The sequence below is a fragment of the Arachis hypogaea genome, chromosome 3 (genome assembly GCF_003086295.3).
Source record: "Arachis hypogaea cultivar Tifrunner chromosome 3, arahy.Tifrunner.gnm2.J5K5, whole genome shotgun sequence".
Classification (NCBI taxonomy): Eukaryota; Viridiplantae; Streptophyta; class Magnoliopsida; order Fabales; family Fabaceae; genus Arachis; species Arachis hypogaea.
The window spans coordinates 72118043-72190131 of record NC_092038.1 but is presented as its reverse complement, the minus strand read 5'-3'; the positions used below and the strand labels follow the sequence as shown (position 1 = coordinate 72190131).

The following is a 72089-nucleotide window of genomic DNA, read 5'->3' as shown; positions in this document are numbered from 1 at the left end:
AGCCAAGACATTGGGATCTAATCACCTAAGATTTCCAAGAAAAGTCAATGAATGCATTGATTGAGGAAGAGATGAGAATAATTTGATCCGAAGAGTTCAATATCTCCTAAAACCCAATGAATTCCCTGTTCTGATTTCACCCATTCTTTTTACATTCTGCTCTTAAATTTCATGCTTAATCCCCATTCCCATTTAATTTCTTGCAATTTAAGTTTCTGCACTTTAATTTTCTGAATTCTACTTTTTGCTTGTTACATTTTGTGATTTAATTTCTGTTCATTTACATTCTTTCTTTTTAAGTTTCCCACCAATTTACATCCTGCAACACCAATTCAATTTTGATTTCGTTCAACTAGAACAATTCTCCAATTAAAGTTGCTCAACCAACCAATCCTTGTGGGATTCGAACTCACTCTATAGTGAGTTTTTACTTAGAGATAATCTGGTGCACTTGTCGGTAAAAAATTGTTGAGAGACAGTTTTTGTGACATCAAGTTTATGGCACCGTTGCCGGGGATTGGTTTTGTATTGACAATTACTCAATTGGAGGATAACTAGATTGATTATTTTTCTTTTCTTTTGTTAATTAAATTTCAATTTCAGCTGCTTAATTTTATCTTCTGTAACTTTTGTTATTTTTCCTTATATTTACTTACTTTCCAGCAAGCTAACCCACTAACCATTTGATAAATTACTCTAACCAAGCTAACTATAATATGTTTTTATGAATTATGCACCTGCTGTTACCTGTGTTTGTTCATTGTATGACAGGTAGAAGAAGGGAAACCTCAACCTCTTTTGATAGTGAACCGGAGAGGACCTTCCTTAGATTATGGAGGGAATCAAGAGGAAAGAAGGCTATTGGCACAGAGGAAGAGGAGGAAGACTTGGATTTAAACATGGAGGGTGATATGGAAAACCATCATGAAGGAGAGGTGAACAATCATGCCAGAGGAGGTGTAGCTAACCCTACTGGACAAGAGAGGAAGTGTTGGGTTCCTACATTAATCCCAACCCTGGGAATTGTGGGAGCAGCATTCAAAAGCTAACCATCCATGCTAATAACTTCGAATTGAAGCCTCAACTCATCACCCTCGTCCAAAACAATTATTCTTTTGGAGGAAGTACCCAAGAAGACCCTAATCAGTATCTCACTACATTCCTATGGATCTGTGATACAGTTAAATCTAATGGTGTTCATTCTAACACCTATAGATTGCTATTGTTTCCATTTTCTCTGAGGGATAAAGCATCCAAATGGTTAGAATCATTTCCCAAAGAAAGCTTGACAACCTGGGAAGATGTGGTGAATAGATTCTTGGCAAGGTTCTACCCTCCCCAAAGAGTGAATAGACTGAGGACTGAGGTGCAGACATTCAGACAGCAAGATGGTGAAACCCTCTACAAAGCCTAGGAAAGATTCAAGGATTTGACAAGGAAGTGTCCCCCAGATATGTTCAATGAGTGGGTACAATTGCATATCTTCTATAAAGGGTTGTCATATGAATCAAAGAAAGTTGTAGACCACTCATCTGGAGGCTCCCTCAACAAGAAGAAAACAATTGAAGAGGCCATAGATGTAATAGAAATAGTAGCTGACAATGAGTATTTTTATGCCTCAGCAGAAGCAACAACAGAGGAGTCATGGAATTAAACCATATGGATGCAATCCTGGCCCAAAAGAAGATGATCACCAAGCAACTACCTTATTTGACCAAGCAAATGGAGAAGAATCAGGCTGCAGCCATCCATACTTAACCATCACCTCAAGGAGAGTTGGACACAGAGAAAGCCAATTACCTTGGGAATTCATCTAGGCAAGCTCATAATCCATATTCTAAAACCTATAACCCTGGTTGGAGGAACCACCCAAACTTTGGATGGGGGAACCAACAAAACCAAGGCTAAGATCAGAAACCTCATAATCCCAACCAGTACACCTACCAACAATCCAACCCAAGATCATATCAACACCCATACAACAATCCTTCTCAGCCACCATATCAAGCCCAAGCCAATCAGCACAATCCAGGATTGAAGTTATGCTTACCAATCTTTGCAAGGAGTCTCAAGACATGAAAAATTTCAAGGAAGAAGTGAGATCCAATCTGCAAAATCAAGATGCTGCCATTCAGAAACTCGAAGCACAAATTGGATACTTGTCCAAGCAAGCCCCTGGCCATAGTTCTTGTAATGCCACCAAGACAACCTTGAGAGAAGAATGCAAAGCTATTATTCTTAGAAGTGGAAAGAAATTGAAAGAGACCTCAAAGGAAACTCAAGAGGAGGAAGCAGAGGGAAGTTCAAGTGACAAGGAAGAAGCACAAACACATGCTCCTAATCCACCTGAAGAAAAAGAAGTCCTAAGGCCATATGTCCCTAAAGCACCTTACCCTCAGCGCCTAATGAAGAATGCAAAGGACAGCCAATTCTCCAGATTCTTGGAGATCTTCAAGAAACTTCAGATCAACATCCCCTTTGCTGAAGCATTAGAGTAAATGTCACTCTATGCTAAGTTTTTGAAGGAATTAATGACCAAGAAGAGAAGCTGGAGGAATGATGAAACTATGGTGTTAACTAAGGAATGTAGTGCTATCATCCAACACAAACTGCCTCAAAAATTGAAGGACCCAGGGAGCTTCTAAATTCCTTGCATCATAGGAGAAATCACAGTGGAGAAAGCCTTATGTGATTTGGGAGCCAGCATAAATTTGATGTCGGTAGCAATGATGAAACAAATGAAGATTGAGGAAGCCAAACCAACAAGAATGGCCCTTCAATTGGCAGACAGATCATTCAAATTCCCTCATGGAGTAGTAGAGGATTTGTTGGTAAAGGTGGGAGACTTCATCTTCCCTGCTGACTTTGTGGTGTTGGATATGGAGGAAGAAGCCAAAGCTTCAATAATTTTGGGGAGGCCATTTCTAGCTACTGCTGGAGCCATTATTGATGTCCAAAAGGGTGAACTTATCCTTAGGCTACATGATGAAAAAATGGTGTTTAATGTGTTCAAGGCCATGAGCTACCCACAGAAGTCACTAGGAGAGTGTATGAGGTTGGATGTAGTGGAAATTGTGGTGCAAAAAACCTTTGATGAAGCACTTGAAGAGCTGATAGAAGAGGATTCCACATTAAACATGGAAGCTGTAGAAATTCAATCAACTGAGGTATCCATTAAGAAAAAAGAGAAAGGAACACCCAAACTGGAACTGAAAGCATTGCCGCCCACTCTCAAGTATGCATACTTGGGAAGTGATGAAAGTTACCCAGTAATCATCAATTCTGCTCTTAGTTAAGAACAGGAAGAGGAGTTAATAAAGGTACTGCAAAAGCACCAAGATGCCATTGGATGGACCCTTGCTGATTTGAAAGGGATAAACTCATCCATATGCATACATAAGATCCTGTTGGAAGAAGATGCTAAGCCCTCCATTCAAGCCCAAAGAAGATTAAATCCAGTCATGAAAGAAGTGGTGCAAAAGGAGGTTATGAAGCTTTGGCAGGCAGGGGTGATCTACCCAATTTCAGATAGCCCATGGGTGAGCCCTGTCCAAGTGGTTCCTAAGAAGAGAGGCATCACTGTGGTGCGCAATAAAAAGAATGAACACATCTATACAAGAACTGTCATAGGATAGAAGATGTGCATTTATTATAGAAAGCTTAATGAAGCTATAAGAAAAGATCACTTCCCACTCCCTTTCATTGACCAGATGCTAGAAAGGCTTGCAGGACATGCATATTATTGTTTCTTGGATGGCTATTCAGGATACAATCAAATAGTGGTTGATCCAAAAGACTAGGAGAAAACATCATTCACTTATCAATATAAAGTCTTTGTTTACAGGCGCATGCCATTTGGGCTGTGCAATGCGCCTGTAACTTTCCAACGTTGCATGTTGTCTATCTTTTCAGACATGATTGAAAAATACATTGAAGTCTTTATGGATGACTTTTCAGTGTTTGGGGATTCCTTCCCTAATTGCCTAATTCACCTCGCCTTAGTATTGAAAAGATGTCAAGAGATCAATCTGGTTTTGAACTGGGAGAAATGCCATTTTATGGTGACAGAAGGAATAGTCCATGGTCATAAGGTCTCTAACTAAGGCATTGAGGTAGACAGAGCTAAAGTAAAATTAATTGAGAAGTTACCTCCACCTAGTAATGTCAAGGCAATTAGGAGTTTCTTAAGACATGCTGGATTTTACAGAAGGTTTATCAGAGACTTTTCAAAAATAGCCAAGCCTTTATGTAACTTACTTGTCTCTGGTACACCTTTTGTATTTGATCATAATTGTATGCTAGCCTTTGAAACTCTGAAGAAAAAGCTTCCCTCAGCATCTATCATTGTCCCACCTAACTGGGATTTACCCTTTGAATTGATGTGTGATGCATCAGATGTTACTATTGGGGCAGTATTAGGACAGAGGAAAGCCAACTTAGTGCATGTTATATACAATTCCAGCAAGGTCCTAAATAAAACCCAAAGGAATTATACAACTATTGAAAAGGAACTATTGGCAATAGTATTTGCATTTGATAAGTTTATATCATATCTCATTGGATCTAAAGTGATTGTTTTTACTGATCATGCAGCATTGAAATATTTACTTGCCAAGCAAGAATCAAAACCAAGGTTGATAAGATGGGATGGGTTTTGTTGCTGCAGGAGTTTGACATTGAGATTAAGGACAAGAAAGGAGTAGAGAACAAGGTGGCAGATCACTTGTCAAGGATTCCCTGTGAAGAAGGAAGCACACACAGCTTGAATATAAATTAATGTTTCCCTGATGAGTAATCGATGTTGGTTCACAAGGCACCATGGTTTGCAGACATTACAAATTTTAAGCCACTGGGGAGGTGCCTCCAGAATTTAATAAACATCAGAGGAGGAAGCTTATTAATGATGCCAAGTATTTCATCCGGGACAAACCATACCTTTTCGAGAAATGTTCAAATGGAATACTTAGAAGATGCATTTCAGAGGAAGAAGGAAAGGAAGTCTTATGGAATTGTCATGGTTCTTGCTATGGAGGACATTTTGGAGGAGAAAGGACTGCAACCAAAGTACTACAATGTGGATTCTTTTGGCCCACTATCTTCAAGGATGCAAAAGAACTGGTACAACATTGCAATGAGTGTCAAAGAGTAGGGAACCTACCCAAAAGAAATGAAATGCCACAACAATTCATCTTAGAACTTGAATTATTTGATGTGTGGGGGATTGATTTCATGGGACCGTTCCCAACCTCATACTCAAATAAATATATCTTGGTGGCAGTGGATTATGTATCAAAATGGGTAGAAGCCATTGCAACTCCAACAAATGATAATAAGGTGGTGATGAATTTTCTCATAAAGAATATCTTTAGCCGATTTGGGGGTGCCTAGAGCTCTTATCAGTGATGGAAGAAGCAATTTTTTCAACAAACCATTGGAAAGTTTCCTCCTGAGGTATGGAGTGAAGCACAAGGTTGCCACACCCTACCATCCCCAAACAAGTGGGCAGACAGAGATATCCAATAGAGAGCTCAAAAGAATCTTGGAAAAGACTATAGGAGCTTCAAAAAAAGACTGGTCCAAGAAGTTGGATGATGCTCTTTGGGCCTATAGGACAGCCTTCAAAATACCAATTTAGATGTCCCCATATCAATTAGTGTATGGAAAAACTTGTCATCTACCATTAGAGCTTGAACACAAAGCATTCTAGGATCTCAAGCTACTGAATTTCAATAATGATGCTGCTGGTGAAAGAAGGCTTTTGCAACTGTAAGAACTAGAAGAGTTCAGGTCTCAGGCCTATGAAAATACAAAAATTTACAAAGAAAAGGCAAAAGAAAGACATGACCTCAAGTTGGCGCCAAGAAGTTTTGAAGAAGGATAGAGAGTGCTCCTCTACAATTCCAAGCTAAAGTTATTTCCTGGGAAGCTAAAGTCAAGCTGGTCAGGACCTTTTCTTGTCACCAAGGTTTCTCCTTATGGGCATATAGAAATTATGGAAGAGAAATCACAGGAAACCTTCACTGTAAATGGACAAAGGCTCAAGCACTATCTGGGTGATATGAACGAAAGGCCCAAGATGAAATACAGACTCAACTGAAAGAGCTAACCGTCAAGCTAGTGATGTTAAAAGAGCGTTTGTTGGGAGGCAACCCAACCAAAGGTAATTTTCTTTGCATAGCTTGTCAATAAAAGAGACAAGCAGATTTCTCTGCATTGCAAGGAGCTAAGTTTAGTATTTCACACCAAAACAATTCAAGGGTGAAAATGGGATGCTAAGTTTGGTGTTCCACCAATTATTAAATTACATTTCAACCCTCAGCTTGATCAATCACTAGCTCCAAACAATCAGAGAAACTACTTAACAATTATTTCAATTCTAGTTATAGGTCAGGTTTTTAAGAAAAACACTTGATCTTTCATGAAAGAAAGGAACTAAGTTTGGTGTTCACACACCAACTTAGGTCCAGAAAATCACAAGCATACATACAGACTTACCATTTCTCAAGTGCTTGGGGAACAAGCAACTTCCAATAGTTTTGCAAGACGCCAATCAAACCTTTGGAAGGACTATGCACCATCATCCAAAGACAAAGAAAATACCAAGGCTAGGAAGGATGATGAACAAACAAAGAACATGCCAAGAGGTTGTATTGTCACTTAACTGCTCTCACTTTGAATTGTTTAAATTGGAAGTCTGAATGTACTCCTGCTGAGTAGTATACATGTGTCTGAGTTCTGTTATTAGATTTCTTTAGATTTCAAATAAGTGTTTTAGTCTAGGTGTCTGGGTTAATTTCACTTTCTTGAATGCATGCTTGTCCCCTTGTTTTAATTAAATAAAATAAATGTTTGAACAGATGTGAAATAGTTCCATTTGGTAAGGAATAAAATAGAGATTGAGTGGTGGTATGTATGTCTGATGGTGTAGCTAGCTCACTAATAACTAATAAAAGGGTAGAGTACCTCTCTTTAGTGTCAACTTGGCTGCTATCTATGAATCTTAGCAAATAAAAGTCCTTGGAAGAAAGAAAGAACAAATATGAAAGAAATAAAGAATAAAAGCTAGGCACCTATAGTTTAATCTTAAGGCATGTGTCTGTGGTGTTTTTGTGCAAGGATATGCTTGAATGAGTAAGTTCATAGGAGTGCTTCATCACTTGACAACTTGGGTTAACTAACCCGGGATTGTCAACTGAAAATTCACAATCAAGAGCAGCCTTGTCACAAAACACTTAGCAACCCAAAGAGGTGCTGTACACCAAGGCCTAAAAAGTGAATAACAAACTATGTGCCTGTAGTGGATATATGCTGAGGAGAGACTTGGGTAATTAAGTCTTTAGGGATATTTCAACACCTAGCACCTTGAACCAACTGGTTCGGGAGTGTTGACTGAAAGCCTACCTTAAAGAGTGGCCTCAAAAACATGACATTGAGTTATAATGGAGAATAAGTTCACAGAAAAAGAAAAACAAAGAAAAGCAATTACCAAGGATGGGTGAAAAATAAGAAGTCATGGCAGCATGTTAATTGATGCTTAAAAGAGACATTCCTCACTTAAGAATCAATAAAAAATGAGCTGCAACATTTTCTGCATAAAACCCCATGAATTAACTTCAATTACTTGCTGATATGGACACTACCTTCTGTTTCATTCATTCTTCTCATAATTCATTGCTTGCTTGGGGAGAAGCAAGATTTAAGTTTGGTGTTGTGATGCCAAGGCATCTTAGGCTAGTTTCACTAGCCTTTTTCTTTTGAGTTCATTAGGTTTTATGCATTTTCTTGAGCTATAAGCAATCATTTGGGTCAAAAGTTCATGTATACCTTGAATCATTCAAGCATGGTTAATTTGATGCATTTTCATAAGATTTTGGCCATAATTACTTGTGTGCTAAGAATGATGCAATTTCTCATGACTTTAGCAAGGCTTTATTGGTTGATGACAGGTGAAGAATTACATGAAAAGAAGTTGAAGAAATAACCATTGAAGGATGAATAGGAAGCAACATTGGTGGCCAAAGTTGGACCACCAACGTTGCCTCAAACGTTGAGAGGAATGAAACAGGGGAATCTGCTATATAATTCTAATACCCAGGTTGGAGGAAGCGTTGGTGAGCCAACATTACCTCCAACGCTAGTTGATACAATGTGCTTTCTAGAAAATTAGAAAATTGTGGCGACCCCGTATGCGTGCTAAACGCGCATGCGTGGATTGTGAATTTTTGCCAATCCACGCGCACGCGTAGGTGACGCGCATGCGTGGATAGGCCAACATTAGAGGGAACGTTGCCAGTCTAACGTTAATGGTAACGTGCGCAATCTGAGCTCTAAATCTTGATTTTGAAAAAGCGCATCGACGCGCACGCGTATGCTACGCGTACGCATGAGCGTGAGTTTTGGCAATCCACGCGCATGCGTAAGTGACGCGCACGCGTGGATGAATCAACGTTGGAGGGAGTGTTGTTGGTCCAACGCTGAGGCCAACGTGCGCGAAAATGTTTCAAAATTGGAATTGGGCAATTCGCATCCACACGCACGCATAGTAGACGCACAAGCGTGGATGAGCATTCTAGTCCCAGACGCGCGAATGCATATGTTAGAGTTTAAGTTAGGGGGCTTACACACTGATACTAAAACTCTGCCCAATTTCTCTTTCTCTACAACTTTTCAATTCTGTAATGTACTCTTCATTTTCATTTTCCATTTTGAGAGCTATGAATAACTAAACCCCTCTCATTGGGTTAGGAAGCTCTATTGTAATTCAATGGATCAATAACAGTTTTCATTCTTCTTCCTCTATCTTTTCTCTTGATTTTGTTAGAAAGCTTTTGATCTTAATTCAATTGGATAGTTATCTTGACAGAGAAGCTATTCATAATTGTGTTTCCTCTATCCTTGAGAAAGGGATGAGGAAATCATGCTATAAACGCTTTCTCACATTAGATTAAATTGGGGGTTGGATGGATATCGTGACATGTAATCCTACCAATGCTTTGGTTTATGAATTTGTGTGGTATAATCAGTAACCGAACTTTATCTCTTCCCATGAGCAATTAAATCAAGACATTGTGCAATTGTTCAAGTTTAGAGAGATTGGTGAGGCAAGACATTGGGATCCAATCACCTAAGATTGCCAAGCAAAGTCAATGAATGCATTGATTGAGGAAGAGATGAGAATGATTTGATCCGGAGAGTTCAATATCTCCTAAAACCCAATGAATTCCCTGTTATGATTTCACTCGTTCTGTTTACATTCTGCTCTTTAATTTCATGCTTAATCCCCATTCCCATTTAATTTCTTACAGTTTAAGTTTCTGCACTTTAATTTCCTGAATTCTACTTTCTGCTCTTTACATTTTGCAATTTAATTTCTGTTTATTTACATTTCTTGCTCTTTAAGTTTCTCGCCAGTTTACATCCTGCAACACCAATTCAATTCTAATTTCATTCAACTAGAACAGTTCTCCAATTAAAGTTGCTCAACCAACCAATCCCTGTGGGATTCGACCTCATTCTACAGTGAGATTTTACTTGACGACAATTCGGTGCACTTGCCGGTAGAAAATTGTTGAGAGACAATTTTCGTGATATCAATGTGCGAGTTCTATATTTTATTTGGTTCATTGAATTCTCTTGCACATCAATCAATGTCCATTCATTATCCATTTCACAATTACTTGATTATTTGCTCGAGTGCTTTCATGCTTCTTTATTACATGTTTGTTTATCTTAACCTACAAGTTTCCTTCATAGTATCTCAAGCACACTAGAATGAGTGAAGTGCATACTTCTTTTATTTAATTGTGACACAACTTTCAGTGCTAGTGCGTGTGCTCTAAATCACATGTAATTTAGAATTCACACACTTGTTTTCATCAATTTCACACACTAATTCACTCACATCAGTTTAGTGATCATCACTTCATTCCAATAATCTATGCTTCCTTGTTTTTGCATTTACTCGTTTACTATTTTGTTTTCTATATTTCAGGATGATTCATCGTAAGCAAAAAGAGAAGCAGAAGAAAGAACATGGAGCAGCCAGTTGATCCACCAGCTGAAGGTGGCAATCCTTGAAGTCGTCGTACCCCCTTGCTCATCTTTGAATACACCGAAGACGGTGCAAACTTTTAAATGTGGGGAGGTCGTCCAACCAATCGGCCAATTTTTGGGTAAAAATTTATAATCTAAACACTTTCACTTTTCATTTATTTTTCTTCTATTACCATATCTTTTAGAATTTTTAGTTGTATTTTCTTTGTTTGTATACATATATATAATAAGTTTAGTCAAAATAATGAAAATTTTCAAGGAATTTATCTATAAGGCACCCCAATTGATTTGAGTAAAAAAATTTCATTGAACTTATTTGAATTGTATATTGTGGAACATATTTTTAAGCTAAGAACACATAGGCTTGTGAGTTTTTTAGCCTAATTGTGTGGTTGCATCATATAACTACTATTTTTATTCTTGTGTGTTATTCTCTTTCTATGATTGTAATCTTTGATTTGTTTGATTCTTTATGTCCATTATTTGGTGTATGAATGGATTTATATGATTGAGGTCATTATTTCATTTGAGCTCACTTACCTAAATGGCTTTATCCTTTTATCCACCTTTGTTAACCAATTTTGAGCCTGTTTAACCCTTTTATTCTTAATTTTAGCACATAATTACCCCTTAGTGAAAAATAGTAAATGTTCTTAATTTGGATCTTTAATTAGCTTAGGATAGTAAAAGTGTGTATCATTTAAGTTTGGAAAGTTTGGGAACATTGGTTGAGATAAAATTGTATTTTTTAGTTTTTATTAAAAATCTTAGAAGTTGGGTACATACTCATGTATTGAATATTGAACCATATGCATTAATTTTTTTTGTATATATTATGTTATTAAAAAAATAAAAAAAATAATATAAAAAGAAGGAAAAGAAAAAGAAAAAAAATAAAAATAAAAGAGAAAAAGGAAAGCAACAAAAAGGGGACAAAATACCCCTAAAGAAGAGTAATAACAATGCATATGTGTTATGGTTGAAAAGAATACATGTGTATGTGGAAAAAATGAGAATAATGGATATCTAGGTGTTGTACTAGAATTGTATAGGTTGTTATATGTGTTTGGTGAGAACATAGGTTAATCGAAGATGCAAATTTCAAGCTCACTTAGCCATATATATCCTCACCTTGACCCTAGCCCCATTACAACCTTGTGGAAAGTCCTCATGATAAGTGTATCTATGCATTGAATAATTGTTGATTGTTAGATGAAAATCAAATCTTAAAAAACAATATTAGAAGAGAATTGAGAGAATCAACCCTAAACACTTGACGATTAGAGAGTATACACATCTGGTGAGGGGTTTAATTACTCAATTTTATGTTTCCACCTGTTATTATCTCCTTCTTGCAAGTTGTTAAATTCTTTTCAATAACGCAATTCAATTGTGGATTTGATTTGATAGTGATTGCTTTACCCCTTATGTTTATACATGCTTTCTTGGAATTTGATTTATTTTGACCAAGTAGTTGCATACATATAGATAGGTTGAATTTAGATAGTTTACATTGAATAAATGTTGATACCCCTTTTCTCGTCTTTCTTGAGTTTTACATCAGGACATGTTATTGTTTAAGTGTAGGGAGGTTGATAAACCCAAATTTTAGGGTTTATCTTGTGTTGAATTTAGTGGATTTTATCAACTTATCTCACATTTATTCAATGAAATAGCATAGTTTTGTGAATTTCTCCTAATTTGTACTTAAGAGTAAGAACATGATTTTTAGGCTCTTAATTTGATAAATTTAATTCTCTTTAATTCTATTCCATGCCTTGATGTGTTTGATGAAGTGATTTCAGTTTAGAAGACAAAGATTGGATTGAAGGAATGAAGAAAACACATGTAAAAGTGGAGAATTCATGAAGAAATGAAGTTTGAAAATATGCCCAGTTCCGCGTACGCGTGACCCACGTGTACGCGTGACACTTATCACATGACAAACTTAAAAAAATGTGGCTAGCAATTTCTGAGCTCATCCAAGCCTAAATCCAACTCATTTTTGAAGTATTTGGGGCCAAATTCAAGAAGAAACAAGGGTGGAGCAATTAGGGTAGCTTAGGAACCATGTTTTAGTCATTTTCAAGAGAGAGAATATCCCTCTTCTATCTAGAATTAGAGTAGATTTAATTTAATTTCATCTTGGATTTAGGTTTTAATCTTGCCTTGATTTAATTTTCCTTACAATTTCTTGTTCGTACATCTTTGTTCTCTTAGTTTACATTGTTAATTTCCCTTTTATGTCACTTTTATGTTATGAACTCTTTTTTAATTTAGTTTCATTTAATGAAAATTGATGTTTGTAAGTTTATTGGTGTTTATTTGAGTTGTTATTATTGTTATCTTGCATTTGGTAGCTTTAGATTTTATTATTATTACAATTTATCATGCTTTTACTTTTATGTACACCAAGTGTTTGATAAAATACTTGACTTAGTTTTAGAGTAAATTTTGAGCATTCTTGGATTGGAAAGAGAAATTAGGCAATCTTAAGTCATTGGTTGGGATTAACTAGGCCTAATTAATCTTTTTCCAATGTAGAGATAACATAATAGTCTTAACTCTTGGTAATTGTTGTGTTTTGATTAATGACTAGGATAGAAAATATTGATTCTCAATCCTTGCCTTGAATACCTCTTTAGTATTTATTTTCTTTAGTTGTTTGCTTTATTTTCTTGTCATTTAGATTCTTCTCTTCTTATTTGCAAACCACCCCATGAATCTCATAACCGATAACATGTATAACTCACTTCAATTCCATTGAGAGATGACTCGAGATCTAATACTCTCTGTATTTTTATTATTTTGCATTGTGACAAAAAAATTAAACTTTGATGGAGAATCCATTGTTGGTCTAGACTATGCTTGTGACGAAGAGATTCTTTTTATTGAGGAATTCTAGACCGACATAAATTCTACCTATCACTTACATTACCCATTGATGATTGGGGTAAAATCCAGTAATTACCCGATATTAGACTATACCTAAACTACCAAAATCATCAAAATCACTCAATTCCCAAACCAAATTTGTGAAAAAGCAAAGGAGGGAGAAATGGGCACAGAATTTGAATTTTCTTACCACTTTATTCAAATAGAATTGAAGAGATCAAGGAGACGAATGCGTGGAAATAAACGGCTTGTCAATCAGAGCTCCGGATTAAAAGTTATGAGCAATTGAACATTGAAGTGATAGTGGAAAAGGGTTTGTTTCTCTTCTTCCTTCACTAACCGTGTTTCACTCCCCTTTTATGAATAATGTGGCTGAACAAAGTAAAAGTGAGGCTCATATAGGTTGGGCTTGGGCCCAATATGGGCTCGGTTCAACTGGTTTAGTCTGTTTGCCTAATTTCGTAACGGCCCAACTCCTAGCATGTCTAGATCATACTAGAAGTTGAACGTTACCAACTTGTTTTTACTTACTTAATATTAATCAATTAATATAAGCCTGTTCACTGTTAACACCTTGCAAATTTATGAGTAAAATTTGTTTTAAAACAAAAACAAAAAATAGTTTAAAAGTTGCATACGTTCAATGTAATGAGGAGTAACAATCACACAAAAATTTGGAACAGTAGAAAGCAGTATAAGAAATACCACACTATAATATACATCATGATACGAGAGTAGCTCAGTTAAACAAGTATAGAAATATGATACAGCACCCTCAGTTAGTGACTCATATAATATATACATATATGTACATAAGACTTCTCAGGGCCTAGCCTATCCAAAAGCCCATAAACTAGCACCTAGGCTAGCCTAACTCTATGACATGCCTATTCCCTCTGAGCATACTAGCAAAAGTGAGGGAAATACTCTAAAGAACTGGAGTTAATCTAGACATCCCAAAAAGTCTCCTCGGAATGAGGTATCCCAGGTCCGCTAGGATGCAACCAGGAAAGAGAGAAGTCATACGATGTGTCAGGATCAAAGTAAGGGGTACTAATAGGGTGCTGAAAAGGTCTACCACGTACTACATAGTTATGAATACGAGGTACTACACAATAGATATAGTACTCGCCACGTATTGGGTCCTCGTGCACATACAGATGATCAATCTCGTAAAATAGGACTCTCGTGTCCATCTAAAGAGGTATAAGGGATAGGAACTAGGGAGTTCTTAGTAAGGTTGGGATTTACAGTTAAGTTCGTTTATGATGGCCGTGATCACATAATCATAGTAAAGTCTAGATAATTATATACATAACACATTATAAGCCAAAACACAAATAGCAGAAGAAATAAGAGACTTATACACAACCACATTCAATATGCAGTCACACAATTATGCACAAACAAAGCAAAGAACAGAATAAGGGCACAAAAATATAACAGAGAATGATGCACAAACAAGTATGATGCATGTCTGGTCCTATTGCAGGTAATGAGCTCATTTGTCAGTTTCGACCCACACCCGACGTAATCCGACCCTCCAAGTCAGATAAGGCTTTCCCAGAACTTAATCCCAGATTAAGTACCGCATACCCTCTACCAAGTACTCTCGACTTGCAGAGCTAGTATTTGCTCAGATCTCAATATCGCTCAGGTATGCGAGTCAGACCACTACCAAGCTTTCAGCTTGCAGGGCTGGTACATTCTCTACTGTAGCCTGTCTGGAAAGCAACAGCACAATACGGCCGTCCCCGCATAAAAATCTCAAGCACTGCCTGAAGGCTCATAAATCACATATATTCATACTTTCCATCACTTAGCAATCATTTTTATCATTCTTTATAAACTTAAATCAAATATCACAACATCACTGTAACCTCATTTTACAGTTCTCTGCTTACTCTGTAAAACCAACCTTCTGCTGCATAACTTTTAACCTCTTTTCTTACTATTAAGTTTATAAGTTTCTGAATCCTGTTTTATTACTTTACACACCCCTATACCTTCTCTTATATCTTCTCTTAGGTGTTTATTAAAGAGAATTAAGGAATTCTGGGCTTTAAATTTCCTTCCTAAGACTTTTAGAAAAAACTATCTTTTTATCAATATTTTATTATTAATAATAAAATAATATTATTAATAAACTAATATATTAATATCTTATTATTAAAATAATAATATTCTATTCAAAACTTTCAAAAATAACATTTGGACCCCTGGTGGACGAAATTGTGATTCAATTGTTATTCCATTTTGCAAAATTCATTGCTTTTCATTCCCTGGTAATGGCGCCAAAAACATGATGCCAATACCATAGTTCACAACTCCGTTCAACTAACCAGCAAGTGTACTGGGTCGTCCAAGTAATAAACCTTACGTGAGTAAGGGTCGATCCCACAGAGATTGTTGGTATGAAGCAAGCTATGGTTACCTTGTAAATCTCAGTTAGGCAGACTAAATTGGTTTATAGGTTTTCGAAAATTAATAATAATTGGAAAATAAAAAGGGATAGAAATACTTATGTAAATCAATAGTGAGAATTTCAGATAGGTGTATGGAGATGATGTGCTCCTCTTGAAACTCTACTTCGCTACTCACTCTTCCTTCAATCCTTCTTACTCCTTTCCATGGCAAGCTGTATGTAGGGCATCACCATCATCGGTGGCTACTTTCAATCCTCTCGGGAAAATGATCCTATGCGCTGTCACTGCACGGCTAATCGTCTGGAGGCATCACCCATGGTTGATGGCTACATCCCGTCCTCTCAGTGAAAACGTTCCTATGCTCTGTCACAGCACGGCTAATCATCTGTCGGTTCTCAATCGGGTTGGAATAGAATCCATTGATTCTTTTGCGTTTGTCACTAACACCCAGCCTTCAGGAGTTTGAAGCTCGTCACAGTCATTCAATACCGGAATCCTACTCGGAATACCACAGACAAGGTTAGACTTTCCGGATTCCCAGGATCCTACTCGGAATACCACAGACAAGGTTAGACTTTCCGGATCCTCATGAATGCCGCCATCTATCTAGCTTATACCACGAAGATTCTGTTGGGAAATCTAAGAGATATGAGCCCGGCCTAAGGTAGAACGGAAGTGGTTGTCAATCACGCACGTTCATAGGTGAGAATGATGATGAGTGTCACGGATCATCACATTCATCAAAGTTAAGTGTAGCGTATATCTTGGAATAAGAATAAGAGAGAATTGAATGAAAAGTAATAGTAATTGTATTGAGACTTGAGGTACAGCAGAGCTCCACACCCTTAATCTATGGTGTGCAGAAACTCCACTGTTGAAAATACATAAGTAAAAGGTTCAGGCATGGCCGAATGGCCAGCCCCCTTGAGTGATCAGGAGACCGAATAATCAAAGGCTAAACAGTCAAGAGATTAAACTGTCAAAAGATGTCTAATACAATAGTAACTTATCCTATTTATACTAGACTAGCTACTAGGGTTTACATGAGTAAGTAATTGATGCATAAATCCACTTTCGGGGCCCACTTGGTGTATGCTTGGGCTGAGCTTGATCTATCCACGAGCTGAGGCTTTTCGTGGAGTTGAACTCCAAGTTATGACGTGTTTTGGGCGTTCAACTCTGGATCATGACGTGTTTCTGGCGTTTAACTCCAGACAGCAGCATGTACTTGGCGTTCAACGCCAAGTTACGTCGTCAATTTCTGAATAAAGTATGAACTATTATATATTGCTGGAAATCTCTGGATGTCTACTTTCCAACACCGTTGAGAGCGCGCCAATTGGAGTTCTGTAGCTCCAGAAAATCCATTTCGAGTGCAGGGAGGTCAGATTCCAACAGCATCAGCAGTCCTTTTGTCAGCCTTTTTCAGAGTTTTGCTCAAGTCCCTCAATTTCAGCCAGAATTTACCTGAAATCACAGAAAAACACACAAACTCATAGTAAAGTCCAGAAATGTGAATTTAACATAAAAACTAATGAAAACATCCCTAAAAGTAGCTCAAACTTACTAAAAACTATCTAAAAATAATGCCAAAAAGCGTATAAATTATCCGCTCATCACAACACCAAACTTAAATTGTTGCTTGTCCCCAAGCAACTGAAAATCAAATAGGATAAAAGAAGAGAATATACTATAAATTCCAGAATATCAATGAATATTAATTATAATTAGATGAGCGGGACTTGTAGCTTTTTGTTTCAGAATAGTTTTGGCATCTCACTTTTTCCTTTGAAGTTCAGAGTGATTGGCGTCTCTGGGAACTTAGAATTTTGGATAGTGTTATTGACTTTCCTAGTTAAGCATGTTTATTCTTGAACACAGCTACTTATGAGTCTTGGCCGTGGCCCTAAGCACTTTGTTTTCCAGTATTACCACCGGATACATAAATGCCACAGACACATAACTGGGTGAACCTTTTCAGATTGTGACTTAGCTTTGCTAGAGTCCCCAGTTAGAGGTGTCCAGAGCTCTTAAGCACACTCTTTTGCTTTGGATCACGACTTTAACCACTCAGTCTCAAGCTTTTCACTTGGACCTTCATGACACAAGCACATGGTTAGGGACAGCTTGATTTAGCCGCTTAGGCCTGGATTTAATTTCCTTGGGCCCTCCTATCCATTGATGCTCAAAGCCTTGGATCCTTTTTACCCTTGCCTTTTGGTTTTAAGGGCTATTGGCTTTTTCTGCTTGCTTTTTCTTTTTCTTTCTATTTTTTTTCGCCATTTTTTGTAAGCTTTTGCTTTTTCACTGCTTTTTCTTGCTTCAAGGATCAATTTCATGATTTTTTTCAAATCATCAATAACATTTCTCTTTGTTCATCATTCTTTCAAGAGCCAACAATTTTAACACTCATAAACAACAATATCAAAAGACATATGCACTGTTCAATCATTCATTCAGAAAACAAAAAGTATTGTCACCACATCAATATAATTAAATTAAATTCAAGGATGAATTCGAAATTCATGTACTTCTTGTTCTTTTGAATTAAAACATTTTTTTCATTTAAGAGAGGTAAAGCGTTAATGGATTTTATTCATAGCTTTAAGGCATGGTTACATACTAATGATTATGAAGTAGAGACACAAAACATAGATAAACACAATATTAAAAACTGAAAACAGAAAGAAATAAAGAACAAGGAATGAATCCACCTTTAGTGGCGTCTTCTTCTTGAAGGACCAACAATGTCCTTAAGCTCTTCTATGTCCCTTCCTTGCCTTTGTTGCTCCTCCCTCATTGCTCTTTGGTCTTCTCTTATTTCTTGGAGAATGATGGAGTGCTCATGATGTTCCACCCTTAATTGTTCCACATTGTGGCTCAAATCTTCTAAGGAGGTGTTGAGTTGCTCCCAATAGTTGTTGGGAGGAAAGTGCATCCCTTGAGGCATCTCAGGGATTTCTTGATGATGAGCTTCCTCATGCATCTCTTGAGAACCGTGCATGGTATCTCTTGCTTGCTCCATCCTCTTCTTGGTGATGGGCTTATCCTCTTCAATGGAGGTGTCTCCTTCTATGATAACTCCAGCTGAGTAACATAGATGGCAAATAAGGTGAGGAAAAGCTAGCCTTGCCATGGTGGAGGACTTATCGGCTATTTTGTAGAGTTCATTGGAGATGACCTCATGAACTTCTACTTCCTCTCCAATCATGATGCTATGAATCATTATGGCCCGATCCACAGTAACTTCAGATCGGTTGCTAGTAGGAATGATAGAGCGTTCAATGAACTCCAACCATCCTCTAACCACAGGCTTGAGATCCAGTCTTCTTAATTGAACTGGCTTGCCTTTGGAATCTATTCTCCATTGAGCTCCTTCCACACATATGTCCATAAGGACTTGGTCCAACCTTTGATTAAAGTTGACCCTTCTAGTGTAGGGACGTTCATCTCCTTGCATCATGGGCAAGTGAAACGCCAACCTCACATTTTCCGGACTAAAATCTAAGTATTTCCCCCGAACCATTGTGAGATAGTTCTTTGGATTCGGGTTCATACTTTGATCATGGTTCCTAGTGATCCATGCATTGGCATAGAACTCTTGAACCATTAAGATTCCGACTTGTTGCATGGGGTTGGTTAGGACTTCCCAACCTCTTCTTTGGATCTCATGTCGGATTTCCAGATACTCATTCTTTTTGAGCTTGAAAGGGACCTCGGGGATCACCTTCTTCTTTGCCACAACATCATAGAAGTGGTCTTGATGGCTCTTGGAGATGAATATTTCCATCTCCCATGACTCGGAGGTGGAAGCTTTTGTCTTCCCTTTTCCTTTTCTAGAGGATACTCCGGCCTTAGGTGCCATTGATGGTAATGGAAAAACAAAAAGCTTATGCTTTTACCACACCAAACTTAAAATATTGCTCGCCCTCGAGTAAGAAAAGAAAGAAGAGAAGAAGAAGAAGAAGAAATATGGTAGAGAGGGAGAGAGGTGGGTTCGGCTAAGTGGGAAAAGAGGGGTTTGTGTTGTGTGAAAATGAAGGAGAATGGAAGGGTATTTATAGGGAGGGGGAGGGTGTATGTTCGGCCTTTTTGGGTGGGAATGGGTGGGAAATTGATTTTGAATTTTATGAAGGTAGGTGGGGTTTATGGGGAAGAGTGGGTGATGTGAGTGGTGAAGGGGGTGATGGGGAAGAGGAATTGAGGTGATTGGTGAGGAGTGTTGGGATTTGTGACATGGGGAATACAAATCACAAAAATAGGATTAGGAGGTAAGGTGGAAATATAGTAGGTGGGAATCCTGTGGGGTCCACAGATCCTGAGGTGATCCTGTGGGGTCCACAGGATCTGAGGTGTCAAGGAATTCCATCCCTGCACCAAATAGGCATGTAAAATGCCTTTGCACACCATTCTAGCGTTTAAACGCCCATTGGTGCACGTTCTGGGCGTTCAACGCCCATTTAAAGCATGTTTCTGGCGTTAAACGCCAGTTTCATGCTTGTTACTGGCGTTCAGCGCCAGTTTTTCTTCTTTAGGCACATTTCTGGCGTTCAGCGCCAGAATGTTGCTTGTTTCTGGCGTTCAGCGCCAGAATGGTACTCTGTTCTGGCGTTGAACGCCGGCCAGATGCATCTTACTGGCGTTGAACGCCAGCCTGTGCGTCCTCCAGGGTGCGAAATTTTTTCTTCTGCTGTTTTTGATTCTATTTTTAATTTTTATGATTTTTTTCGTGACTCCACATGATCATGTACCTAATAAAACACAAAATAACAATAAAACAAAATAAAATAAAAATTAGATAAATAAAATTGGGTTGCCTCCCAACAAGCACTTCTTTAATGTCAATAGCTTGACAGTGGCTCTCATGGAGCCACAAGGTGATCAGGTCAATGCTGTGTAGTCCCAACACCAAACTTAGAGTTTGGATATGAGGTCTTAACACCAAACTTAGAGTTTGGTTGTGGCCTCACAACACCAAACTTAGAGTTTGACTGTGGGGGCTCTTCTTGACTCTGAATTGAGAGAAGCTCTTCATGCTTACTCTCTTTTGTCACAGAGGGATGGCCATGTGCCTTAAACACAAGGTTGTCCCCATTCAATTGAAGGACTAATTCACCTCTGTTGACATCTATCACAGCTCCTGCTGTGGCTAGAGAAGGTCTTCCAAGGATGATGCAATCATCCTCTTCCTTCCTAGTGTCTAAGATTATGAAATCAGTAGGGATGTAAAGGCCTTCAACCTTTACTAACACGTCCTCTACTAATCCATAAGCTTGTCTCAATGACTTGTCTGCCAATTGTAATGAGAACAAGGCAGGTTGTACCTCAATGATCCCCAGCTTCTCCATTACAGAGAGTGGCATAAGGTTTATCCCTGACCCTAGATCACATAGAGCCTTTTCAAAGGTCATGGTGCCTATGGTACAAGGTATTAAGAACTTGCCAGGATCTTGTTTCTTTTGAGGTAGAATTTGCTGAATCCAGGTATCCAGTTTACTAATAAGCAAGGGAGGTTCACTTTCCCAAGTCTCATTACCAAACAACTTGGCATTCAGCTTCATGATAGCTCCTAAGTATTGAGCAACTTGCTCTCCAGTTACATATTCATCCTCTTCAAAGGAAGAATAGTCTTCAGAGCTCATGAATGGAAGAAGGAGATTTAATGGAATCTCTATGGTCTCTATATGAGCCTTAGATTCCTTTGGATCCTTAATAGGAAACTCCTTCTTGCTTGAGGGACGTCCCAGGAGGTCTTTCTCACTAGGATTTTCGTCCTCCTCCTCCCTTGTGCATTCGGCCACATTGATCACATCAATGGCCTTGTACTCTCCTTTTGGATTCTCTTCTATGTTGCTTGGGAGAATATTGGGAGGAGTTTCAATAACTTTCTTACTCAGCTGGCCCACTTGTGCCTCCAGATTTCTAATGGAGGATCTTGTTTCATTCATGAAACTGAAAGCGGCCTTTGACAGATCAGAGACTATATTGGCTAAATTAGAAGTGTTTTGTTCAGAATTCTCTGTCTGTTGCTGAGAAGATGATGGATATGGCTTGCTATTGCTCAGCCTATTGCGTCCACCATTGTTAAAGCCTTGTTGAGGCTTTTATTGATCCTTCCATGAGAAATTTGGATGATTTCTCCATGATGAGTTATAGGTGTTTCCATAAGGTTCACCCATGTAATTAACCTCTGCCATGGTAGGGTTCTCAGGATCATAAGCTTCTTCAGAAGCTACCTCTCTAGTACTGTTGGATGCATGTTGCCATCCATTCAGATTTTGAGAGATCATATTGACCTGTTGAGTCAACACTTTGTTCTGAGCCAATATGGCATTCAAAGCATCAATTTCAAGAACTCCTTTCTTCTGAGGTACCCCATTATTCACAGAATTCCTCTCAGAAGTGTACATAAATTGGTTGTTTGCAACCATGTCAATGAGTTCTTGAGCCTCTTCAGGCATTTTCTTTAGGTGAATAGATCCACTTGCAGAATGATCCAATGACATTTTCGAAAATTCAGAGAGACCATAATAGAATATATCTAATATGGTCCATTCTGAAAACATGTCAGATGGACATCTTTTGGTCAGCTGCTTGTATCTTTCCCAAGCTTCATAGAGGGATTCACCATCTTTTTGTTTGAAGGTTTGAACATCCACTCTCAGCTTGCTCAGCTTTTGAGGAGGAAAGAATTTATCCAAGAAGGCTGTGACCAGCTTATCCCAGGAGTCCAGGCTATCCTTAGGTTGTGAATCCAACCATATTCTAGCTCTGTCTCTTACAGCAAAAGGGAAAAGTATGAGTCTGTAGACTTCAGGATCAACTCCATTCGTCTTTACAGTCTCACAGATCTGCAAGAACTCAGTTAAAAACTGATAAGGATCTTCAGACGGAAGTCCATAAAACTTGCAGTTTTGTTGCACTAAGGCAACTAGCTGAGGTTTCAGCTCAAAGTTATTGGCTCCAATGGCAGGAATGGAGATGCTTCTTCCATCAAACTTGGACGTTGGCTTTGTGAAGTCACCAAGCATTCTCCTTGCATTATTATTATTTTCGGCTGCCATCTCCTTCTCTTATTCGAAAATTTCTGAAAGGTTACCTTTAGAATAATTTAATTTAGCTTCTCTTAATTTCCTCTTCAGAGTCCTTTCAGGTTCTGGATCAATTTCAACAAGAGTGCCTTTTTCCCTGTTCCTGCTCATATGAAAGAGAAGAAAACAAGAAAAGAAAGAGGAGTCCTCTATGTCACAGTATAGAGATTCCTTTATGTTAGTAGAAGAAGAAAGGGGTAGAAGAATCCAAACACAAGGGATATAATAAGTTCGGATTTTTAGATGAAGAGAGGTGAAGAGAAATGTTAGCAATTAATTAATTAAATAGAAGAAGAAAAAAGAGGGGAATTTTCGAAAATAATTTGAAAAAGAAAAGGTTAGTAATTTCGAAAATTAGAGATAAAATATAATTAAAATTAAAACATGAAACAATTAATTAATTAAAAAGAATTTTTGAAAAGGAGAGAGGTATTTTCGAAAATTAGAGAGGGAAAAGTAGTTAGGTGGTTTTGAAAAAGATAAGAAACAAACAAAAAGTTAGCTAGTTGATTGACAAAGATATTAAAATCAAATTTGAAAAAGATAAGAAGATAAGAAGTTAGATAAGATATTTTGAAATCAAATTTTGAAAAAGATAAAATTTTTGAAAAAGGATAAGATAAAAGATAAAAAGATCTAATTTTTAAAATGACTTAACTAACAAGAAACTACAAGATAAGATTCTAGAACTTAAAGATTGAACCTTTCTTAACAAGAAAGTAACAAACTTCAAATTTTTGAACCAATCACATTAATTGTTAGCTAATTTTTGAAAATTAGATGTAAAGATAATAAAAAGCTTTTGAAAATATTTTGAAAAAGATTTTTGGAATTTTTGAAAAATAGAAAAACATGAAAAAGATATAATTTTTGAAAAAGATTTTGAAAAGATAAGATTTTTTTTAAAAAAAATTGAAATTTTGACTTGACTTGTGAGAAACAACTTATTTTGAAAATTTTTGACTAAGTCAACTCAAATTTTCGAAAATTATGAGAGAAATAAGGAAAAGATATTTTTTTGATTTTTGAATTTTTAATTATGAGAGAGAAAAACAACAAAAATACTCAATGCATGAAATTTTTAGATCAAAACAATGAATGCATGCAAGAATGCTATGAATGTCAAGATGAACACCAAGAACACTTTGAAGATCATGATGAACATCAAGAACATAATTTTGAAAAATTTTTGATGCAAAGAAAACATGCAAGACACCAAACTTAGAAATCTTTAATGCATGGAAAATATGAATGCAAAAGTGCACATGAAAAACAACAAACAACACAAAACAAGAAATCATCAAGATCAAACAAGAAGACTTGTCAAGAACAACTTGAAGATCATGAAGAACAATATGAATGCATGAGATTTTCGAAAAATGTAAGAAAAAATTTTTAAAGCATGCAATTGACACCAAACTTAAAAATTGACTCAAGACTCAAACAAGAACACAAAATATTTTTGATTTTTATGATTTTCTATTTTTTTTTTTTTGTATTTTTATTAATTTTTTTTCGAAAAACATGGTTAGAAAAACGAAAAAGAGAAGAAAAATTTTGAAAAAGATTTTTGAAAAGAAAATTACCTAATCTGAGCAACAAGATGAACCGTCAGTTGTCCATACTCGAAGAATCCCCGGCAACGGCGCCAAAAACTTGGTGGACGAAATTGTGATTCAATTGTTATTCCATTTTGCAAAATTCATTGCTTTTCATTCCCTGGTAATGGCGCCAAAAACATGATGCCAATACCATAGTTCACAACTCCGTTCAACTAACCAGCAAGTGTACTAGGTCGTCCAAGTAATAAACCTTACGTGAGTAAGGGTCGATCCCACAGAGATTGTTGGTATGAAGCAAGCTATGGTTACCTTGTAAATCTCAGTTAGGCAGACTAAATTGGTTTATAGGTTTTCGAAAATTAATAATAATTGGAAAATAAAAAGGGATAGAAATACTTATGTAAATCAATAGTGAGAATTTCAGATAGGTGTATGGAGATGATGTGCTCCTCTTGAAACTCTACTTCACTACTCACTCTTCCTTCAATCCTTCTTACTCCTTTCCATGGCAAGCTGTATGTAGGGCATCACCATCATCGGTGGCTACTTTCAATCCTCTCGGGAAAATGATCCTATGCGCTGTCACTGCACGGCTAATCGTCTGGAGGCATCACCCATGGTTGATGGCTACATCCCGTCCTCTCAGTGAAAACGTTCCTATGCTCTGTCACAGCACGGCTAATCATCTGTCGGTTCTCAATCAGGTTGGAATAGAATCCATTGATTCTTTTGCGTTTGTCACTAACGCCCAGCCTTCAGGAGTTTGAAGCTCGTCACAGTCATTCAATACCGGAATCCTACTCGGAATACCACAGACAAGGTTAGACTTTCCGGATTCCCAGGATCCTACTCGGAATACCACAAACAAGGTTAGACTTTCCGGATCCTCATGAATGCCGCTATCTATCTAGCTTATACCACGAAGATTCTGTTGGGAAATCTAAGAGATATGAGCCCGGCCTAAGGTAGAACGGAAGTGGTTGTCAATCACGCACGTTCATAGGTGAGAATGATGATGAGTGTCACGGATCATCACATTCATCAAAGTTAAGTGTAACGTATATCTTGGAATAAGAATAAGAGAGAATTGAATGAAAAGTAATAGTAATTGTATTGAGACTTGAGGTACAGCAGAGCTCCACACCCTTAATCTATGGTGTGCAGAAACTCCACTGTTGAAAATACATAAGTAAAAGGTTCAGGCATGGCCGAATGGCCAGCCCCCTTGAGTGATCAGGAGACCGAATAATCAAAGGCTAAACAGTCAAGAGATTAAACTGTCAAAAGATGTCTAATACAATAGTAACTTATCCTATTTATACTAGACTAGCTACTAGGGTTTACATGAGTAAGTAATTGATGCATAAATCCACTTCCGGGGCCCACTTGGTATATGCTTGGGCTGAGCTTGATCTATCCACGAGCTGAGGCTTTTCTTGGAGTTGAACTCCAAGTTATGACGTGTTTTGGGCGTTCAACTCAGGATCATGACGTTTTTCTGGCGTTTAACTCCAGACAGCAGCATGTACTTGGCGTTCAACGCCAAGTTACGTCGTCAATTTCCGAATAAAGTATGGACTATTATATATTGCTGGAAAGATCTGGATGTCTACTTTCCAACGCCGTTGAAAGCGCGCCAATTGGAGTTTCGTAGCTCCAGAAAATCCATTTCGAGTGCAGGGAGGTCAGATTCCAACAGCATCAGCAGTCCTTTTGTCAGCCTTTTTCAGAGTTTTGCTCAAGTCCCTCAATTTCAGCCAGAATTTACCTGAAATCACAGAAAAACACACAAACTCATAGTAAAGTCCAGAAATGTGAATTTAACATAAAAACTAATGAAAACATCCCTAAAAGTAGCTCAAACTTACTAAAAACTATCTAAAAACAATGCCAAAAAGCGTATAAATTATCCGCTCATCAACCCCTGAATTTTTTGAAAATTATATTTTGATCCCCTAAACTTTTAATATTTATATTTTGGCCCTCAACTTTTCATTAATTAACTTTCAACTCCAAACTTTTTGATAATTAAAATTTGACCCCAAATCCATCAAAAATCAAAGGTTTTCTTGTTCTTTAAGAAGTAAAAATGTTTTTCCAAAAATTCATCAGATTTTCACTTGATTTTGAGCTAGTTTTTCAATATTTTTGGTAACTAATTTTTACCCGATTTTCACCAAACCAAAGAGAAACATTTTAAGTCAATCAAACCTCCCAGGCTGGAAGCCCACTGTTTCATTAGCAACAACAAAAACCTTCAATAGCTTAACTTTCAAGCATTAAAACAACATGATTTCATGATTAAAGCAACTAGATCTAATTTTTCATCTCAAGAACACAACCAATCATTGATTAATTTACCAAACCTTACCTCCTTTGTAGCTGTCAAAAATTAAACCAAGAACAAACTTCCAAAGTACTTTTATGCTTAATTTAACATAAAAAAAACTTCAGAACCTTATGAACCATGGAAGCTGAAGCTTCATGGTGATGAAAATAAGGATTTTCTTACCTCAAAGCTATTGTAAATCACGTCCTCTTAAATCCTAAAGTGAGGGAATAAGAGATCCTAAAAGAAAACTTGAAGAAAACATAGTTATCATGGTTTTCCACCATGGCCGAAACCTTGAGGAGGAAGGAGCAGCCATCATACTTTAATTTACTCCATGAAAGTTGGCATAGAAATGAAAAGAAAAAAGAGGTGAGCACTTTGGTCAGATTAGATTTTTTATAGGAGTTTATTTTGGGAAAGAACAAAGGTTGAAACTTAGGTGTTCATGGAAGTTCTCATGGTTTCTCTCATGAGTTTCTAACTTGTAAGGATTATCTTAAAATTTGGTGCAAAAATATCTTAAAAAAGAATAATTACTAAAACTAGATGTATTAGAACATAAGTATTTTCTTACTTTGCTCTCAAAAAATCATAGCTTGGAGAAGAAGAAAAAAAGCATGTGGTGGCTGGTCCTGGGAGCGCCACGTGTTATAAGGTGATGACTTATCAAATTTTAATAATAAAATATCATTCGGAAGATAATTAATAAAACTAGATATATTAGATTACGCTACTAAAGGATAAGTATGAGCATTACTAGTATAAATGATACTAGTAACATGATAATCATGAAAATAAAAGATATATCATGAAGCATTAGCATTGCTAAGTTCATCTAAGAATGCTGGTATTATCCTTTACCAATAGATTTCTATATCAGTTATTGTATTACTAAACATAGATCAACAGTAATCACTGCAGAGGAGATAATAATAGAATATTTTGAATAAAATAATAATATATAAATATTATATTAATATAATTTTTATCTTGAAATTTAGAACCATCTCGTCAAAATGAGACTAACCACGAAAGTCAGATTTAGAAATTCGGACCCAAAGTGGCTCAAAAACGTAACTTTTTACGACTTGCCTGCTTAGATCAAGAAAGGTGTCTGGTGCAGTCAAGCTGCTAACTCAGGAGCTTGATGACACAATACCTGTGCAGCAGAGGTGCTTATTTGCACTATAATTCTTAAAAATTCCAAACAAATTTTGTTTGATCACAAAAAATCGCCATTTCTTCGGAGCTAGCCCGTTACATTCTACCATCCAAAAAGAAAATTTTGTCCTCATAATTTTAATTACCTTAAAATAGAAACGAATAGTCTGTCCTCATCTTGTCTTTCAGTTCCCATGTGTACTCTTGAGTTCCAGTTTGTCCCCATGCTACCTTAACTAATAGTACCGTCTTACCTCTTAGCTGTTTGTCACTTCGTTCCACGATCCTAGCTGGTAAAGCTTGATATATCAAGTCAGCTCGTAGCTGTACTGTCTCTGGTTGTAAAACATGACTTTCGTCAGGATTATATTTCTCGAGTTGTGAAACATGAAAAACATCATTAAGGTTTGACAGGTAAGGAGGGAGTGCTATTTGGTACGCTACTGGACCGACTCTTTTAAGAATTTAAAAAGGTCCTAAGTATCGTGGACTCAATTTCTTAGTTTTAAGGGCTCTACCTATTCCAGTTGTAGGAGTCACTCTTAAGAAAATATGGTCACCCTCGCTAAACTCTAAGGGCCTACGCCTAATATCTGCATAGCTCTTCTGTCGACTTTGAGCAATTTGAATCTTCTCTCGAATGTGCTTAACCTGCTCAGTAGTCTCTTGTACCAATTATGGCCTTAAAATCCCACCTTCCTCCTTGTCATACTAGCATAATGGTGATTGACATTTTCTTCCGTAGAAGGTTTCATACGGTGCCATCTCTATACTTTGTTGATAACTGTTGTTGTAAGCAAACTCAATCAATGGCAAATACTTGTCCCAGTTACCTACTGATTCATCACACAAGATCTCAACATATCTTCTAAGGTGTGAATCGTTCGTTCTTCCTGCCAATCAGTCTGTGGGTGATATGTTGTACTCAAATACAACTTTGTTCCAAAAGCTTTCTGTAGTGCTCTCCAAAATCTAGAAGTAAACCTCGGATCCCTGTCTGATACAATTGATGAAGTATCCCATGCAATTGTATTATCTTCTGAATGTACAATCGGGCACGTTTCTCCAAGGTATAGCTAATTTGAATTGATAGAAAATGCGCTGATGTCCAGCAGAAGTCCTTGGTAATCTAATGACAAAATCCATCGTGATCTCTTCCCACTTCCATTGTGGTATCTCCAGTGGCTGTAAGGTTCCTGGTGGTTTCTGGTGTTCTACCTTAATCTTCTAGCAAGTGAGACATTTCGAAACATATATAGCTACATCCTTCTTCATCCCCGGCTACCAGAACATCTTTTTCAAATCTTGGTACATTTTAGTCTTGCCAGGATGCATAGAAAACTTACTTTCATGAGCTTCTGTCAGAATATCCTTTCGCAAGTCCTTTTGAGCAGGTACACAAATTCTGCCCTTACATCTCCATATTCCTTCTTTATTTTGACGTACTTCTTTCGGTTGATCTGCTTTTATCCATGTTAACAATGCCAACATTCATGAATCCTGAGTCTGAGCTTGCTGAATGACTGTCTTAAAGGCCGTGATCATTTTTTTTCTTGATCATCATCCACAATATACCTAGATTCTTCCGACTTAAAATATCTGCGACTACATTCGCCTTTCCAGGATAACTTAACTTAAAGTCATAATCTTTCAAGAATTCCATCCATTGACGCTGTCTCATATTAAGGTCTTTCTATCAAAGATGTACTTTTCTATGGTCACCCTTTTTTTAAAAATCCGTGAGCATAGGTGTTTTTTTTTTTTTTTTTGCCACAGTAAAAAATCGTGATTATAGACCTTTTATAGTTACAGTTTTTTACCGTGACAAAAAAAATTGACCATAAATCTAAAATATTATAGTATATATATATATATATATATATATATATATATATATATATATATATATATATATATATATATAATTTATTTTCAGTTATAAGAAGCACTATTTATATAGATATTTAACTTTTTTTATTACATGGTTCTGACTCGATGAGTTTTCTTAGAAATAAATTAACTATAATTAAAAATTATTGGAGTAATATGTGAGTTTTCTTATCAAGATTATCCAACTGTTAACAAATTAAAATTAAATTATAAACACACAAAAAATATTTAAATGAGAATGTCGTTAAATCAGAAAATATGTTTTGTATAGAGCACATCCCCACATATGAGACGTTTTAAAGGTTTGAGTTGATTATTTAAAATAATTTTAGCTTTAGTTACAATAAATACCATATATCTATAAATACATAATATTGTAAAAGAATGAATCATAAAGTAACATACAATTATAAATAAAATAATTTTTTCCCAAAATTCAGTGGGACAAATACCCCCTCACGGCCTTACCAATGAACATGGGGTCCGTCCCAGCTGGCACCAATATACACCCAACAGGAATTAGTATAGTGCACACACATACCATTAAGTGAAAGGTGAAACGTTTCTATTTATGATGGTATCCATCGTCGTCATGGCAGCAAATTATTGGCACATCAAATTAGTTTCATGAAGGGCCAAATATACAATTACTTGATTGATGCTTATTGGTTTTGATTATATGAGTAGACATTTTTGTTCCGTTCATCAATTGAAAAGGCCAGGGTAAGTGTATTATCGGATTCCCTTATTAAGTTGTGTTTATTGAGGAAGCAGCAGCGGGTTCATGTTCTGGTCGAGGAGGAGGCAAAGATACGATGACGTGTGATGGCGAGCCACCTTGGTGCTGCGGTGGTAGGACTGGAGGATTGTTGAGAATGAACTTGGTGGTGGTGGGGATGATGGAGCATCTACATAGTGGGCATGTGGAGTTTGATCGAAGCCAGTTGTGTATGCATTCTATGTGAAACACATGCTTGCAATATGGAATCTGTAGAACCTCCTCTTTTACCTCAAATTCTCCAAGACATACACAGCATCTGTTCAATTCACAACACAAATTAACATAAATTGATTATGCATCCATCAAGTTATCATTCTTTAATTTTTACTTAAATTAAATGGACCAAATTAAAACACACCAAGTAAGGAAAAGTGAATACAAGAGGGACCATCATGAAAAAGAAATATCAAAAAATTCGTAAAGTGCAGTCCAGCATTTTCGCCACTACGCGAATTCAGACAGCATCTATCCTTGAAAATTTGGGCTCTTGCTAAGCAATAAGCGTTGACACGTGGCGGATTTGTTAATTATTTATTTTATTAATTCAATCCTGCTGAGTCATTTTTCAAATTGGCATTCTTTATAGAAGTTTGCACAAGAAAGTCGTTCTTGATATATTCGTTAATCTTTTTACCACCTCCTTTTTTCTTCCTGGAACGCTTTTTGCGAAAATAATGGATGTCATAAACGATTCTTAAAGCTTTCGAAGATTCTGCCGCTAATAACACATTTCAACTTTAGAAGAATATCATTCGTTTCAGAATAGCATTTTACGGAACACAAAGACGTGGTGCAGATTAGTTAAATGAAACTATACATCAATAACAACAACAATATGCGTGGAATGTAGGAATTCGGAACAGTTAAATGTGAAAACACATCAGATGTACATGAATCTGAGTCCAAACTCCAATAGGATAGAGATAGAATAGAAACCACTAGCTAGCAATAGCTACAGCTAAAATTCTCTTTCTTCCAAGGGTAAGAATAAGATACAATTAAACAAAAAACAAAGTGTGCGTGAGAAAATTAAAGAGAAAATACTTACAACGAGTCCCTCGATCTCAGTTCCTCATCAAATAAAATTCTTGGAAGTTTGTCCAGAAATTGCAGCGTCAGATCTAAACGGTATGGCTGTGAAACAACAACAAAGTATGTTAAAAAGGAAGACGTTAATACTATCTAGTTTACGTAATTAACAACAAAAGGCTAAATTTGTCTTTTAAAATTATGATATTTAGTAGTGAAAAACGTATATAATAATAAACAATGGATTAGTGTTTATTTAGTATATTCATGTTAAACTATTAAAAACCCTAACAGTAAAATAATATGTATGAAGACGAAGAATGCATGCGTGTTGAAAAAGGGAAGAAATAATGTTACTTACCGAAGAAGGATAAGGGTAGGGAGCAGTTTGAGGATCGGGAATTGTAGGAAGTAAGTGAAGGGGAGGAGAAGAGAGAGAGGAAGCCCTTCTCTTGAGGTAGAACAAGTAGAATAGGAGAACCAGAATTATGGAGAACAGTATTGGAATCGAGAAAATGAAGGCCTGGTACAGCTTTAACTGAAGCTCCTGAGGATACATATGTGGAGACGCCGTTGGAATTTCTGTTTGTGAAACACCCATCGTCACCAACAATAATACATATACATATAACAGTATGTATGTTATTGTTGATGTTACTTGTGTTTCAGTTAGAATGCATTTGACCACAAAAAGGACGACAGATATATAGATGCTAAAAACTGTTTCTTGACGAGTATAGGAGAGGTGTATGTGTATATGATGATGATGTTAATAGCACGCTACATATTCCATCTTTTTTTTTTTTTTTTGAAATGATGGGAACAAGGGCAGGGTATGATGAACCCTCCACTAACATAAATATATTCACATCTCTTGCTCTCTGATCATTCTCTTTCTTTCTTTGTCATTATCCACTGCACACACTACTTTGAACCACCTGAGCGAGTGACTGAGAACTGAGAACTAAACTTATTGTGGATTTGAACTCTGAACCTTCTTTTTAATACTAGTTAATTGATAGGCAAATTTTGATTTGACGCTACTAATTAATATATAGTATAGTATTATTTCTCATGCCTTTCGTAAGTGATGATTTATTCAGTGATCATTGAAACGATAATGGTAACCTTTTTAGATTTTATTCTTCTTCAATCAGGGTGACGAAAATGACACATTTGCCACTACATATCCTTTTGTCAACACAAATATGATGGGAGGACAAATTCTTAGTTTCTTTTTTCCTTCTTTCTTTTTTTCTCATATATATTTTAGATTTTTCTTCGGCTCATTGTACTAATTAGTGGGCTAAATATATGCCTCAACCAAAGTCCAACAACAGTTTTTTCGCATTGAAAGAGATTCCACGAGGAAAAGGACAGGGTGTATCCTTCTCCTCTTTTGTTAGTTACCTATGAAAAAGTTTTCGTCCATGTTTGTTCCGTGGTTTATACTTTATACTTTATAGACCTGGACATTTAAAATTTACAAATAACTCAGACCAAAAAAGAAAAAAACAAAACAAATATCCATTATTTCAGTGAATTATACAGTTATTTACTATGACAGTGTCTCGAATTATCTCTTTTAGTGATAATAAAAATTAAAACCAAACTTACCAAACAAATTAGACAAAGATTTAACTCAAATTATATAAATCAACATGTGTTCTATATTAAGGAAATAGCTATGAGAAGAAATATCTTGGACCATGAAAGATCAGGAGAAACTCTTATTTTTTTTCAATCTCAATGCTATTTCAAGGTTGCATTTGCCACCGTTCCTACATGCCTACCTACCTAGCTTGGTGTAACTTTTACTTCTCTCTAATATTGTAAAAGAACACATGCATTTTGAAACTAAGGAAGAGACGTGGAGCTAAGTAGATGTATATATATATATACTCTGATCATGATCACTATTGTTGGTGGAATATGAAGCAACTAAGCTCTTTCGCTCAAAGTGGGTTTGGGATCAAATCTCAAACAGCTCCATTACATCAGATTCTCTGTCCCAGTGGGTACGAATAAAGAAGTTTATCGTCTTGCACCTTTTCTTCAATTATATTTTATATATACATATATAAGCAAAGTGCTTCAACTTGCTCATTGTGACCTATTACCTAGAACTAGCTGATTGGATGTTACTATGGTAGTAAATCCTTAAGGTAGCACTCAAATCAGTGATTCTGAATTTAAATATTACGATTGAAAATAGTTTTTCATCTCAAAAGAAAGCAAGTTGCTATCAAGAGATCTTCCTCTTATACAATGGAAAAGTTAAAATGTAAAAGTAACTTACTTGTAAAGCAAACAACGAGACATCGAAGGGGCGTTGGAAGAAAAAGAGATTTAGGGTCATAGTGGACGTTAACAGGGTTGTCCACCAATGACTAGGAGGGCTATCAAGTATTACTAAATATATTATACTATAATGATGCAACTCTGGACTTCCAACAACATGAGCGTGATACTGATAGGCATAAAACTTGATGGCTTCTTGAGCCTTAACTATACCATAATCATCATTCCAACTTATGTTCAACAACTTTCCCAATTGAATGATGTTTCTATCTGATAATAACAGCATACCAGTGTCCAAATACCTATTTTTAGAAAACAGAATACTCTAGTATCTTTTTAATTATTGAATTAAATTTACCTACCGATCAGTGCAAAATCACAGCACTTTTTTCATCATACATACTAAAAACCTGCATGATTTGAATACAATTAAGCCAGCAGATGTACAGATGATTGAAATGTACAAACATTAACTCGGTCCTGTCCAGCATTGAACACTAATATTGCTAGTTATGCAGTGAATTGAAGCAGATAAAAGAAAAAAACTGAGGAGCAAATACACATACGACAAGAAAGGGGCTACAAGAAAAAGCCATAAGATATTGCACTTTTGTGCCTTGTGTCAAGATAAAGAAAAGGGTTTTGCAGATTAAGGAATAAAGAGAAAAGGAGTCACAGACAGACCTTTTTCATTCCAGTAAATGACATGGAATTCATAAGAGTTTGAATATAAAATCCGAAATAGTTTTATAACTCTACATATGTTGTAAGTGAATTCGACCATATTAAAAAAATACAAGAATCCAAATGAAAATGAGAAAAAAAAAAAGATAAAGAGTGACATTTTATGGTGAGTAACTAATATTTCCTTTTCCTAATTTTGAAAGTGGATGAACGGATGACATTGTCATCAGCGAGGAGTGTGTCCTCAAGAATGGTAATGGATTCAGGCTTGGTGAAGTAGGTGAAGAGAAGATAGATACCATCCAAGTAAGTGTTGGACTCTCCAGCTCTGTTTTTCCTCCTTATGCTATATGCAAGTGGAATTACTCCTCTGTTAAATACTTCCACATACATGGCACCCCCAGCAACAAGCAGCTGCAAATACACCCATCAATTTCAGTCAACTCCCATCTTAGCTTAGTCCTTACCATTTCTAAATTCAAATGTGAATGATAAAGGAACTTTCAGCTAAAACATAAGCATGTAGCACAAAGGGTTAGGATATAAATACCTCCTCGTACTTCTGGGTGAGTGAAAGTCTCTCATCCTCGGACATGTCAGGCCTCAAAACCGCCATAGTTTCGTATTGCCTGAGTCCGGGTGGGCACTGGGGTTCCTCCTTAGGTTCGGTAGCTGTAAAGCCAGGCCCGGGAGTGATGGGGTCGTCCTCGGACCCGAATCCAGCGCCTTCGAAGAACGAGCCAGAGAAGTCGAGGGTTTGGGCTCTGAGAGGGAACCCGGATAATTGGGTTCTCTTTTGGAGAAAGGGAGGCTTGTGTGAAGGAGATAGGGAAGTGGAGAGAGAGTTGGAGGGGGGGCATAGTAGAATGGACAGAGAAATAGAGGACGCCATTGTTGCTTGGCTGCTTGCACTCTCTGTAGAGACAGAGTGCTGAACTGAAATGATGTGGTGTGGTGGGAATGAGATTATACTTTACCCACAAAAACAGATAAGGCAAATCCGAATTCTGCCAACGCCTAGGGCCCGGTTAACGGGTTGGCCCAAACATTAAAGTGTTATTTTGATGTTTTCTTGTATAAAAAGTAGCGCTGGCAATTCATGCCCTATCCGCGGATACCCAATTCGGTCCAATCCGTTTGGGTAGGGTAGACTACCCTATTCGTAGTGGGTAGGGTAGAGTACAGTCTGGGTTTAGTGTATACCCTACCCTACCTTACTCGTATCTCATATATAACACGTGTGTACCCTACCCTACCCTACTCGTACCTAATATATAACACATATTTTATAAAAAAAATTTTATATAGTGAAGGAAGTGAAAATTGAACCCACAACCTCTCTTATGTAATAACTTATAATAAGTGAACAACCACTAAACTAGTTAGTTAATTTAATAATTTAAAGCATTAATTTTTTATTTTTTATGTTATTAATACGTATAAAATTTGAAATAATTGAATTTTATATTTATTTTGAAAAAAATTTGATATTTCTGCAGGTAGGGTAAGGTAGAATAGGATTTAGAATTTTAGAGTGTGGGTAGGATTAGGATTTAGAGATTCTCAACCCACGGATAAGGTAGGATAGAATTTTAATAAAATTTTCAACCCACAAGATTAGGGTAGGGTCACCCTACCCTACCCATTGTCAGCCCTAATAAAAAGTATTAATTACTACAATAACCATTTTTATTTCAAAAACTAATGTAAACACATTCTAAAACCTTTGTTTTTTTCTTTTTTGTTTTGTTTTGTCTTGATCAAATAAAAGATCAGAATCTGAGGAATGTTATTATATAATCTAATCCATTTTGCTAAACTTATCAATTCATGTTTAATTTTTTTTCATATTATTTTCTAATATTTATATATCTTAAGTATATAATCTAACTTTATAACCCCAAATATTAATATCAAGCATGGATTTTGGGGGGATTAAGTGAAATTTTGTCCCTTGACTTTATATTATAGTCCGTAAAACAGATAGTGCATGGAAATTACCAGACCATGTTTGAACTAGTTCAACTGATTTTACTGACTATCAAATAAAAGGTAGACATCAATTCTAGCTATTTTCAATTCTCTTATAACGATAAGCGATGGAAGAGTGGTTTAGTCCTGCCTTCCTTATCCACCCCACCGTTCCACCAATTAGCTGAAAAACCAATGCCTACCTTGCACACCTGCATGCATGTAAAGGACATGGTAAAACACAAAATGTGTCTAGTATAGCGATTTCCTATAAAAGAAAAAGATAATAATAAGACTAGACCCATGCTGCAAGAAGCATTACCTGTTAAAATCCAAGGTCAAAGCTTGGGAACGATTCATCCTTAGGACTTTCACTTTCATTGATGATGACGTGATCACTCGAAGTCTATATGAATAAGCCAACATCAGCGGGATACAAATATAACTCAAAAAGCAATATTTTAAAATTGAGACAGCTGAATATATGACCAGGCAAGGCAAGGCATTGCTATCGGAAATAATGGCACATGAAAAAAAAATGCAAAGCAATCAAAGAAAACAGACCTGTTGGGGCATTATTTTGGCACTCCCTGTTAAGCAGAGTCAACTAAGAGTTACTTAAGATATTATTATAACGCATAGTTACTGAGAATTTAGTCAAAATTTGCAAGCTCCATTTGACTTGCCTTTAGAAAACGAAGAATCGAGGGATTTCACAGTCCCAGTTGATCCGCAGTCCACAGTATGGAGGCATGACCCATGGCTTGATTGGCCACCTATAGAAATCTAATATAATCACATGAACAGGCCCTGAGAAGCACGCTAGCATCTAGTTATGTTTACTATCTAACCTATGACGGAGCTCTCCTGAGGCGTAGGATATTGTAAAATGGACAATATTTGATTGGCTGCACATATACCAGAAATCAGTCACATTCAGGTCCTTAAGTTGATAAAGAAAAACCCTCTAAAATGCATCCTCCTTGCAGATAAGAGTCACGCCAAAGGCAACCATTAAGTACGAACCATCACGTAAAGCCTTAACTGGTAAGACTGTCCTCTCTGACTTCATATCTTCTTTCCCTGGAAAGAGACAGTTCATGCTTGCAACTTGCTCAATACAAGACTTACTTGGAGGTTGTCCTGCAATGTTATACACAAGGACAAGGTCAATATAGCAGTGAATAGCCGGGAACATATAATCCTTATTAAGTATTAACTATCTTTCCTGAAAGTATATAGAAGGAGGCTATGTTAGTATTTGCAATCCACTTCTGAGATATACAGATACTTGTTAATCTATAGTTCTTTCAGGAAAAGCAAACTAAATACTAGAAAAAAAGAAATTTGACCTGAATGAGCAGAAAATGTAGGCAATGGACAAGAAAACCTAACATAATGTGACAAAGGGTGTAAAATGAGAAGGAAAAAAAAAGAGGGAGGGGGTATAGATAGTAAATTCAAAAACGTTCAGATGAAACTTCTAAATGTTGTCATAACTACATACTTGAAACCTCTAATTATTCAAGAACTAACCTTTAGAAACAGGTAGATTGACCTTGAGAAGGTCATTTTGTCCATGTCTTAGTATTCTTCTCTGAACAACAGTATTACTATCAGTCTCTTGCTCATTCATCGGAGATTGATGGCTTCCGTCAGGTTCTCCAACTTCAACTAAATGTCCATCAAACTTTAATGATTCACCGGATCTTACAACTTCATCTTTCTTTAGGAACCTTCGTTCTAAAGGTCTTTTGCTTAAATCATATAAAACAACCTGAAAAAAATAATTGAAACTATGCCAAGCTTAAAAACAGAACATAAGACATCAACTAAAGTTTTTTCAGGATGATAACAGACAAATCGATGACACATAAAAGACACTTATGGTCTTCTGGAGATAACAAGGAATCCACATCAAGTGCAAAAATTAACCTGCCTCCCACGAGATCCACAAAATTCAAGTTCCAAAAAACCATCATGATACTTCTTGGCCTTTTTTGTTAATTGTGCTGTATATAGGACCTGCCATTCTAAATTGAAAAGAAATATAAAGCTGAATAATGAAACCACACAGGAACAAATAAAACAAATGCATAGGGGACTAGATGGCAAAAATTAAATAAGTACAGTAAGAAAGTAGAAACAATTTCATGGTAAATATATGCAAATGGCATACTGCAGATTAGAGCTGCAAAGAGTAAGAACAATGGGAAAAAAAGGTAGTACGGCATCTTAAAAAAGAGCTGAGCAAATATAAAACTTTGTCAAATCACAAAAATTGTTAACTAACCCCTTTTTCCAACAGCTAAATTGGTTTCATTATCAAGAGAAATATGCCGCCTGTCCACCTTCTCTGTGCTATCAACATTAGTTAAATTCTCTCCTTTAGCACTACAATCTGGTTTCTTATTTCCTTGACACTCACCAATGTCGATCAAATATGCATCAAACGAAACTGATTCACCAGGTCTAATCACATCATCTTTCCTTAAGAACCTGCTGTCTAAGAGTTTCCTGCTTTCATCAAACAGCATAATCTAAAATAGAGACACAGACAGCAGGATTGCAGGAGTAAGCATTCATTAAAGAAAAAGGGTTAATTATGTATTTACTAACTGATTTTTTTTATGTATACAAGAAATATGGGTTTAAAAGTCAACCTGTCCTCCACGAGACCCATGGATAACTAGCCGTAAAAATCCATCATGGTACTTCTTTGCTTTCTGAGTTAGATGTGTAGTGTATAGCACCTGCCACTCTAATTGGAAACAGAAATTTTGGATTGTTTGGATATAAAAAAAAAAAAAAAAAAAAAAAAAAAAAAAAAAAAGAAAAATGGAAAATTACTTTCACATACGCAAGACAGAACTACGAAGTATGTAAACTGAAAATTATTTGATGACAGACTAACCTGTTGAGCTAGGTTTTGTTGTTTCCGAACTGATCTCTGGTGACCCATACTTCAACAGCTCTCTCTTCTTAAATTCTGCAATGTTTAATACACCATTTTATAACTACAAATCTACAATGCAGCTCAAACAAGAAACTATTGCTAACCAACTGACGTGGTTGCAAGGTCCATCGCAGCATATCTTAAAAGATAAACCAACCACTTTCAAATTTTAACATCTTCAATTACTTAAAATAAAAACGAACCAAAAAGTCAATCTACGGAATTAACATATATGCAATAAAAGATTAAATAAATAAGCTTGGCATTATGAACCTTTGATAAGTCGTTGAGATGGACTGAGAGGCTTCCGTGTTTGTGCAGTGTTCCCATTCGCATTGATTTTGGTGTTCGTAACGGTAGGAGTCCTGAATATTATTGAAGCAGTCTTGTGTTTTGTAGGAAGCTTGGGGTCAGAATGGGGCTTGTTGTGTGGCCGGCCCTCAGGATCGCCAATGTCGACAAGGTAGCCATTGAACTCCAAAGTCTCACCAGAGGCAACGGTTTCCTCTGTCTTCAAGATCCTGCACACCAAGAGTTTCTCGAACTCATCGTAAAGCGCCACCTGCACAGCGAATTAATTGCGCCTGATTGGATTTGAAATTGAAGGGTAGATAAGAGAAAAAGAGGTGGGATGGAGACCTTGTTGGTGGAGATTTGGAGGTGAAGGAATCCATCGAGGTAGAGCTTGCGTTTCTGTTTGATGTGCTTTGTGTAAGTCACCGACCATCGTTTCGACTCTTCCATTCTACTCTATTCTCCCCTCAAACCAAAAGCGCAGAATAGAATGAGTTAGGAAATTCCAAATGTAAAGAGCGCGGGAACTGTGACTACGACTGAAGCCCGACAAATGGTTGAGTTTTTTAGTGGGAAGCCCAATAAAAGGGTTGATCTACTGTACGGAGAGGTCCGGCCCAAACCGAGACGGCTTAGCTTGCTTGTTTCGGTGCAGTAATGGAGTGGAAGTTCTGTGCTTCGCAGTTTAAGGAACCTCCCTGGCTCCCTCAAACCCCTCAGATAGGATGCTAGTCTGTTAGCGCTAATCGATTAGTTATTTTTACCTTACCTAGACACAATGGGTATCATTACTTACTTGAATGCACTGTTGAGAAGCAATTCTCTGTCTTGCTTTTTATCTTTAATTTAGCCTCTACCCTTGGTGGTTTTCACTTGCCTTTTAAACTTTCCCCTGTTCTAATCAGTTGATTACTATTATTATTGGGTTGTATTACAGTGGGCCTCTCAATTCTATTCTTCGGAAAAAGGCTCTTCATTGCAAAAAGTTGAAGGATATTTTTTTTTTATCTTTGTTAATTACCAATTAGGTAATACTTGTGCAAAGAGGCATTGAACAGGGGTATTTTCAGACTTTCATCGTTAACTTCCATAAGCATACACTTAATTTCTTGGTACTTGCATGTGTGTGACGACTCCCTCGGAAGCTAGAGTACACACTGGTTACATATTAATTTTCGCCCAAAAGATAGAGGGCATACAACAGCGGAAAGAGAAAAAATAAAATAAAAAGTGGAATAATGACGATAACGATAATAATCAGCATCAGCATGATTTATAATTGATCACGATGAATAATTAGGCTTGGATTCTTGGCCGCCATCACGAACCTCCACCTGCGAAAGGTTCACCTCCCCGTTGGCTTTCCTTGCTGCTAATTGCTGCTTGGTTGACTTATAATACGTGGCATAGAGAATAAGCTGCGCCGCCGATAGCAATGTGCCAAGTCCATTTGGTACCTGTCAATAAGATTGATCCAGTTCATTAACTGGTGGCATAGAAATGAAACAAAGAAAAGAGGGGCTTGTATTTACAGTCATGAATGGATCGAAACGAATGAGAGCATAAGTGGTCCAAGCCACACCGTTCCCAAAGGACGCCAGAGAGATGGAAAGGGGCATGTATTCAACGCTTTTGGTCTTGACCACCAGTTTCTGGAATGGAATAATGGAATGGCATGAGTATAGCGTAGAGTGGTTGTTTTGGATGGTAAGGTGTATAGTTAGTACTTACCATAACGGCCAAGGGGGAAGCATACATCAAAATGTTGAAGACAATGCATGTGGATCCGACAAGCTGAGAGCGTCTGTTGAGGTTGTGAAGCAGGGTTAACGTGATGAGGGAGAGAACCGTAATGAAAATGAGTTCCACCATGAGCCACATGAAAACCTTGAGCCTCTTGCTGCGTTCGCAGTACATCAAGAAAAGGGTGATGTAGATGATCTCGATCACGCAACCTGAGCCGTTGATGGTCACGACCAGCAGGCTGTGTGGGTGCACCATAGGTAGCCCGTAGAGGGTCCAAACCATGCAGTTCGCTAACGTCGCTAGGTATGGCGCAGGAGAATACTGCTCCACCGAACCTCTCTTCCATATAGCGACAAAAGTTGGTCTGTTACATTACATATGCAATGCTTTTTCATTCAAAATGGCCCAACAACACATGCATCGTGCATACAAGGACAACGCAAATCCTAACAATCTTTGCGTAATGCTTTAATTTGCTTAGCCCCAAATTTTAATTTAATTTATGCATGCTTTTGACATTTAACATACATACGGTAAGGTACGGTAACTTGAAAGTAGAAGATCGTATCATCTTTCAGCAAAAATATCCATAAACTCTTCCCCTCCCCCCACCAGTACACCACACAAAAAAAAAAAATTAATCAACTCAAGTGATCTCCCCACCCCTCTCACAACTCCCAATATATATATAGTAAGTAGTCTTAAAGACTTAGAAGTAACTTGTAGTTGTACCAACAGTATCTAAGAAAGACTCTATTGTTCAAGTGAAGTAAATAAAGATTTATCTTTATCTAACCAAAGTAATTAAGTACTTAAAATTGGTTAATTACTATACAATCAAATTAAATATCAATGAAACCCGTTAAATCTTAAAATCCAATGATAGAACAGCACAAGCAATACTAATTAATTAAGTGTTTTGCATCATCCTAATTAAGACATTTGTTTCCCTTTTATTCTAGGAAAATCAGATGAAGATGAAAATTAACAAAAATATGACCTCATAACAAAGGATAGTTAAGAATGAAGGCCAAATATATTAAACTTACACTGGGGACAAGAACAGGAAGGCAGAAATTATGTTTCCTGAGGAAGACAAAAGAAAGTAATTAAGATCAATGATGATGTAGTAGACAGAATTAAAGTAACTAATTAATTAGAGTGCTTGAGAGAGACCTAAGATGCCGACAACAGTTCTTGCAATTTCTGCTGAAGCTGCTGCAGTCATGGCTGGTGGTAGCTGAATAATGAGAACAGAGATCGAAGTGATCAGCAATTAGCAGAGGGTGGTACCTTGAAGAAGAGGATGAAACTACAATAAAACGTTAAATCGAGTTGAGTTTGGTGTTATCCAAATTAATCTGGTTGGGTCATGTCATCGGCATGATTTATTAGCCTAAGTGAGTGTTTGCTCTCTCCTAACTTATAGTGCCCAAAACCTTACTCATTCACCAGCTATATATACACATACAATATATATTCACATACAAAAAGCGGTCGATTAAATTTCCGAGACACTCTCAGTGGTTCTAGTTACAATGATACTATAATTGTACACACAACAGTACAGTATTCATTTCCCCCCGTTACGTGTCCCATTCCTTCCTATAAACAATATCGAAGATATCACATCCCAAATTAGTGATGGACTCCTATTACTTAACCAACGCATGTAAACAAAAACAACTTAGGAAACTCTCGAGTCTTGAATACAGTAAGAGCACAAAACTAATATTATAATGAGAAAAGTTTAACGGAAAATATAATTTATTATTTTTAACTATTAATTTAATTTTTTTAATTTAATAATTTAATAATATATTTTTAATTTATATTTTAAATATTATTGATTAACTATTAATTAAAGAAAAATTATTAATTTTTTAGTATTTTTTAATTATAATAGGCAATTCAATAATATTTGGGAGACCATAAAAAATAGCACAAACTTATCTTATTTAATATTTATTAATTATCGTTAAAATTAATAAATGTTAAATAGGATAAATTTAAGTTGTTTGTACTGATTTTTTATTATTTCTTTTATATTACTGTAGTCAATTTCAGATAATATTATATTAAATTATCAAATAAGTTTAAGCTCATTAATAGAAAAACTTTTATTGAGTTTGAATTTTAGATTTTTTTTTTCTTGTGTTGAATGTGATCTTTAAATATTAGATGTGTAATATTAATTATCAATATCTTTTCTTCTTTTAATTAATTTGTTAACCAATTTCATGAGTCTTTACAATTAGTCAAGCTAACAACAGAGAGAAAGGATCGAGTTCTTTGAAAATTTGAAAAATAGGTGTTTATTCAACTAATTTTTTTGTGCAGATTTTGCAGAAAAAATATTTGCAGTGAATATAAATTATAGCTTCCCTAGTAATATCACTACAAAAAAAAAAACGTTGAATACCATTAAATGTACCGATAGATTTAGCAAGAGTAGCTATTGATGAATTTAACTACATATTTTTCAATGGCTACAAGTGTAAATTCGTCCCAAAAAAATTTTGCTATTGGATTCCATATAATCCGTCCCTATTTCCAACGGTAATAAAAGGCACAAAAATTTATTTTATAAGCACCAATTTACCGAGAGATTTATTGTCAAAAATTTCCGACGATAATGTGAATTAATAAAATGCAGCATTTTGGACAATTACCAGTACATTACCGTCGAATTTATACGTTAATAAATTCGATGGTAAAATTGAATGAAATTCGAATTTAGAAATCATTTTCCCCCACTTCTGTAACTTCACCCTCTTCTCACTCCTTCTCTCTCACATTGGTTCTCCCTCTCCTCTCCCATTCTCACCAGAGATCTAGACATCACTGCTGCTGTCTCGTGGGTCGTCATTGCTGCCAGGTGCCAGATGTCGCCATCGTTGTCTCAGGTTCTATCTCCATGTTGTTGCCTCGTGAGCCGTCGCTGCTACTAGGTTCCAGCCGTCGCGGTTGCTGTCGGGCTCCAGCCGTCACTCTTGTTGCCTTAGGTTCTTCCTCCAAGTTAGTGCGAGTTTTTTCTATTCTTCAATTTGTCAATTTTTAGGTTTAGGTTTATTTAATTTTTTTGAATTTTATATGTATTATATATATTTTTTATTAATTTTGTATTTGATTTTTTTGTTTTAAAATATAAATTTGTTTGAAATTTTAATTATTTTTAAAATTTTTATTTTAAATTTTGTGTTTAAATTCTTTTTTATTTTTTTAATTTACTAGTAGGATATTTCAATTTTAAAATTGATGTTTAAAATTTGTAATTTTTTAAAAATTTGTGTTTAAAATTCATGTTTTTATTTAGATTTATTAAGGTTAAGTCAATCAATTTAGGTAGTTAACTAGCGTTAACTTTGTTTAGTAATTAGATTATTTCAAGTGAATTAGGTTTTGTATTTTAAATTAATATATTTGTATGAATTAAATATTATGTAAGTTAAATGACTTTTTGAATTAGTTTCACTTAGTAAATTTATCAAGTCGTCTTTTATTACTAGGACTATTATTTTGTTTGAGATCCATTGGAGTTCGCTTCTTTCATAGTTTCTGTAGTTATATTTTGTTGGTTGTTCGTGCAGTGCTCAAATTGGTTTATTCTCTATCTCTAAATATAATGAATTGTTTGAATTTTATGTCTGACTTACTTTTTCTAAAATAGAGTTTTAGGATGGATGTAGGAGAAAGTTGCCTAGTGACGCCTTCTCGAAACCCTTGTTTACTAAAAAATTATGGAGTAATAAGGAATTGTGACTAGAACAACTAGAAATTGATGTTTGCTTGAATGGGTGATTGTTTTAATTAATGCTTGCAATTGTTTCCTATGTGAAAATTTGATAAAAAATTTTTGTTGAAATCTTTGAGTTAAAGGAAAATTCTGTCGAATTTTCTTTTAAACCCTTGTTTTGTTTGTAAAAAAATAAAAATTAGATTTGGAGAAGGCTTCTAATTATAGATGAAATTCTATCAAAATTTTTAAAAAAATCTAAATATAATTGAATGATGAAATTAAAAACAAGTCTTTTTCGAGACATGATATAACAAAAATGAAAGACACAGCAAAATTTAAATCGAATTTGAAGTTCATAGATTTGTTCAAATTTGATTTAAACTACTAAAATAAGAAATCTAATCAGAACTAAATTTGAATTTATTTTTGATATGCTCCAAAATGTAGCTCTTCCTACTTCTTCTATCTTAAGTAATTTTTGAATCTGAACTAATTTCAACTAACTTTGTTAGAAGCGGTTTAGATTTAGAAAACTCTTCCTACTTGATTTTTTGAATTTGAACTAATACCAAGTAACGTTGTTAGAGGTGGTTTAGATTTAGAAAACTCTACATGTATGCAAGCATTAGTTGTTTATATTGAGGTGTCCGTATAGTAGGATTTGAGTTGTAGGTTGTGATTTGGATTAGAGCCACTGATTTTTGAAGTATCTTTGAATTTTATCTTATTATGTTCCTGCAGTCCTACCCAGTTGCTGTATTATTTGGGGCTAATCATAAAGGGCTTTTGCGTGTAAATTCTTTTGTTTTATGGTTTTGTGCAAATATTTTTGTTACCATATTAATTTTGTGACTGGTGTTAATTGGTATGCTCTTTATAGACATGACGACAAGCATAGGTGTCACGAATCGGCCTCGTAATTTGGATAGAAGGAGGGCGTCTACTGGTATTCCTTGAGCTTCTCAGCCATCACCCTCTATTCTGACTACCCCTGGGACTTCATAGGTAATGGGTGCACAGGATTACCTGTTCATCATAGTCCCTAACCCCAACTACGTGGCTCCTTCTGCTGCGCTAACCCCGCCACCTGGAAGTCACCTAGCTACTTCACTATAGTGGACTCCTTCACCACCTCCATTCATTTAGCAACCCACTACTTCAACTACGACACCACCTCCTCGTACATAACTTGAGTGCCACCTCTTGGTTTCCTTCTTTTCTTCATATGTAGCTTGGAAAAAAAGAGAACGAGAGAAAAAGGTTGAAAATTCCATAGTCGGCAATTTTCTAATGTTCGATCTTTTGGTTCTAAAACTCCAACGAAGAATCTAAACTAATTAAAGTGTCGTCTCTTCCTCCTCTTCACAATCGTACTAGATTTGTCAACGTGAGAAACTTTTTCCTGAGCTTGTGAATAAAGATTTGGTTATATATATATATATATATATATATATATATGTCAATTTTTATTAAAAAATAAAAAAAACTAGGAAGAAAGCGAGCTAGAAATCGTCGAGAGAATTGGTTTTTATAAGCTAACATGATGAGGTAAGGTTTGGTAAATTTATTATAAACAAAATGTGTTTTGATGCTGAATTATGGCTAAATGTCTGAGGTTTGAAACTGAATGTTTTCATGACATTTTGACAGATTCTGGTGAATGAATTTTTGGGAGCTGGGCGCTCTCTCTCTTTAGCAACTTTGGGCGCTGGGCGCCCTTCATGGGACCTCACCTGGGCATTGGGCGCCCAATCATGAAATATATGTATATGAGCGATGGGCGCCCAATCATATACATGCTCGAAGGCGTTGGGTGTATGATGATTGGACTTTTGTGTGGTCTAGAATTTCACAAATGAATTCTCGTTGCAAGTATAGTTTCTAAACCAACAATAATCCTTTCATACAAACATTTGTTTGTCACAAGTACAAACCCCTAAAAATAATAACCGAAGTATTCAAACCTCAGGTCGTTCTCCCTAGGAATTGCAATAAAGTATTCTTGTTATTGGTTATGAAGTATGTTTGGGGTTTTTGAGATAATAGACAAGAAATATAAATGGCAAAGGAAATAAACTAACAACTAACAAAGCTCTTGGCAATGTATGAGAACTAGAAGTCCTATCCTAGTTATCCTTATCAATTGTGATGAGAATTGTTCATTGCTCCCACTTGGTTAACCCCTAACCATGGAGGAGAGTCAAGTGGATGAATTAACTTGATTCCACAAGTCCTAGCCAATTCTTAAGGAAAGACTAGGTTTAGTGGCCTTCAAGTCAATTAGCAATCTCTAATTATCAATCAATAAGAGAGTTTGATAACTCAAGTGTCACTAATTGCTCTACCTAGACCAAGAGGAACAAAATCTAACTCATAACTAGAAGAAACATTTCAACAAACACATAGAAGGCAATAAAGGCAAACATTATTAATTGCAAGAATTAAAGGAATCTACAACTACAAGAGCAAGAGATCAACAATAGAAAAGCAAAATAATTATGAAACAACAAAGAACTTATCAATTACATTGAGAAGAAATGTAGATCTACAAGAGAATTCATAAAGCAAAAGGAAAATTGAAGCAAGAGAAGAAGTAGATCTAGATCTAAGAGATTAACCTAAACCTAATCCTAATTCTAGAGAGAAGAGAGAGCTTCTCTCTCTAGAAACTAACTTTCTCTCCAAAACTAAAACTAAAACTAAACTAATGTGTAAAGTGATTCTAATGTGTTGACTCTCCCTCGAATTCTGCCTGAAATAGCCTCAAAAATGAGTTGGATCTGGGCTTGGGAAGCCAGAATTCGCCCCCAGCGTTTTGCCTTTAAGTGAGTCACGTGCGAGCATCGACGCGTACGCGCAATATACGCATACGCGTCACTTGACAATTTTCTATTCACGCGTACGCGTCATGTATGCATATGTGTCGCCATGCAACGTCACTTCTATGCGTGCGCGTTAGCTGCACTTGCGCGTCGATGAGTTCATCCCAAATCCTTAATTTTTCATGGTTTCTCCGCTTACATACTTTTCTTCTTCATCCCTTTGATCCATTCCTAGCCTTTCCATCCTGAATTCACTAACAAACATATCAAGGCATCTAGTGGAATCAAAGGTGAATTAATATTGACACATTAAAAGTCTAAAAAGCATGTTTTCATTCTTAAGCACAAATTAGGAGACAATCATGAAACCATGCTATTTCCTTGGATAAATGTGGGTAAAAGGTCATAAAATCCTCCAAAGTAAGCACAAGATAAACCCTAAAAATGGGGTTTATCAACCTCCCCACACTTAAACTATAACATGTCCTCATGCTAAATCAAGAATGAAACGAAGGGTGTCGACATTTATTCAATGCAAATTGACTAAATGTTATCTATCTACATGCAACTATCTAAATTAATGAAATTGCTCGGTCAAAACAAATTAATTCCCAAGAGAACATTGATGAGCGGATAATTTGTACGCTTTTTGGCATTGTTTTTAGTATGTTTTTAGTATGTTTTAGTTAGTTTTTAGTATATTTTTATTAGTTTTTAGTTAAAATTCACTTTTCTGGACTTTACTATGAGTTTGTGTGTTTTTTTGTGATTTCAGGTATTTTCTGGCTGAAATTGAGGGACTTGAGCAAAAATCTGATTCAGAGACTAAAAAGAACTGCAGATGCTGTTGGATTCTGACCTCCCTGCACTCGAAGTGGATTTTCTGGAGCTACAGAAGCCCAATTCGCGCTCTCTCAACGGCGTTGAAAAGTAGACATCCTGGGCTTTCCAGCAATATATGATAGTCCATATTTTTCCCAAGATTTGATGGCCCAAACCGGCGTTCAAAGTCACCATCAGAATTCCCAGCGTTAAACGCCGGAACTGGCACCAAAGTGGGAGTTAAACGCCCAAACTGGCACAAAAGCTGGCGTTTAACTCCAAGAAGAGTCCCTACACGAAAATGCTTCAATGCTCAGCCCAAGCACACACCAAGTGGGCCCGGAAGTGGATTTTTATGTCATTTACTCATCTCTGTAAACCCTAGGCTACTAGTTCTCTATAAGTAGGACCTTTTACTATTGTATTTTCATCTTTTGATCATGTTTTTATGATTGAACCCTCTTTGGGAGGCTGGCCATTCGGCCATTCCTAGACCTTGTTCTTATGTACTTTCAACGGTGGAGTTTCTACACACCATAGATTAAGGTGTGGAGCTCTGCTGTACCTCGAGTATTAATGCAATTACTATTGTTCTTCTATTCAATTCAACTTATTCTTGTTCTAAGATATCACTTGTTCTTCAACTTGATGAATGTGATGATCCGTGACACTCATCATCATTCTCACCTATGAACGTGTGTCTGACAACCACCTCCGTTCTACCTTAGATTGAGTGGATATCTCTTGGATCCCTTAATCGGAATCTTCGTGGTATAAGCTAGAATTGATGGCGGCATTCAAGAGAATCCGGAAGGTCTAAACCTTGTCTGTGATATTCTGAGTAGGATTCAATGATTGAATGACTGTGACGAGCTTCAAACTCACGATTGTGGGATCGACCCTTACTCGCGTAAGGTTTATTACTTGGACGACCCAATGCACTTGCTGGTTAGTTGTGCGAAGTTGTGATAAAGAGTTGAGATTGCAATTGAGCGTACCATGTTGATGGCGCCATTGATGATCACAATTTCGCCCACCAAACATACATAAGCTTAAGGGCTAAAGCGATAGTAATCAAATCAAATCCACAATTGAATTGAGTTATTAAATATTTTTACAAACTTGCAAGAAAAGATAATTCTAGGTGGAGACATGTAATTAAGCAATCGAACCCTCACCGGATGTGTTTACACTCTATTCGCTCAAGTATTTAGGGTTGATTCACTCAATTCTCCCCTAATCATGCTTTCCAAAATTTGTTTTTCATCTAACAATCAACAATTATTTCATGCATGCATACATTCATCATGAAGTCTTTTCATAGGTTGTAATGGGGCTAGGGTCAAGGTAGGATATATATTTGGTTAAGTGGACTTGAGATTTGAATCTTTGATAAGCTTAGACTTCCCACTTAACCTATGACAACCTATACAATTAAGTGCTAACCTAACTACCCATTCTTAACTTTTTCACATACTCATGCATTCTCTTTTTTATCACAACTCATATGCATTGACTTTATTGAACTTTTCTTTGGGGAATTTTGTCCCCTTTTTATTCTTTATTTTTTTCTTTTTCCTTTTTTTTCTATTTTTTTCTTTCTTTTTCTTTTCTTTTCTTTTCCACTTTTTTTATTTTTGTTTTTCTCATATTTTTTTTCTTTCTTGCGAGCAATATACAAGAACATCAATGCATAGGGTTTAACCTTTGATTAATACATGAGTATGTACACAATTCCCAATATTTACAACAAAAACAAAAAACACCCTTTTATCCCAACTAATATCCCAAGTTTCCCACACTTGAATGATACACACACTCACTAGCCTAAGCTAATCAAAGATCCAAATAAAGGACATTTATTATTTTTCGCTTCAAGGCTTGTAATGCGCTAAATTAAGAATAAAGTGGGTTAATCATAGGCTCAAAATTGGCTAACAATGGAGGATAAAAGGTAGGCTATTTGGGTAAGTGAGCTAATGAAATAATGGCCTCAATCATATAAATGCATGAATACAAGAAATAATGGACATAGAGAATCAAACAAATCAAGGATTACAATCATAGAAGGAGAACAATGCACACAAGAATGGAAATAAGTGGTTATAGGATGTAACCACACAATTTGGCTCAAATCTCACAAGCTTGTGTTCTTAGCTCAAAAACATGATCCACAATGTATATATAATTCAAGCAAGTTCTATAAAAAGTTTTTCACTCAAATCAATTGAGCTGCCCTATAGATAAAATCCTTGAAAATTTTCATTATTCTGACTAAGTTTATTGTGTATATATATGCAAAATAAGAAAATATAACAAAAATCCTAAAAGACCTAAAATGAAAATGCGAAAGTGTTGGGATTAGAAACTTGTCAGCCAAAAGCGTCGACTGGTCGAACGACCTCCCCACACTTAAAAGTTTGCACCATCCTTGGTGCACTGAAATTGCACCATCGTCGGTGTACTCAAAGATGAGCAAGGGGGTACGGCGACTCTCCGAGTTGCTACCTTCAGCTGGTAGGTCAACTGGTTGCTGCGTGTTCTTTTTCACTTCTGTTTTTGCTTAAAATGATTCATCCTGCAAATAGAAAACAAGATAAGAAGGCAAGTTGACACAAAAGCAAAGAAGCATAAATTGTTGGGATGAGGTAAAGCACTAGAATGGAGTGAGTGAATTGGTGTGACATTAATGAATATAAGTGTGTGGTTCTAGATTGTGTGTGGTTTAGAGCACATACTAGCATGAAAAGAACTGTCACAATTACACAAAAAGGAACATGCACTTCACTCATTCTAGTGGGCTTGAGATGCTTTTAACTCATGGGTTGAAATAACCAAACAAGCAATAATGAAGTATGAAAGCATTCAAGCCAAAACATATAGATGCATATAATCAATAAGCACAATGCATTATGATAAATGCACAACATCCATCAAGAAATTGCCTAATCAAAGAAAAGAATTTAAATCACATGGTGGCCAAATCATGTAATTCGTAAAGATCTAACATGCTTGAAGGCAATTCTCAATCACTTGGTATGAAAAGATGTCAAATCATGAAAAACTCAAAATCAAGTAACAAAATATAACCTCAACAATGGAATCCAACAATGGATATTAACAACAATGATGTTAAAATAACATCTTATCAATGATTAGCAGCAATGAATAGTAAACAAGATTAACAATCCAACACTTAGTATGAAAAAGAGAAAATGAAATAAAAATTAAACTAACTAAGCAATTAATTAACTAACTAACTAAAAGAAATGGTTATGGATGGTGTTCGGAAGTATTGGATGAGGGGTAGCAGAAGGGAAGAAGAAAAGAGAAGGAAAGAAATGGAAAGAAGATGAGAAAAAAAGAGTGTTGAGAAAACGTGATCCACGCGTACGCGTACATGACGCGTGCGCGTGGGTGGTCGCAAAATGGAGGTAACGCGTACACGTAGAGTACACGTACGCATGGGTTGTGCTAGAAAGAATCGATGCATACGCGGGGTGTACGCGTACGCATAGGTTGGTTTGTGCTAGAGGCACAATGTTCGCGCAGCACAGGCACAACTCTCAGGTCAATGTATGGAGGAGTGAAACTTCTCAATCCACGCGTACGCGTGGGTGACGTGTGCACATGGATGGTCGAAAATGCTTGGGGCACGCGTACGCGTGTATGGCGCGTACGCGTGGGTTGGTGTTCTGTTTTTCAAAATTTTTCATGTTTTTGCACCAAACCAAGCATTCCAGACCTCCAAATAGCTACCAGAACACCATAAAACCTTATTCAACTCACTAAACTACCAAATATACTCAACTAATCAAACAAAACATGAAGTTAAACCTATTCTTACCAATATTTACAAAAGAGAAAAATGAAAAGAATTTACCATGGTGGGGTGTCTCCCACCTAGCACTTTTGTTTATTGTCCTTATGTTGGACTTATGGGGAGCTCCTCATCAAGGTGGCTTGTGCTTGTACTCATCTTGGAACTCCCACTAATGCTTGATTTTCCATTGTGCCCCAAGATTTCTCATGAGTCGCACCAAGTCTTGATGGAGTTCTTCACAAGCTTGGGGCTCCCAAAGTTGATCCTCTTCTTGTAACCCGGGATCCCACACTTTATTTTCACACCCGTCTTGAAGTTTATCATTATTAGTCCATCCGGGCGGCAAGCAAGATGAATTCTCAATGAAGTTTCCAAACAACTTTTTAGACCCACTCAATTTGGTTCTACACCAACCATTACTATTCAACTTTGAGCATGCAACCATCATGAACTTAGAGTGATGTTTCCAACCACTACACAACTCTCCCCTACTCTTGACTCCACAAAGAGTTCTAAGTTGACCATTGGTGGGCGAAATCGTGATTCATTCTTTTCACTTCAACAATCCAAGGTAATGGCTCCAAAGACTTGGTGCACAGAACCATGGTCCAAAATTAACTTCACAATCTCGCTCAACTAACCAGCAAGTGCACTGGGTCGTCCAAGTAATACCTTACGTGAGTAAGGGTCGATCCCACGGAGATTGTTGGTATGAAGCAAGCTATGGTCACCTTGTAAATCTCAGTTAGGCAGATTAAAAGGTTTTGGGTTTCGAAAATTAATAATAAAAAGAAAATAAAAGGGATAGAAATACTTATGTAAATTAATAGTGGGAATTTCAGATAAGTGTATGGAGATGCTGTGCTCCTCTTGAATCTCTACTTTCCTATTACAGTCATCCAATCCTTCCTACTCCTTTTCATGGCAAGCTGTATGTAGGGCATCACCGTTGTCAATGACTGCATCCCATCCTCTCAGTGAAAACGTTCCTATGCTCTGTCACAGCACGGCTAATCATCTGTCGGTTCTCAATCAGGTTGGAATAGAATCCCTTGATTCTTTTGCGCTTGTCATCACGCCCAGCCTTCAGGAGTTTGAAGCTCGTCACAGTCATTCAATCCCAGAATCCTACTTGGAATACCACAGACAAGGTTTAGACCTTCCGGATCCTCATGAATGCCGCCATCTATCTAGCTTATACCACGAAGATTCTGTTGGGGAATCTAAGAGATATGCGCCCGGCCTAAAGTAGAACGGAAGTGGTTGTCAGTCACACGCGTTCATAGGTGAGAATGATGATGAGTGTCATGGATCATCACATTCATCAAGGTGAAGTGCAACGTATATCTTGGATTAAGAATAAAATTGATTTGGATAGAAAATAATAGTAATTGCATTGAAACTTGAGGTACAGCAGAGCTCCACACCCTTAATCTATGGTGTGCAGAAACTCCACTGTTGAAAATACATAAGTGAAAGGTTCTGGCATGGCCGAATGGCCAGCCCCCATGATCTGAGAACTAATCGTCCCAAGATGTCTAATACACTAGTAAAAGGTCCTATTTATAATAAACTAGCTACTAGGGTTTACATGAGTAAGTAATTGATGCATAAATCCACTTCCGGGGCCCACTTGGTGTATGTTTGGGCTGAGCTTGATCTATCCACGAGCTGAGGCTTTTCGTGGAGTTGAACTCCAAGTTATGACGTGTTTTGGGCGTTCAACTCTGGATCATGACGTGTTTCTGGCGTTTAACTCCAGACAGCAGCATGTACTTGGCGTTCAACGCCAAGTTACGTCGTCAATTTCTGAATAAAGTATGAACTATTATATATTGCTGGAAAGCTCTGGATGTCTAATTTCCAACGCCGTTGAGAGCGCGCCATTTGGAGTTCTGTAGCACCAGAAAATCTATTTTGAGTGCAGGGAGGTCAGATTCCAACAGCATCAGCAGTCCTTTTGTCAGCCTTTTTCAGAGTTTTGCTCAAGTCCCTCAATTTCAGCCAGAAATTACTTGAAATCACAGAAAAACACACAAACTCATAGTAAAGTCCAGAAATGTGAATTTAACATAAAAACTAATGAAAACATCCCTAAAAGTAGCTTGAACTTACTAAAAACTACCTAAAAACAATGCCAAAAAGCGTATAAATTATCCGCTCATCACAACAGCAAACTTAAATTGTTGCTTGTCCCCAAGCAACTGAAAATCAAATAGGATAAAAGAAGAGAATATACTATAAATTCCAAAATATCAATGAATATTAATTATAATTAGATGAGCGGGACTTGTAGCTTTTTGCTTCTGAACAGTTTTGGCATCTCACTTTTTCGTTTGAAGTTCAGAGTGATTGGCGTCTCTGGGAACTTAGAATTTTGGATAGTGTTATTGACTTTCCTAGTTAAGCATATTGATTCTTGAACACAGCTACTTATGAGTCTTGGCCGTGGCCCTAAGCATTTTGTTTTCCAGTATTACCACCGGATACATAAATGCCACAGACACATAACTGGGTGAACCTTTTCAGATTGTGACTTAGCTTTGCTAGAGTCCCCAGTTAGAGGTGTCCAGAGCTCTTAAGCACACTCTTTTGCTTTGGATCACGACTTTAACCACTCAGTCTCAAGCTTTTCACTTGGACCTTCATGACACAAGCACATGGTTAGGGACAGCTTGATTTAGCCGCTTAGGCCTGGATTTAATTTCCTTGGGCCCTCCTATCCATTGATGCTCAAAGCCTTGGATCCTTTTTACCCTTGCCTTTTGGTTTTAAGGGCTATTGGCTTTTTCTGCTTGCTTTTTCTCTTTTTTTTTTCAAAATATTTTTTTTTCGTCAATTATTTTTCTTTATTTATTTATTTATTTTTGCCATTCACTGCTTTTTCTTGCTTCAAGAATCAAATTCATGATTTTTCAGATTGTCAATAACATTTCTCCTTGTTCATCATTCTTTCAAGAGCCAACAATTTTAACATTCATAAACAACAAGATCAAAAATATGCACTGTTCAAGCATTCATTCAGAAAACAAAAAGTATTGTCACCACATCAATATAATTAAATTAAATTCAAGGATAAATTCGAAATTCATGTACTTCTTGTTCTTTTGAATTAAAACATTTTTCATTTAAGAGAGGTGAAGGATTAATGGATTTTATTCATAGCTTTAAAACATAGTTACTACATCCTAATGATCATAAAGTAGAGACACAAAACATAGATAGACATGAAGGATAAAAACCGAAAAAACAGGGAAAATAAGAACAAGGAATGAGTCCACCTGAGTGAGGGTGGCACCTTCTTGAAGGTCCAATGGTGCTTTTTGAGCTCCTTTATGTCTCTTCCTTGCTTCTGTTGCATGATCCCTAGTGATTTTGGTGTTCTTATCCTTAGTTGCTTCCAATAATTATGTGGAGGAACATGTATCCCCTGAGGTATCTCAGGGATTTCTTGATTTGCAGTCAAATATTCTACCACTGAGCTATAGACCCTTTAGATGAGTCTTTCCATCTCCCATGACTCAGAGGTGGAAGCTTCTGTCTTTTTCCTTGTTCCTGCTCATATAGGGAAGAAGAGAACAAGAAAAGAAAGAGGAATCCTCTATGTCACAGTATAGAGATTCCTTTATGTTAGTAGAAGAAGAAAGGGAAGAAGAGTGAAGAAGAATGGGTAAGGATAGAGGTGGTGATTTGAGATGAAGAGAAGTGAAGAGAAGTGTTAGTAAATAAATAAATAAATAGAAGAAGAGGAGAGATAGAAAATTTTCGAAAATAATTTTAAAAAAGTGGTTAGTGATTTTCGAAAATTAAAGATAATATATAATTAAAATTAAAATTTAAAACAATTAATTAATTAAAAAGAATTTTTGAAAAAGGGATGAGATATTTTCGAAAATTAGAGAGGGAAAAGTAGTTAGGTGGTTTTGAAAAAGATAAGAAACAAACAAAAAGTTAATTAGTTGGTTGAAAAAGATATTAAAATCAAATTTGAAAAGATAAGAGGATAAGAAGTTAGAAAAGATATTTTAAAATCAAATTTTTGAAAAAGATAAAATTTTGAAAAAGATATGATATAAAAGATATGATAAAAATATATGATAAAAAGATATGATTTTTGAAAAGATAAGATTTGAAAAGATATTTTTGAAAAGATATTATTGAAGTTAGTTTTGAAAAGATTTGAATTTTAAAATCACAATTAATGACTTGACTCACAAGAAATCACAAGATATGATTCTAGAACTTAAAGTTTGAATCTTTCTTAACAAGAAAGTAACAAACTTGAAATTTTTGAATCAAAACATTAATTTTTGATGCAATTTTCGAAAATATGATGTAAAGATAAGAAAAAGATTTTGAAAAAGATTTTTGAAATTTTTGAAAATGATGAAAAAATGGAAAAGATATGATTTTTGAAAAAGATTTTAAAAAGATAAGATTTAAAAAGATAAGATATTTTTTTATTTTTGAATTTTTTTTGATGAGAGAGAAAAACACTAAAAACACTCAATGCATGAAAATTTTGGATCAAAACACATGATGCATGCAAGAACACTATGAATGTCAAGATGAACACCAAGAACACTTTGAAGATCATGATGAACATCAAGAACATATTTTTGAAAAATTTTCAAGAAAAGAAAACATGCAAGACACCAAACTTAGAAATTTTTCATTTTAGACTCTATGAATGCAAGAATGCATATGAAAAACACCATACAACACAAAACAAGAAAATATGAAGATCAAACAAGAAAGTTCATCAAGAACAACTTGAAGATCATGATAAACACTATGAATGCATGAATTTTTCGAAAATTTTATGCAAGAAAAAGATGAACATGCAATTGACACCAAACTTATGACTTGACACAAGACTCAAACAAAAAACACAAAATATTTTTGATTTTTATGATTTTCTAATTTTTTTGTATTTTATTTGATTTTTTTCGTAAAATATATAGGAAAAATAAAATAAGAAATTCAAAAATTTTTAATATGAATTCCAGGAATCTTCGCAATGTTAGTTTAAAGCTCCAGTCCAGGAATTAGACATGGCTTAATAGCCAGCCAAGCTTTTGTGAAAGCCCCGATCCAAAACACTAGACATGGCCAATGGCCAGCCAAGCTTTAGCATACAGCCAATAATCAAATTAGCTTGCCTCTATGAAGATGGTTTTGAAGCCTCAGTCCAAAAGAATTTAGACATGGCTTTACAGCCAGCCAGGCTTCAACATGCTTCATGAAACTCTAGAATGCATATTAAAAATGTTTTTGAATAATTTTCGAAAATAGGGAGAAGATTTTGAAAAGATTTTAGAAATTTTTTTTAATAAAATAAAAATTACCTAATCTTAGCAACAAGATGAACTGTCAGTTGTCCATACTCGAACAATCCCCGGCAACGGCGCCAAAAACTTGGTGGGCGAAATCGTTATTCATTCTTTTCACTTCAACAATCCAAGGTAATGGCTCCAAAGACTTGGTGCACAGAACCATGGTCCAAAATTAACTTCACAGTCTCGCTCAACTAACCAGCAAGTGCACTGGTCGTCCAAGTAATACCTTACGTGAGTAAGGGTCGATCCCACGGAGATTGTTGGTATGAAGCAAGCTATGGTCACCTTGTAAATCTCAGTTAGGCAGATTAAAAGGTTTTGGGTTTCGAAAATTAATAATAAAAAGAAAATAAAAGGGATAGAAATACTTATGTAAATTAATAATGGGAATTTCAGATAAGTGTATGGAGATGCTGTGCTCCTCTTGAATCTCTACTTTCCTATTATAGTCATCCAATCCTTCCTACTCCTTTCCATGGCAAGCTGTACGTAGGGCATCACCGTTGTCAATGGCTACATCCCATCCTCTCAGTGAAAACGTTCCTATGCTCTGTCACAGCACGGCTAATCATCTGTCGGTTCTCAATCAGGTTGGAATAGAATCCCTTGATTCTTTTGCGCTTGTCATCACGCCCAGCCTTCAGGAGTTTGAAACTCGTCACAGTCATTCAATCCCAGAATCCTACTTGGAATACCACAGACAAGGTTTAGACCTTCCGGATCCTCATGAATGCCGCCATCTATCTAGCTTATACCACGAAGATTCTGTTGGGGAATCTAAGAGATATGCGCCCGGCCTAAAGTAGAACGGAAGTGGTTGTCAGTCACACGCGTTCATAGGTGAGAATGATGATGAGTGTCATGGATCATCACATTCATCAAGGTGAAGTGCAACGTATATCTTGGATTAAGAATAAAATTGATTTGGATAGAAAATAATAGTAATTGCATTGAAACTTGAGGTACAGCAGAGCTCCACACCCTTAATCTATGGTGTGCAGAAACTCCACTGTTGAAAATACATAAGTGAAAGGTTCTGGCATAGCCGAATGGCCAGCCCCCATGATCTGAGAACTAATCGTCCCAAGATGTCTAATACACTAGTAAAAGGTCCTATTTATAATAAACTAGCTACTAGGGTTTACATGAGTAAGTAATTGATGCATAAATCCACTTTCGGGGCCCACTTGGTGTATGTTTGGGCTGAGCTTGATCTATCCACGAGCTGAGGCTTTTCGTGGAGTTGAACTCCAAGTTATGACGTGTTTTGGGCGTTCAACTCTGGATCATGACGTGTTTCTGGCGTTTAACTCCAGACAGCAGCATGTACTTGGCGTTCAACGCCAAGTTACGTCGTCAATTTCTGAATAAAGTATGAACTATTATATATTGCTGGAAAGCTCTGGATGTCTACTTTCCAACGCCGTTGAGAGCGCGCCATTTGGAGTTTTATAGCTCCAGAAAATCCATTTTGAGTGCAGGGAGGTCAGATTCCAACAGCATCAGCAGTCCTTTTGTCAGCCTTTTTCAGAGTTTTGCTCAAGTCCCTCAATTTCAGCCAGAAATTACCTGAAATCACAGAAAAACACACAAACTCATAGTAAAGTCCAGAAATATGAATTTAACATAAAAACTAATGAAAACATCCCTAAAAGTAGCTTGAACTTACTAAAAACTACCTAAAAACAATGCCAAAAAGCGTATAAATTATCCGCTCATCAACCATCATTTTCAATCAAACCATATTCAAGTGAGAAAGTAAAGCTTAGAGATAAGAATTTTACCCACTTGAATATTGTGTAGGATGGTAATTTGGAAAGGGATGGTCCTAATGATCTTGCAAGTGCCACTCCCTTGAGCTCTTCTTTGACTACCTCCACCTCTTTACAAACGTCTTCAATTTTAATCCTTTGCTCATCAATTTCATCGAACTCTTCTCCATCACTCAAATCATAAATGGGAGGATGAGAGAAATTTACTTCCACATTGCTTTCTATCTCCTTGGAAGAAGGTTCTTCAAGTTCAAAGGATTCACCACCAAGAAGATTGGATGCATGATCTTCATCTCCAAGGGAACTCAATCCTTGTTTCATTCCTTCCAAGTCTTCATTCAAGGGTTGTTTTGGAGGTTGTGCACTCTCCTCCTCAAAATCAAATTCAATCTTCTTGGAGGACTTCTCTATGATTTTAGCTTCCCATGGAGGTTTCGCATCTCCTAAGTCTTCAACCACTTCTTTCTCTTCTTCAATAATCGTAGGTTCCTCCAATTGTTCTAAAACAAAGCAACATTTCTCATTTTTCACCGGAGTTTTCAATCTGTCCTTCATGCTATGCTCTTCAATTGATTCTCCACATGTGGCCACGTGAGTGCTTTGAGTGTTAAAGCATTGGAAGGCTAAAGTAGTTACTACCATGGTCAAGGAAGTCATAAATTCCATTATCTCCCTTTACATTTCTCTTTGCCCTTGAAGTAGCAAAGTGAGAGAGTCATCCATTGGGGTTTGGGGTGGATAAGAGGGTTTATCATTTTGGAGGAAAGGTTTATCATAGGAAGGTGGTTCTTCTTGGTGGAAATATGGAGGTGGTGCATGTAAAAGGTATGGATCTTGGGAGTATTGATGTTGGAATTGTGGTGGCTCTATGGATTTCCTTATATAATGGTCACAAGGATGAGGTGAGGGTGATTGGTCATATGATGGATGAGGGTCATAGGAGGGGGTTTGGTAAAACGGGGCTTGTGAGTATGGTTGAGGGCTATGTTGAGGAGGTGGTCCATAGGCATGTGGTGGTGATTGGTGACATGTACAACAAGGACTACCACATCCATTAGATTGGTATGCATTAGGATTGGAGTTATACCTATATGAGACCGAAAGAGGTTGTTGCCAAGAAGGTTGTTCATAAGCTTGTGGTACTTCCCACCTTTGGTTGTCCCATCCTTGATGCATGTCTTCATTGTAATCTCCATTTCCTACAACATAATCGTTACCAAACTCATAGCCAAAGTGAGAATTCATGATGAAAATAGAAAATAAGAAACAAAAGCTAATAAGAAGTAATGAAAAAAGTCCTAAAACTAGCAAAAACTAACAAGTAATCCAAAAATCAATCTATTCACAATATTCACATATATACAATAACCAGTAACACAACACTATTGCAACTTCCCCGGCAACGGCGCCATTTTGATGAAAGATTTTATGTCGGTATAGAAATTATCGATAAATCCAATCGTGAGTATAGTCTAACCAACATGCAAATTTCACATCAAATAATTCTAAAATCTACAACCGAGAGTATTATTCCCGAGTCAATTAGCAATCTAAATTCCTAAGGAAAGACTAGGTTTAGTGGCCTTCAAGTCAATTAGCAATCTCTAATTATCAATCAATAAGAGAGTTTGATAACTCAAGTGTAACTAATTGCTCTACCTAGGCCAAGAGGAACAAAATCTAACTCATAACTAGAAGAAACATTTTAACAAACACATAGAAGGCAATAAAGGAAAACATTATTAATTGCAAGAATTAGAGGAATCTACAACTACAAGAGCAAGAGATCAACAACAAAAAGGCAAAACAATTATGAAACAACAAAGAACTTACCAATTGCATTGAGAAGAAATGTAGATCTACAAGAGAATTCATAAAGCAAAAGGAAAATTGAAGCAAGAGAAGAAGTAGATCTAGATCTAAGAGATTAACCTAAACATAATCCTAATTCTAGAGAGGAGAGAGCTCTTCTCTCTAGAAACTAACTTTCCCTCCAAAACTAAAACTAAAACTAAACTAATGTGTAAAGTGATTCTAATGTGTTGACTCTCCCTTGAATTCTGCTTGAAATAGCCTAAAAAATGAGTTGGATCTGGACCTGGGAAGCCCAGAATTTGCCGCCAGCATTTTACCTTTAAGTGAGTCACGTCCGAGCATCGACGCGTACGCGCCATGTATGCGTACGCATCACTTGACAATTTCCTATCCACACGTACGCGTCATGTACGCATACGCGTCGCCATGCGACGTCACTTCTGCACGTGTGCGTCAGCTTCACTTGCGCGTCAATGAGTTCATCCCAAATCCTTGATTTTCCATGATTTCTCCACTTGCATGATTTTCCTCTTCATCCCTTTGATCCATTCCTAGCCTTTCCATCCTGAATTCACTAACAAACATATCAAGGCATCTAGTGGAATCAAAGGTGAATTAATATTGACACAATAAAGGTCTAAAAAGCATGTTTTCACACTTAAGCACAAATTAGGAGACAATCATGAAATCATGCTATTTCATTGGATAAATGTGGGTAAAAGGTCATAAAATCCTCCAAAGTAAGCACAAGATAAACCTTAAAAATGGGGTTTATCAATGTAACAACCTAATTTCCAGTATGGCATGCTCATACCGAAACATCGAGTGTTACCAACTTGAAACTACACTGACAGTGTTATTAATAATATCAAGCCTGTAATTGGGTTAACCAAACTCAATTTTTATAAAAAAACCTTTCTTAAAGAAAATAAAATTGCAATCAAAATAATAAACAGATACATACACAAACATGATAATAAACTATATATATATATATATATATATATATATATATATATATATACAGCACTTAAAATATAAAAAGTTAGTTACTCTCTCACAGTCCTGAACATATATATAACTCAAAATATCTTCGGAGTCTAGCCTATAGGAAGCCCCTAATCTGATGCCCAGACTGGCCTAGTCTTCTAACCTAATCTTTTGAAAAACAAAAGTGAGAGTCTAAGACAAAAGAAACACTAAGCCAAAGAGCTACCAAAAGAAGATGCTGATGTCACTACCTAATCGCTGTTAGAAGTCAAGTCCATGATCTCTATATCCATCTTAGGATCCTCATCATCCTCAGAAGTCAGATCCACAATCTCTATCTCCTTAATGTCCTCGTCGTAAGAAATAATAATGACATCTGATGTACTTTGGGGACTTCCATCACTGCTGTCGCCTGCAAAAACTGTACCACTAGGAGAAATCTACTCAACTGCTGAGGGCTTACCAGAAGCTACGGAGGAAGTCCTGATAGGCTCTATGGTCAAAGGGTCAGAGGAACAAGTAAAAAGAGACTCTATCGACATATCCAAACCTACTAGAGGAGACTCAGGAATGTAGTCATTGACGATAGGGCCAAGCTCAGGCACTATCTGACCATCCTGATGTGTTGGAATAAGACCTCCATGCATGTGATCAAAAGGATAGTGAACAGAATCAGGATGTAACCATGACAGCGAAAAAGCATACAGTGTATCGGGATCAAAAAGAGGAGAAGCTAGCAGGTGTTGAATCATATGATCTCTAACTACGTACTTATGAACTTGAGGCTCCGCGGCCACCACATAGAAACTGTGAAGAACAGGATCCTTCTACACATATGGCTGCTCGAGCTCATAGAAAATGACATCCATCTCCATCTGAAAGGGGTAAGAACTGGATAGTTCTTAGTAGGGTAGGGGTGAAGTTAATTTACTTTTTATATAATGGTCATGTGTTCTGAATCAATCAGGCCACAAAAAAAGAACATAGAGCAAACAACAAACAAAAGCAAACAGCAAGTGATATACGCAACCAAGTATGATGCATGTCTAAACCTAGTGCAAGTAATGAGCTCATCCGTCGGTTTTTGACCCGTGCCCGACATTACATCCTTACGGACATTGTCTCTCATTGCCATTGCTTCAAGGTATAGTGCCTGGTACACTTTTGAGTTATAGCGCCCGCACGCTCTTGGGTTATAGTGCCCTTACCGCTCCCACGATTTTAGTGATGGGTCACACTCTTGGGTCATAGCGCCCATACCGCTCTTCAGCAAATCGCCCGATAAATCAATGACAAGAAGAATCATTGGTGTAGCACTTCCAACCACAATTATCTCATCACATAATTATATAACTTTCAAGATATAATAATTCTTTATCCAAAATTTCACAATTTTTTTAAAAAAATAAACTGAAACAAAGTAGGTCATGAGATTAACTTTAGAATCACTTTTCCAAATATTTCAGAGTTATGCTTAAATTTTATAAATACTTTTAAAAAAATGCATAAATATGCCACTAGACTAAAATACATAAATATTCTTAAACTTTGAAAAATTGCATATTCTGTAAGTTATTTTAATTAAATTTACGTACTTTAAAAATTACTCTAAATAACTCTGACTTTCTATAAAAAGACCCGGTCTTCACTGGTTACTTTATAAATTATTCAAAATATTGTACAATTTTCAAATACTCAAAACTTCATTAAAATAAGTAAATTGGGCACGGTTCTTCCGTTAAAAAAAAAACATGTTTCGTTCAATTAGAGTCATATTTTTTCAAAGTCGTCTTCCACTTTAAATCCTTTATTTCAAACCAATTATTTTTATTCATTAAATATTTCTCAAAGACAAGTCTCTGCTCCTTTTTACATGAACCTTTTGTTTAAAATATTCATTTTAGTTATATTTAATCCCAAATCAAGATCTAACCGATAGAACTCAGTTACATAATATTTTATAACTCAGATTTCAGCCAATTATTCATCAACAACATCTCAGTTTCTAATTCCTCAATATGGCCGAATCACAATAACAATTCTAGCAGTAATTTAGCTAAAATTTCAACAGCTAACAATTACAGATTTGAACAATTGATGGGCTAGAAACGGATTTCCAACACCAAAACTCACCGGTAAGTGTACCGGGTCGTATCAAGTTGTAATAACTCACAAGAGTAAAGTCGATCCCATAGGGATTAATGGATCAAGCAACTTTAGTGGGTGATTAGTTTAGTCAAGCTAACATTGGTGAGTGATAATTGATGCAGCAGAAAGTAAATGACAAGAAAATTTAAAGTGCAGAAAGTAAATTGGACATAAACTTAAAGGGCAAGAAATGTAAATTGCAGAAACTTAAATGACAAGAAATATAAATTGCAATGAATGTGAAGGGGAGTAGGAGCTGGAAATTAGAGAAAGCAATAGATCAAGCAACTGGAAATTTAAATTGCAGGAAGAATAAAAGGATTTTGGGAGCTAGGATTCAAGAAATCAAACAAGAAAGTGTAAATAGCAATCAAACAGAGAAGTAAAAGATGCAATAACTTGTAACAGATCTTAAGAAGAAAAGGGAAATTGCTTGAAAAAATTCAAAACAGCAAGAAAACTCAACTCAACTGCGAAATCCAAAAAGACAAGTGAAGATCTCAGGGGATCAATGAGACTAGAAAATAAGTCTAGATCTCAATTCCTTTCTTGATCCAATAGAGAACAATTGCAGAAGAAGTAGAGATGAAAACAGTCAAGAAAACTTATATCTAAATCATAATTCTTTGAAATTATGCAGAAAGTAAACAAAAAGATATCTCAGATCAAGAATGAAACAGAATTCCTTCAATTCTCAATCCAAGATTCAAATTCAAAAAGGAAAACTAAAAGAGAGAGCTCTCTACCCCTACTGCTCCCTAGTGGAGCCAGCCTCCTTTAACAAAATAGAATTGATGCCTTTATATAGGCTTTACAAAATAAAAATGAAGTTGAAATGAAAAATAAATTACAATTAAATGAAAATCCTAATTCTAGCTTGTTCTTGTGCCTTTGATGATGTGGGCTTTTTAATTTGGTGAAGAATTGAATTAAATTGAAATTTTAGTTGAATTTAGACCATGAGTCACACTCTCAGGGCACGGCTCGGTTGGCAAGGAGAGCGCAGTACTCCCCCTTGCCTTGGCCTTTCAATGTTGCGTGACAAGCTCCTTGGACCAAGCATCAGGGTAGCGCTCAGTTGTCACAAAGAGCGCAGCGCTCCCTGGACCTTGGCCTTACCAAGTTTGGTGCGTCCCAGCTCTTTGTCCGTGTCAAGCAATGTAGCGCTCGGTGAATGGAGAGAGCGCTGCTCCTTTGTTGCTTCGAGGCTTGCTGGGAGCATTTTGGAAAAACTCTTTGAAGAGTAGCGCTACTCTTGGGTCCTTCATATCATGGGTTCGAACTTTGTTAAGACCCTTTTGGCTCGTTTTCCTTTGGAGCAGCGCTCCTTCCTTCCCTTGGCTCATGCGTTCGAACCTTGTGGCTTCCACTAGCAAACATTTATCCTTGCATTTTCTTGTGCCGAATCCCGATAAAATTAACCAAGTTAACTTAGCGCTCTCTCTTTGAGCGCTCTTCCTTGGATTTGTAGCGCTCGGTTGGTGAAGAGAGCGCAGCGCTTCCTTGTGCGCGCTTCCTTGCTTGTGAATGTAACGCTCATTTCCTAATGAACGCTAGTGTTCATTTATTTATCCATTGGCATTTGATAATGATGCATGCATTTATTAATTAATGCCAATGCATTACGTTCATTCTCACTTAGCATAAATGATTAAATGCTTGCATACTTTCATTGGCCGTGGCATTTATTTAATGAATAAGCCAATGATACTAGTTAAGCCAACGTAGCATGCATTCATTTAATTCATTCTTAGTTAAATGCATGCCTTTATGATAATGCATGGCATAAATTTTCAATGCATGTATGAGCATTAATTAGTAATGCCATTAGCGTTCATTCCTTGGCATTATCATGGTCATGGCGTGGCCTAAAGTTTCAAAGTGTGTTCAATTTTCAAAGCGTGCCCAAAATTCTTTTTTTTTTCCTTTTAGCTTATTTTGTGCTCTTTTTGCTTCTTTTTCTACTTATTTTTTACAAAATTTATAAAATCAAAAGATCAAGGAAATATACCATTTAAGCACAAAAACATTCAATATTTAAACACAAATCATCAATTTCTTGTATGAAAAAGCATAGAAAAATATGACATGATGACATGTCATCAACAACAAATATCAACAGACAACAATCCAATCATATATATCAATTAATTCATAATTTCAACCGATTAAAGAGTCAAACCCTACTTCTGTGAAGCGCAGATCATACACAAGATATTGGAGAAAATTTCTGATTGGTCAAGCGGAGGAAAACGTGGACAACTCGGTAGTTCCTCTCCTCCTTTGGTTTGGCCGAATTGGTTCCTAGCAGGAGCAGATCCACTTCATGATTTCACCGAACAAAACGCACCTCACCGCGTACAGGAGGAAGATACAGTCACTTTTATCGAATCAGAATTTTTGTGGGGGGTCACGGATCTTAAGAAATCAAGCTCGGAAAGTCAGAAATCAACCAAAATCTTCTCTTTTCTTTCCATGCATGCCTAGGCTGTTCCTTGAGAAAATAGAGAGAATTTTGTACTTTTATATAACTTGATTAGTGACTACGTGCTACTTAATCAAGGGGAAAGAGGCATGTGTTGCGACATGTGGCGCATTAAGTGCTGCGTGTCGCGATTTTAAACCGTTGAGTCAGTGAAGTTAATTTTTAAATATCTTGAAAGGTAATTAAGGTAATTGAACATGGTAAAAATTCAATTAATTATCTCAAGTGGCAGTACTTAATTAAAATAAGGATTGAGTAAATTACTAATGTAAATGACATTAGTAAAGTCAAGCTTTTACAATCTTTCGGGCCTAATATCAAGTGACCATCATTCATCAAACAAAATTAAATAATAAAAAAATATTAATATTACATTATTATTTATTTTATTTAAGGATTACAGAAAAAGCTTATCATAGATGTTACGTGAACAAAACATAAAATTCACATACGTGAATCTCTATCGCAAAAATCAGGATGTTACACTAGGCGTCCAACCATGTAATCCACATGGGCGCTAGGCGCCTATGTTCTGTGATAGACCTTTTGGTGCTTTGAAGGTGCTGGGCACCAATTGTGAAAAATAAAAGGAAAAACAGGATTTTGAAAATATTAAGAGAAGAAATATAAGTTATTAAAGTTACTAAGGTAAAATGCAGTTAATTAAATATTGAGGAGCTAAGATAATTAATTAAAATATTGGTAAGATAAAATGTAATTAACTAAAACTTATGAATTAAGTCATAAACAACTAAAATTCTAAGATTAAATCTAATATTTAAAAGATATAAAAAGAGTTTAAGTAAAAAATGAGACAAGAACGTAGGAGTTTAAGAATATGACGGTATTATAGTAAAAGGCGTAGAAAGATAATTTCAAAATCTAAAATGTAGAAAATTTCTTAATAAAAAGTCTAGGATAAGGTAAGAGAAATAATGAAAGATTAATTAAGATACGAAAAAAAGGAAAAAGATTAGACGAAGTATAACGTACTTGAAAATGGTTTGAAAAAAGATTGTTAAGGTAAAATTATGAAATGAATATGAAGGTCAAGGTTTTAAGGAAAGAATGCTTAAAAGAGGACAGAGAAGAGAGTAATAAGTAATGAAGAATAGAGAATTGATTATTAGACACAAAGGAAAATATAGAAATGGTAAGAGAGAATTAAAGAATTAAATATTCATCTGACAAGGACGAGAGTTCCGTCATGCTTGCTCAGTACACAAATTATTAAATGTCTAAAGGTGGAAAAACCCATGAATAGAATGATGAATAAATTTGGGAAGTACCCACGAACTGCTTGATCATTGAATGTGGGGACACCCACGAACTGTTTGAGTATTGATCTTGAAGATGTCCACGAACGGTAGGATCAATGTGGGGACACCTACGAACTATTTGGCGCAAGATTACATCTAAGTCGTACAAGAATCACGTCTACGGGTTGAGATCATTCTTTGCCAACAACCTCTGCACCTCGACAATGAGGGCTTCATCCGCCTCTGCCACCAGCATTGTCAAAGTCGAGGATAGTGTCGATTTGAGAAAGCAGGTGCAGAATCTCACCCAGAACCATCACCGACAAGCTCAACAGATACAATAATCTGAGAAGAGGTATAACGAGATCCTCACAGCGTGTCAGACACAGATTCCCTCAGGCTGGAGCTTAGGCAAGAGCTGGAGTGGATTAAGCTGATGCAGCAACAGATGACGGTGTACCACGAGCAGATGCTTAGCTTGCTGGTGGCAGTGGCGCTGTTGGAGGGACAACAACATCACCGCCTAGTCCGTTGCCTCAGTAGAACTAGGGGGATGACGACGATAACGACTATCAGGATCCATAATGATTAGGGTTTTGTTCTAGACTATTTGATTTATTTTATTTATTTGACTTTTTATTTTGAACGTACACTTAATATTTAATAAAATCATTATTTGGTTTCTATTATTTAAAATTTGATTCCTAATTGTGTAAGCAAATAAAAAAAATTGAATTTGACTACTAATTGTATTAAAAAATAAAAAAAAATAAATTTATCAGGAAAAAATTCGATGGTAGGTTGGTGCGAAATAATGTAGTGTGGCGCAAAAATTACCCGCGAAAATTTTTCATCATTAACCAAATGGTTTTTGGGCAAAGAATTCACCAGTAATTATCGTCAGATTGAGAAATCTGATGGTAATTGGTTATCAGTGAGGGTTATATTGTCAAATTATTTTCGTTATTCTGTCAGTAAATTCAATCGTATTCAACATTTTTCTTATAGTGTATTTAGAGAGTATTCGTGCCATGAAAGATTAAGTTATTTGTCGGGTTTGCTTTAGTTAGCAGGTGAATATCAAGGAAAGACAGTGCTGATTAGGTGTTCTTGATTAGAATAATAATATGTGTTATGTAACAAGTTTGTTGAGAATATCTTTTACTTGTTTTTTAGGTATAAGTTTACATGGCAGGTGTGGTGTGCTTGGTTGAATATCTTTGGTAAAGTGTGGATTATTTCAGATACTTAAGTAACACTTCAAAAGTTGGATAGAAGTATCTGATAAAAAGAAAGAGCGAAAGAAATAATTGATTGGTTTTTATACAGTCATCTGAAATATTTGACTATAAATAAATAATAAAATCTTCAAAAACAAAGATTCAAATGTAATAAAAATTATCAACAGGTCTTTACAAACTATAAAGAGTATAATAATATTGACCCCTATAATTATTTATGACGATACCAACAATGACTATAGATTGAATTTTTTTAATTTGTTATTGTTAGATGTTTTGTTAGTTTTATTTTCTATGCTTCATTTTGAACTCTTTTATTTCAAAAAAAAATTTATATATTTATAATATCAAGATTAAAAGCAAAAGAATATTTCGTTATCCCTAATCATAAGCACAAAATATATTAGCTGACAATCTGCTAGCTTAAGTAAAGGTAATTAATTAAAATATAATAATTAGTACCAAGCAAGTCATGTTAAGTAAATTTGAGTTTAATTTTTTTCAATGTTTTAGTTAAATTTTAATTAATGGAAATAAAATATAAGATAGAAGCACATCAATTGATTCAATAATAGTATAACAAACTACAAAGACCATCTACGTTAACCCACAATAGTTTGGATCATGTGTAATAATTAATCAAACAACTTATAAAAAAACATTAATCAAACAATCTTAAACCCCTTGGAAAGAACGCAAGATGATTTAGAATATATATATATATATATATATATATATATATATATATATATATATAGCCATTATGCTTCCACTGCCGACAGATAATGCATAATAGTAGCACAGACAATTCCACTGGTGTGTTAAGAAGAAAGGGAAAAAAAAAAGTCAAATTTCAAATATGCCGAACTTATAACTAAGTTTATCTTGTCGTAGTATTACAAATCATATGATATTATATCATTTATCTTTTGAAATTAAATCTTCAAAGAAATTAATTCATTCAACTTTAATTTGGCCGAAAAATAATTGACCCAAGGGTACAGTTAATGAAAGCAAACAAGCCATTAATGGCATAGCATCTTAGCGAAGAGCCAGTGGATCTGAGGTTAGTCCTGAACAATGAACATGATTTACTTTGACATATTGGGTGAAGTGACCCCTTTGGCTTTAGGAACAACGTTAAAAGAGGTCTTGGCCTATCACCAACTTGGAAGAAGCTACGCCATTGGTAATGGTGTTGGTTTTTTATCAGAGTAGGCCGTGCCATTCCACCTATAAACAGATATTTCTTCTGGACAATGCAGATAGAATTCCACCTATTAAACGGAAAAAGACATTCTTATTGGGGCCACTAACTCAAAAGGCATCGATTCTTCGAAGTAAGTAACTGTCTGCCATATGCATTTGGAGCTTTACAGAAAGAAAGAAAGAAAGAAAGAAAGAGGACTCTGTTTCTGTTGATTAAACTGATGCTTTGGTGGACCGGCCGGTGACCTACTTTCATTCCCTCAACCTGAAATCCCATCATTCACATGAAGATGTATGTTTTCATGTCAAAGATAAGGCCAATGCTATTGTATAGAAGGGAATTTTTTTTTTTTACACATATGAAAGACAAGTATCACTACCACATTAAATTATACTGTTACAAAGGTCATATCTAAATTTATAAAAGATCAGGCATATGTGTCTAAAGGGATAAATCCTGCATCATTACAAAAAATGCACATGTTAAAAATAGTGATTAGCATATGACTAGGTTTTTTTTATGGAGCGATGTAAGATTTGTTCTCTTAGACACCCGTTCCTAATCTTTTACAAATTCGGATGTGACTTTCGTAGCAGTACAGTTTAATGTGGTGGTTACATTTGTCTTCTACATGTGTAAAAAAAAAATTTCTTTTTACACAGTAGCATTCGTCCAAAGATGGATAATTGCTAAAATATTAAATCATCTAATAATTAATATTATTTTTATATGAGTGGTCACCAATATTATATGAATTTATTTTAAATTCTTAAAAATTGTAATTGCTTCTCTAAACACGTGTATAATATATTTTTGAGTTATTATTTAAATTAATTTTTAAAAATTTTAAAATTAGACACTTTAATCTCTCAAATTTTAAAATATATAAAATAGTCTTTAATATTTATTTTTGTTAGACAATACAGTTTTTTTTTCATTAGTAGCTAATAGTGACTGATGACACAAAACGTTAACTAGCACACATGATCGTTAATATTTATGTGTGTAAAACTATAAAATAGTCTCAAAAAAATTTAAAAATTCTCAAAATAATTCCTAAAAGATATTTAAAATTTTAAAACAGTTTATTCGAATATTTTTAATCTTTTTCAAAAATTAACGTCTTATAATATTTTTGTTAATCAGAAAAATAGAATATTATTAAAAAATATATAATAAATAAAAAATATAAAAAATAACAAAATATATATTAAAAGATAATTTATTAACACTAAAATATCATAAAAAATAATATTATTTAATTATTATTATATAATATATCAAAGTGATGTAGAAACTACAATAATAACAACTAAATCTAAGAGGTTATTGAATTATAAAGGTCATTATTTATATACCTAAATTCAAGATATTAACACTAAATAAACTTAGGAAAATATTCTCAAGTGAAAAAAATCTATTTTTTTGGCATAATTACTAATTGTAGTAGCA

General features: G+C 35.9%; 4 protein-coding genes across 4 annotated transcripts; all 4 read right to left on the bottom strand.

The window, feature by feature from the left end:
* Window positions 1–29802: 29802 nt before the first annotated feature.
* Window positions 29803–32503, bottom strand: LOC112790723 (probable E3 ubiquitin-protein ligase RHA4A). Its single transcript, XM_025833258.3, has 3 exons — window positions 31582–32503; window positions 31240–31325; window positions 29803–30447 (listed from the first exon to the last, which is right to left on the bottom strand). The coding sequence occupies exons 1-3, from the start codon at window positions 31819–31821 to the stop codon at window positions 30159–30161; spliced, it is 615 nt and encodes a 204-aa protein (XP_025689043.1). The 5' UTR covers window positions 31822–32503; the 3' UTR covers window positions 29803–30158.
* A 1675-nt stretch (window positions 32504–34178) lies between these two features.
* LOC112790724 (small ribosomal subunit protein bS6c) lies at window positions 34179–35251 on the bottom strand. The gene is made up of 2 exons (XM_025833260.2): window positions 34756–35251; window positions 34179–34619 (listed from the first exon to the last, which is right to left on the bottom strand). The coding sequence occupies exons 1-2, from the start codon at window positions 35095–35097 to the stop codon at window positions 34380–34382; spliced, it is 582 nt and encodes a 193-aa protein (XP_025689045.1). The 5' UTR covers window positions 35098–35251; the 3' UTR covers window positions 34179–34379.
* Window positions 35252–36140: 889 nt separating this feature from the next.
* On the bottom strand, window positions 36141–40193 carry LOC112790725 (uncharacterized). The gene is made up of 13 exons (XM_072233085.1): window positions 39772–40193; window positions 39406–39694; window positions 39091–39165; window positions 38840–38937; window positions 38470–38716; window positions 38112–38209; window positions 37713–37953; window positions 37203–37319; window positions 37028–37084; window positions 36859–36952; window positions 36741–36762; window positions 36499–36582; window positions 36141–36388 (listed from the first exon to the last, which is right to left on the bottom strand). The coding sequence occupies exons 1-12, from the start codon at window positions 39874–39876 to the stop codon at window positions 36502–36504; spliced, it is 1524 nt and encodes a 507-aa protein (XP_072089186.1). The 5' UTR covers window positions 39877–40193; the 3' UTR covers window positions 36141–36388; window positions 36499–36501.
* A 283-nt stretch (window positions 40194–40476) lies between these two features.
* Window positions 40477–42551, bottom strand: LOC112790726 (bidirectional sugar transporter SWEET4). The gene is made up of 5 exons (XM_025833262.3): window positions 42349–42551; window positions 42222–42258; window positions 41158–41536; window positions 40959–41078; window positions 40477–40883 (listed from the first exon to the last, which is right to left on the bottom strand). Exons 1-5 carry the CDS (start codon window positions 42398–42400, stop codon window positions 40710–40712), a joined length of 762 nt encoding a protein of 253 aa, XP_025689047.1. The 5' UTR covers window positions 42401–42551; the 3' UTR covers window positions 40477–40709.
* Between the last annotated feature and the right edge of the window lie 29538 nt (window positions 42552–72089).

Bases quoted from the DNA above. Each gene is read 5' to 3' on its own strand.
- LOC112790726 (XM_025833262.3), bottom strand. From the start codon at position 42,400: ATGACTGCAGCAGCTTCAGCAGAAATTGCAAGAACTGTTGTCGGCATC. The intron at 42,259-42,348 runs GTCTCTCTCAAG...TGTCTTCCTCAG, and splicing joins AACTGTTGTCGGCATCTTAG to GAAACATAATTTCTGCCTTC. The intron at 41,079-41,157 runs GTAAGTACTAAC...ATTCCATTCCAG, and splicing joins CTTCCCCCTTGGCCGTTATG to AAACTGGTGGTCAAGACCAA.
- LOC112790725 (XM_072233085.1), bottom strand. From the start codon at position 39,876: ATGGAAGAGTCGAAACGATGGTCGGTGACTTACACAAAGCACATCAAA. The intron at 39,166-39,405 runs GTTCATAATGCC...TAAACATTGCAG, and splicing joins ATCTCAACGACTTATCAAAG to AATTTAAGAAGAGAGAGCTG. The intron at 37,954-38,111 runs GTTAATTTTTGC...TATTTTTTTCAG, and splicing joins GTGGATCTCGTGGGAGGCAG to GTTGTTTTATATGATTTAAG.
- LOC112790724 (XM_025833260.2), bottom strand. From the start codon at position 35,097: ATGGCGTCCTCTATTTCTCTGTCCATTCTACTATGCCCCCCCTCCAAC. The intron at 34,620-34,755 runs GTATTTATATCC...GTGTATTTGCAG, and splicing joins TCACCCAGAAGTACGAGGAG to CTGCTTGTTGCTGGGGGTGC.
- LOC112790723 (XM_025833258.3), bottom strand. From the start codon at position 31,821: ATGGGTGTTTCACAAACAGAAATTCCAACGGCGTCTCCACATATGTAT. The intron at 31,326-31,581 runs GTAAGTAACATT...GTTGTTTCACAG, and splicing joins CCTACCCTTATCCTTCTTCG to CCATACCGTTTAGATCTGAC. The intron at 30,448-31,239 runs GTAAGTATTTTC...TGAATTGAACAG, and splicing joins CTGAGATCGAGGGACTCGTT to ATGCTGTGTATGTCTTGGAG.